Genomic DNA, 69712 nt, shown 5'->3' on the forward strand with positions numbered 1-69712 from the left:
AGAACAAGGCTGATTTTTGTATACCCTATTGCAAACCTAATGAAAAATGGTAATAATAAATTGCATATCTAATCTAATCTGTATGCCGGCTGTTCTGAGGTTGGGACACAGCATTCCAGTACCAATGTTCTGCCCGCTACCTTGCAGCTCTGGCCAATGTGATAGGCCAGAGGAAACCATCCACAGCAATCCTGATCTAAAGGAAGAGGTCAGGGGTACCAACTCAGGCATCCAGTGAGGGGGTACACCAGCAGCAAAAGTTACCCAGAAGGAAGTGGTTCTATGCGCCGGTGTAGGAGCCTAGAGGTGACAGCAGGCTCCTCCTACTGCGACAGGAGAGGTGCATTTAGGATAAAGAAAGGGGACTGTGGCAAGGCAAGCCCAGCCGGTCCCCAGCAATACGGACAGGGTGGCATAGGAGGTCCATCCTGACAAAGTTCCTAATGTGGGTGAATAGTTTGTTTGTTGTTTTTGGTTTAAATGAGATAAGATGGGTCAGTCAGTTATTTTAATTTTATTTACATTATGTGTAAGGTTAACTGTCTGGCAGACTAGCATCTGATTATGAAAGTTGTTGGACATATATTCTGACATGTAAAATAAAACAAGAGTATTATTCAGGGCTCGATTAAGGGTTTCCAGCCGCCCTATGCTATTACAGTTGTAGTGCCCCTCCCCCAAATATAGGCGTATAGAAATACTCCTGAATATATAATAATATATTCAGGAGTATTCTCCAGCACTCAAACTTATAAAGATTGTGCATTCTCTCTTATCAGTTCCTACTCTTCTCTCTTGCCTGTTCTTGCAGCTTTGTTGTCTTCTAGTTGGCTTCTAGAAAGTTGGAGTCCTGTTTTGAAAATATACAGCAAATGTATTATAATGCAAAATGTTAACAAACCCTGAATGATGAGGCTCTTTAGTCCAAACACAACACTCCTTTAGGGCCAGATAAAACTACCCCATAGCACAGGCATATGTAGGCAATAGAATATATTAAAGTTTGTCCCCTGTTCTGCCGGCTAATGGCCCTTTAAAGTATACACCACCTCCACTCACTATTGATTGTAACAACCCCAATCCCAGACAATAGGACTCACTTATCTGCTGTCGTTCTGGCACAGAACAGGCAGCAAATCTGATTGTGGCTAGCTGTCAGTGCGGCCGCAGGTCTTAGCCTGGTTCTCTACCTGTCATGTAATAGTAACAGTCGGGCCGCCCCCTTTAGACCAGGGGCAGTCCCGATGATTCCTGTCAAGCCACCATAATTAAAAAGAAAACAATGGCTCCAGCCCTCTAGGCTGCAGCCTAATCAATCTATTGGTTGATCAGGCCCTGATTTTATTTCATGATGATTCTGCTCCAAGAGATTGCAGCAGGTTAAAATGCTACTAAAGCCAATATTATATATAAAAGCCTGTACATTACTGAGCTGAATAATACATTAAGCATCTAACATGTTTATTCCTGGCTATACGGGTCCATCATGTTGCCCTTACTTTATTTGGAGCAGGTTGAGGTTGGCTTCTCTAACTAAGCACACACTTGCATTTCAGCAAATTTGTTTTGCAGAAATGCGCTATGTGGATTCAAATACCAGTTGTGGATCCAAAGAAAGAGGTGGGGACCATTGAAGTGCTCAACTGACCTCTAACATTTCTCTTTTCACATACAGCATTGCTCTGAACTAACTTTTACTGCTGGCAAAGTAGAATCTACTTTTATAGGATTGAAAGGGATTTGAGCAGCAGATGGGGGACTTTGTACTTTAACAGCACTTGCCATTGAGGGACCTGCCAGGGCAGAAAAAGGTGAGACAGGCCCATGTAACCAGACTGGATGAGCCAGGCCACATAATCAGCTAATGTTGAAGGATAAAAGTCAACCCTTTAACCAAAAGTTTAAATCCACCCCTGCCATATAAAAGTGTCACTACAACTCATATGACTGAAGTTCTGCATTTTGACCTTCAAGGTGTTACAGTGTCCCCTAAAGATTATGAAGGAGCTTTAAATATGTAGGATGAAAAGGTACTCTTTACCCTTTTTCGAAGATCAAAGGTATTGGTGGTCAGAGGAAGCATCATACAGCCAATTGTGATTATTAATTATTTAATGCAGGGGAACGTTAAGGGAAATGGTTATATTAAACGTAAATGCTATTAATTTAGTGCTGGAGCTGTTTGAAGGGAGGGTAATAGGTTTAGTTATGAAATAGCAATACTATTAATTTAATGACAGGGCTGCATGGAGCTAAACAGATCTATTTATCAAATGTGAGTAATATTATTTTAATGTTGGTGCTGGAGAGAGGCTTAATTATTAAATGTGGGTGCTATTGATTTAATGCCGGGGATGGTTGAAGTTTTCTACATTTCATATACCCATTTTTTTTTCCAAATTGGGCATCCAACATTCCAGGATCCAGACAACCAGCAACTGATCTATAGAAACCAGGTAGGAGAGAGCAGGACAGTCTGCCAACTATCCTGAAACTGTTGGGGCAGTCCCATATTTGGGTAACTGTTTAGCTTAGTCAGGATTTGATCTGACAAAAAGGACAGTTGGGAGGTATGTCCCGCTTCACACTGCACTGCTCGTGAAGGCAGAGCTGCTTACACCTAACAGTAGTGCACACAGCTTTGCTTGCGTATTTGTCAAAAATGTATCTAATATGATAACCCCCCTGTTTTAAGTGCCCCATACCCCCAAGAGTCCTATTCCAGCTTTGGTGATACTTTAATAGTTCTTGCATTGATTTCATTGCCTGCCTTCTACCTTGCACTGGTCCATTCTCAGATCACTTTGTTGAACATATGGCTAGCCCCCATTTCACTGACAATATCATTAATCCTGCCTCCTTTGCACTTAGTATATCACCAGCAAACCCTTGGAATAGCTCTCCCCTTCACTTATGCCATGGTCTGCCTCCCTTCACTGTTATTAATTCAAACCACCACCAATCACTGGACACATACACAATTGTTACAAAATAAGTTTTTTCTTGCAGATGCTTTAAGCATTTCACCTTTGTGGTGATCGCACTGGATAGCCATTTATTATAAGGATTATTTTTAATGCATTTTTTTAAACACACAGTTCACATTTTTATATATTGAAAGAGAGAGATATGAATGACAGTTTGCAGGTCATTATTTCAGGGGAAGATGCAACAATGCGGTGAGGTGCTCATATGCTGCTCTGGCAGACTGATCAAATATGATTGTGCCAACATGTTTCATAAGAGTTAAGCTAATTAAACAAAGTAAGATATGTTTCTATGGGGCATATTTACCAACAACCGCATAAAATGAAAAATAGTTTTCAATCCTTATCGCATTGATAAAGATTAAACTATTTCTCATATTTATGAAAAAGCTTCAGCAGGGACAGCAGTCACGATAAACTGCTGTCCCTGTGATGTTTAACACTTACTTTTTCACTGCCTGGTCACTCTGAACAAACTTGAGATGCCACATCTTCATTGAACTCCTACTGCGCATGCCCCTACCAAAAGTATCGGGCATGCGCACAAAGACTATTCTAACGAGGAACTGTTATCATGTGAGAAGGAGGGATCACATGATTCCTCCACACGTGCGCTGTGCAGCTCTGCTTTTCGGAGCAGAGCTGACAGCTAGGAAAGTTTTCAATTACGGTAATGTACGCCAGCTTCAGCTGGCGTACATTAACATATCAAGTTTCCGAAAATTACTCATTTTCGAAACTTGTTAGATTGTGTTAGGGAGCAGTCACCATACTATTTTATGGGGACTGCTCAGAAAACTAAATAGAATGCAAAGCAGCAGATATCGTAGCGATGCAACGATCATAAATTTGAAGGATCCTTTAAATTGCAGCTGAATCACGGTAAGTGTCCTTTGGGGACATTACATTGCTTGATAAATAGGCCTCTATGTAAGAAATTATTAAAGGATGTGTTAGTGGACAACTAAACAAGTTTGAGCACAGAGGCATAAACCAGTCGTAGATCATGCAAAGGGATTCATGGATTTTTATAACACAGGACTGGCAGCCTTTTCCCTGTAATGACCCACTGTTGCTTAAGTCATCACATCTAGGTTTTCCTAGATGTTACTACAACCAAATTCCACTACTTCTAAATCCCGCCTACTTTTGTGTTGGTCCTGTGATGTTATTGCATTAGATATGCTTAATATTTGTAGACACTCCCTTATATGTTTAAGCTTGAATCTTTAGTGATGGTCCCTAAGACCATGGGGAATGCTGGGAAGTGGGTGTGGCCAGTGTGCAATGTACCCAGAGTCTGCAAATGGCTGAATAAAGAGCTCAGCAGTGCCCACCCATGCTTCAGTGTCCTGATGAACTGATTTACAAGTATATTAACAAAACATGGTGTCAGAAGAAGTTTTAACTGGACTGCTAGAGCTCAGAGTGTGAAAGGATCCTGCAGAAGTCTGTAAAGCTGTGACACGCAGTGTCTGAATATCTGCCTTGTGCTCTGGTCACATCAAACAGTGAGTAACTATGGATAGGCTGTCTCCTCCAGCAGGCATGCTCATGTCTGGCAACTTGTCTGAAAACTGGAAAAGATTTAAACAAAGGTTTAATATATATCTTGCTGCATGTGGAGCTGATGCAATGGAGGATAAAACAAAGTCATCCATCTTCCTCCATGTGATAGGAGAGGATGTGCTGGACATTTATAACAGTTTTCAGTTTGCTGAAAGGCAGAATATGGTGCTATCTTCTATAATGCAAAAGTTTGAAGATTACTTTGTGCGAAGGAAAAATGTGACATATGAAAGATATAAGTTTTTCACCTGTGATCAGAAGTCTGGAGAAGGATTTGATCAGTATGTTACAGAACTGCAATCACTCAGCAAAACCTGTGAGTTTGGTGATTTAAAAGACTCACTGATTAGAGATCGTATTGTCTGTGGAATACCTGATAATGGACTGCTGAGAGAGCAAGACCTAACACTAGACAAGGCAATGACTATGTGCAGATCTGCAGAAATGACCAGACTGCAAGCCAAACAGTTACACAAGGAATCTGATACTACTGTACATGTGGTGAAGAAAACAGAGCCAAGCAAACCACCATTCTCTAAAATGAAGCAGTCTAAAATGCAATCTAATAGGAAAATCTGCAGTAGATGTGGAAATACTCACAATCCTAAAATGTGCCCTGCTTATGGTAAAACCTGCATTAAATGTGGTGGAATTAATCACTTTGCCAAATGCTGTAGAACCAATAGTGAAACAAACAAAGTGCATGCCGTTGAACAAGCTACGTCTGAAGATTTTTTTGTGAATTGTATTGAACTTTGCAGTACAGACAAGAAAGAATGGATTGTTCCTTTAACAGTGAACGAGATTGTCATTCCCTTTAAGCTTGATACTGGTGCGCAGGTGAATTTGATATCGTTTCAAGACTATAAGACTTTTAGAGTAAAACCTAAAATTCATCCAGCCAATGTGAAAGTTACAGGCTACACTGGGGAGGAAATTCCTGTGAAAGGTACATGCCTAGTGACCCTGAGCTACAAAGGACAAAAGTTCAAAACATCTCTACTGATTGTGGATAAAGATGTACAACCGATTCTAGGATTAAGTTCATGTGAGAAACTTAATTTGATAAAGAAAGTTTTCATGGTGACATCACAAGTAGAAGATGAATGCAAATCAGTGTTTACAGAATACAGAGACATGTTTGAAGGTTTAGGTTGTCTGCCTGGCGAGCATAAGATAAATTTAGACACGCAAGTTCCTCCAGTGATACACCCCTGTAGAAAAGTGCCATTTGCGCTGAGAGAAAAACTAAAACAGGAGTTAAACCGCATGGAAGCTTTGGGTGTGATACAGAAAGTTGATGAGCCTACTGAATGGGTGAGCTCCTTAGTAATTGTTGAAAAGAAAAATGGACAACTCAGAATATGTCTGGATCCAAGAGATTTAAATAAGGCTATTAAAAGAGAACATTTCAAACTACCAACCAGAGATGAAATCATGTCACAATTTGCGGGAGCAAAATGGTTCAGTAAATTGGATGCATCTTCAGGATTCTGGCAAATGAAGCTAGATGAAGCCAGCTCAATGCTGTGTACATTTAATACCCCAGAAGGTCGATACAGATTCCTTTGACTACCATATGGGATATTGTCTGCTCCAGAAGTATATCACAAAAGGATACACATGATTTTTGAACACATTCCAGGTGTTGAAACAATGATGGATGACATTATTGTCTGGGGATCTACAAAAGAAGAACATGATTCTAGACTGAGACAAGTAATGGAACTTATCAAGAAGGTGAATCTAAAGCTGAACAAGGACAAATGTGAATTTGGTGTGAAAACACTTACCTTTATGGGTGACGTGGTCTCGGAGGAAGGTGTGAAGCCTGACCCGAGGAAAATATCAGCCATAATAAACATGGAACGTCCTAACAACAAAGACGACGTGAGAAGATTCCTAGGAATGATTACTTATTTAGGAAAGTTTATTTCTCAAATCTCCGAACAAACAGCACCTCTAAGATGGTTTTTGGACAAAAATAATGAGTGGATGTGGTCACATGAACAAGAAGAAAGTTGGCAAAACTTGAAATGGACCATCACAGAGCAACCGGTACTAAGATTCTTTGATCCTACAAAAAGTATAAGAATTTCAGCAGATGCCTCGCAATTTGGCCTAGGCTCAGTGTTGTTACAAGAACATGAGGATACATGGCAACCGGTAATCTATGCATCAAGAGCATTGACAAGTGCTGAAACAAGATATGCTCAGATAGAAAAAGAACTTCTAGCAATCACATATGCATGTGAGCGATTTCATCAATTTGTGTATGGTCAAGCGTTTACAGTGGAAACTGACCACAAGCCATTGGTAGCTATCATGGCTAAATCGTTACATGACTGTCCCATGAGAATTCAACGAATGCTTATAAGACTACAGAAATATGATGTCCAATTGCTGTACTGTCCTGGTAAATACATGTACATTGCTGACACACTTTCCCGTGCTGTGAACAAAAGTGAAGGTTCCGAAAGTCTGATGGATAAAGAGATAGACGCATATGTTAATTTGATTGTAGCTTCTCTACCTGTGTCTCTTGCAAGACAAGAACAGATAAGAAAAGAAACAGAGACAGACATCACAATGAAAGTGTTACAAGACATCATTCTGAAAGGATGGCCAGCAGAAAAAAATGCGTGCCCACTGTCTATTCATGATTATTGGATGTACCGCACTGACCTTACAGTTGTCAATGGTATTATTTACAAAGGCAATAGAATTATTATACCTGCACGACTAAGAAAAATTATGCTGTGCAAGATACATGAAGGCCACTTAGGAGAAGAGAAATGTAAACGGAGGGCGCGTGAAGTGATGTATTGGCCAAGAATGAACCAGGACATAGCACAGACAACAGCTACATGTGAACTGTGTCTTATGTACAGACCAAAGCAACAAGTCGAGCCGCTGAGTCCTTATGCAGTGCCAGAGAGACCATACCAGAAGGTAGGCGCAGATTTGTTTGATTGTATTGGAAAAATGCACATTGTCGTGACTGATTATTATTCTAATTACCCTGAGGTGCAGACTCTACCTACAACTACTAGTAAAGCCGTAATCAGTTGCATGAAGTCAATCTTTGCAAGGCATGGTGTTCCTATGGAAGTGTTCACTGACAATGGACCTCAGTTTTCCAGCGCTGAATTTAGACAGTTTGCTGAAGAGTGGGAATTTGTCCATGCAACATCGAGTCCCCACTATCCACAGTCAAATGGGTTGGTGGAAAGTTCAGTAAAAACTGTAAAGAGTCTAATGAAAAAAGCACAAGACGGCAAAGAAGATTTCTACAAAAGTCTTTTAATTTACCGCAGTACACCTCTACAGAATGGACTCTCTCCTGCACAAATGCTGATGGGAAGGAGGATTAGAGCAAATCTTCCGATAAGTGATGAACTGCTTAATACGCATAACTCGGCATTGGTGAGACTGAGTAAGGTACGTGAACAGGAGAAACAGAAACTGTACCATGATAGGCGAGCAAAAAGCTTATCTGATCAGGTGACCAAGTCCGTCTCCGAGATCACGAGAAAGGCATTTGGATGCAGAAAGGTATTGTGCAAGCACAAGTAGCACCAAGATCTTATATTGTACGTACAGATCGTGGAACAGAAGTAAGAAGAAATCGGGTCGATTTAAGATCTCAACCCAACCATAGTGATGGCAACACGACTGAAGAATACCCTTCATCTGATATGTATGATGGACTTGATAATGGTGAACAAACCATGATGGAAGAAAGGTCCAACATGGTTGACGATACACAGACTTTGTGTGAAAGACCCATAAGAGAAATACGCAGACCTGAGAGACTCATTGAAACGTGTTAGATGATGTTCTTAATGTTATATCGTTGAATTGTTATACTGAAGGATACAGGGCTTATCTTTAAAGAAAAGAAGATGTGATGTTATTGCATTAGATATGCTTAATGTTTGTAGACACTCCCTTATATGTTTAAGCTTGAACCTTTAGTGATGGTCCCTAAGACCATGGGGAATGCTGGGAAGTGGGTGTGGCCAGTGTGCAATGTACCCAGAGTCTGCAAATGGCTGAATAAAGAGCTCAGCAGTGCCCACCCATGCTTCAGTGTCCTGATGAACTGATTTACAAGTATATTAACAAAACAGGTCCCACCTATAATTGATTTTGTCCCGCCCACATGAGGCCACTTCAATAATTTTTTCTAGGGCCACTTTAAGTTCTGTATATTTCTTATACTTGAAAATTGCAGTAAACAAAACAAAAAGATACTGGGGAGAGGGAGGAGAGCAAAGTTTTGTACCCGGACCCACAAATCACTAGTTACGCTTCTGTGTACATTGACTACGCGCATACAGCTCTTCCCCTTCCTGTTCTGCCGATGAAATCATAGCCCATAGTAAGTGTCCTTTGCACTTGACAATTAATTGCATACACTTGCCTTGTCTGGTTTGTTTCTGGACATGTACAGAACATTTTAGCAAAAAACACGGCACATATCGGCATTTACAGTCCTTAGTGAATCAGGCACTGTTCTGCCAGGTACTTACCACTGCTGTGGTAAGGTTGTCATGTCTCATTTTTATGCGGACCTGTTCAATGCTATGAATGGTTTCAGTACAATGGGTATTTGATTTTGGGGTATTGGGCTAAAAATGGTTTTAAGTAACACTGTCTTGTAATACATCAGAACAAGGTGTGTGCTTTCTGTCTAGCAATTTTCCCTGTATATAAAATTACTACAGTGCTTAGAAGTTAGAAACCTTAGTTTTATATGTGCATACACACATGGTATTTTTCATGCACGCATGACCCAATAAGTTTTAACATTCTCTTACTTGCAAATGCAGTGGAATGAACTATTAATAAGGTATTGTATTACTTGTTAGATGGTTTAAAGCTCACTTATATAATATAATCGTCGTGTGGTGATATGGATAACCTGTTACATAATGAAAAAAAACGTTTCTACTTTAACATTAAATCCCACCATCTACTTCTCTCCAATTCGCCGCTTTATAAGTCACTCATTTGTTTATGGCCAATGAAACGCCCCTGCTCGGAGCGAGGCTTGCAACGCAAATTCCCGGTCTACAAAATGCAATTAGACATATGTCACGCCCCTTAGCGACTAGCCAAGCTGACGCCGGTGCTGCCTTATCCCTAGATACCGGGTGTGAGGCCTGTATTTATCTCCAATACCGAAATAGTACAAACTGGTGATGAAATTAACTCGAAAACAAGTCCTGTCGCGGGCGAAGGCTTCTGACCTAGACAGTGTAAGAAAGTTAAATTGCTGGTGAGTATGGACGGGGTAGTGGTGGCGAGGATGACTTAGAGATACAGCCTGACTAAACTATGTAAGACTTTTTTTTTGCCCAGTCTAATATGTAGAACTATACATGGTGTTCTCTCTAATATGCAGACTGTTCTCTTTTGCACAATGTTTTAAGTGGTGCTTTATATCAAAAGCCATGCATCTTGGCCCCTGTAATATAATTATATGGGGGTCTATACATCAATAAGTTGCGGTGCAACTAAATATGCATTGCTGCACATTGCAGTGATGCATATTTATGCACTGCTTGAATGCATCATGCTGGGACTACTCTGGGAGCCCCGGTGAAGTGACCCTTGTCCTGCGGTCCAATTCTTCTATTTACCGGAAGCTTAGCGCTCATCACTTTCACTGTAACGGATTCTGTGAAGCCGAAGAGGCTTCAGCACAATCCCATAGGAAATGACAGGTAACGCCATCCTGAGATGGAATTACTTGTTTGCACAATGCAAAGCTTATCAAAGTGTGATGCATTGCCGAACATCGCAGTCCCCATAGTAATCTATGGCGACTGTGATGCTGCACGGTATTTGCCTAAACGGAGCAGATTTCTGTGAAATCTGTTAGGCAGTTAATGCATAGCAAACATACTTAAAAGATGTGGAAACAGTAGTTTCCGCATCTTTTAAGTGTCCAATAAGCTTGATGTATAAACCCAATGGTGTCTAGTTTAAAATGCAGAGCCATAGCAGAGAGACACTGCTGTCTGTAAAACCTGTGCATAGTAAGCTGATACGCACAGGATTCAGGTCAGTAAAACAGCAATTCTAGGACACACGTCCTGTTGCTCTGCTGCTCTGCATGGAGGAGACCTTTACTAAATGGGACAGGGACATGAATTGGCTCCATATGCTGTATACATGTGTAGTGCCCTGTTTGCTTGTGTGAGTAGTGAAAGTGTTAGAATTCACTTAGTCTAGCTCTATCCCCCTCCAGGTTCCTGTAGGTTAAATTAGCAAACATGTGCAGCAAGTTTGATAACGTTAGAACAAATCTAGTGCAGTTATAGTGCTGTAATTACCATTTGTTAAAATGAATGGGCTCCAGGGAATCTTATCTTTGGTTAAATACATGAGGTCTTTCACCTTTCTCTTCTCCCACACAAATGGCCTATTTCCAGGAAGTTCTTTTGCAGCTTGTTACCTTGGGGAAGATTCAATTAGAAAAAATGATGTGCAATATGTCTCCAGTTCGTCCGTGGAGACACCTCACGCTTATTTTTTTTGTTAAATAACCGCTGATTTTTGCTTGAGCCCCATAGAGCTGTGAGTAAAAATGAGCAGATATTTTTACTGTACTAAAGGTAAAATTGCGCAGCCACAATGTTCTCCGGATCATCACCGTAATTGAATCTCCCTCTTTATATCTAAATAGACTTTATCTCATCACAAGTCCTGGCAGTAGTTAGCATATTCGTTCACAGGTTGCGGTACATCACTTGACTGACACGTTCTTATAGTAGGAATACAACTTTCTTCATCACTCAACTTTCTCTCCACTGTAGCTTCCACATTAGCATGTTCACACTCTGGGGCAGTTTCAGTTCAGGAAAAGTTGTTCAGATGAGCATATTGCTGGCTATTACGGTAAGAAATCTCTGCTCATTTTACTGCACAGCTCTATGGGACTCGAGGGAAAATGGGTGGAAATTTTTGTAAAAACTCTGATGCAATGTATCTCCGCGGACTGTTCTGGAGTCCTGTTGTTACCTTGTACCGATTTGAATCTGCCCTTATGGCTACTTTGCAATTGCATTCAGAGTAAATGCAGTATCGAAGTCGCTTCTTGTGCCCTCTCTGAGCGGGCACCTACGTTCTCAATATCCAACACACATGTAGATTCGTTCACAAGTGCCTATTCTCCCAGAATGTCTGGGAGACACACGAATTTCAGGGAATCCTTCCAGACTCCTGGGAGAGTAGACCATCCTCCCGGATACCACCTCCCCTCTACTTAAAGAGGGTGGAACAGTGCATTAATGACATGATTCATGCCATCATGGCCCTCTCCCCTTCTGCACAATAATGAAATAGCTTAATTGCATGGTGTGGGGCAGAGCTATGATGACACTCTCACATCGACATGCCCACCACACTTCCCCTTTAGATCTCCCCTTCAGGATCTCCCAGAATGGAAGTTCAAAAAGTAAGCAAGTGTGGATTAGTTTAGCAGTGCTTTTGATGACAGACAGCCACTCTCATCTCATAGTCACTTGCAGTGGCATTACACTCTTATCTTACTTGGGAACTCTGCCTCTTTCGTCTCTATTTTGGATCTCTACTCTGGATCTCACATACAGCTGCACAGGCCTCCCTTCCAGTAGTTCATCCCTGGTAATGTCACCTAGTGGAAAGACTACCCTTTATGATAGGTAGCAACGTGTTCCTACGCTATCGGAGGAACATCCGTAAAACAGATAGGAAATAGATTTTGAGTAAGCAAATTCTTATTCAGCCAGCTGACCTGTTTATGCTCCTAAAGGTCAGCTCTGGAACAAAGATAGAGCTTAGAAATTTATTATAGAGAGTGTTAATTTCGATCTAGGCAAATGACTTGTCTATATCACTAGTGGTCAGATCTGGTCCAGGGATAGTATGTGTGGGAGAAGATTAATTCCTGTCCATCTTAAGGATTTTTTTTTGCCCTTGGTGGACAGTACAAAGATAGAACTAAGTTTTATGCAGAGAATACTAAATCCGATTTACCCAATCTCTGTAAAGAACTTATCCCTAGTGGCAGTGGCCTCGTGGTGCAGTGGCTGTGAGGCCTAGAGGTCGAGAGCAGCTTAGCAATATGCCGGTTGCACTCACCTCCGAGGCCCAAGCATTCGGCTGTTACCCACCACACCATGCTGATGCCACTGCTTCTCTCAAAAGATTAGAGTGGAGGTCTCTTCTGATGATGTGCCATGCTGTTTATGCTTAAAAGAGGCCCCACCATGAGACGCTTTGGAAGCCCTTCTGAGCTTTGTCTGCTCTCTGTTCTGTAAAACTTTCTTCTTACTCCTCCCCCTCTGCTTTCATATGACGCACTGAGAGCTGTGTCCCTGTGTCTATGTAAATGGCAGCCATATTTTGCAACCTTCAGAGAGGTTTGAAAAGGAGATAATGATTGTAGAAGGAAAGCAAAGAAAAATGAGATACATACAAGTTTAAAAGTTACTTAGATATTTTTGTTTTCTTTAAATAGAAAGCTATGTGGAATTACTGCTTTAATGCAATTTCTTTGCCTGTTAGACCAATTGTTATCAGTTGCTGATCAGGAACTGACCTCCAGTCCTAATCCAAAGTGGACAGCATCTACATGTTGCTTGTGATTGGCTTATGCTTTCTCTTTTTTTTTTTCTATGGCTAATGTATATCAATTGACTTTCGGCACCTATTGAAATGCAATATATCGCCTTTAATAGATGGAGAGTTTGGGGAGTGAATTATTGATTTATAGCAATTGAAGTGATTTTTACCTCTGAAAAGATTTCAAATGTTACTATGATAGTTTGAAACTGGGAAAAAAAATTCTGGATTACTTCTGAATTTGTGCTTATTTAGTAGATGGCTAAGCGTAAAATACATGTTTAAAGAAGAGCCACCAGTAATTTGGTGTATAATAATGTACATTTCTAGGCACTTACAAGAACTGAAAACATTGGAGGTTTTTAATCAATAGCAGAAGATTTTTTTTCCTAGGTACCTCAAACTTCATTTATTAAGCAGGTCACAAAATCACATGGTGGCCTTTTTGTGTGGTTGGGTATAGACAAGCCTATAAATGTAATCTTCCACTCACATTTATGAGCACTATAAAGTATCCTAATCAAGCACTACACTGCTTACTGCTTATAAACTCTTATGAACTTACTATTAGCCTAAAACTAGATGACTCACTAATGCAATGTTACAATTGTCCTAAAACACCATGTTGCAATAAATACAAATACCAAAAAGAAGCTCAATATGAGTGTACAGAAATAGTATAGTTAAAATCAGTCCTTGACCAGTTAATCAATTGTTATGGTAACAGCAAACCCTCTTACTGTGGTATAAAAAGTCTAGTAATATGCAACCTACTTGTTTGTAGATTTAAAAATAAGGTGTAGATTTTAGTTTATGCATAAAATCAGTCAATCCATAGTGTGAAACATTTGGGTACTTGTCCCCTTCTTTATGTAGCTGCCCTTAAAAGGTTAGAATACAATAGTCTGAGTAGTGAAATAAATTTTTTTTTAGTTTTAAATATCTTAATTAAACATTTTAATTAGCCTATGCAGGGGCTTTCACAGTGTCATGAGAATGAATATATATTAAATGATTGATTTAAGCAATTCAGAAAATTATTAATAATAAAAGTGCAACATTTTTATATAAATATTTGAGCGATTATCGAATACATGAGATCATTAAATAGTTAGTTAGTGGCTGTGTACCTATTTAAAGGGGGTCTATTTCTCACAGTTCCTCAACTACGTAAGGGGAAGTTCTCCATTTATAACAATTTTTTTCTTATTTGATGAGTAGATTGTCTAGTATACATAAATCTTTCGTGGCCTATAGTTTCGTTCATAAGGGATAGCCATTCCGACAGACACACAGACTAGGGTTAATTTGTTAGCAGATAATTAACCTACCGTTATGTTTTTTTGGAGTGTGGGAGGAAACCGGAGCACCCGGAGGAAACCCACGCAAACACGGGGAGAACATACAAACTCCTCACAGATAAGGCCGTGGTTGGGAATTGAACTCATGACCTCAGTGCTGTGAGGCAGAAGTGCTAACCACTTAGCCACCATGCCACCCAAACAATCAGACCATAGGACTAAAAGATGAAATCCCAATTTCAAGTTGCACCACACAGTCCCTAACCTTTCCCCAGAAGCGACACATTTCCAGACATTCCCACAAGATATGCCAGAAATCTCCTCTCAGACTTCCTCTCTTAGGACAAAGTTTTTCTTGATTGCCGCGGAGGGGTAAGATAAGCTCTGTTTAAGAGAAAGACTTGTATCTGACGAAAGCTAGTAGATGCAGTGACTCTATATAGACTTTCAAGTATACTAACCAAGTCCTTATCACTAATCTCTTCCAAATTAGTTTCCCTGGTACGTTCCACAATCATTGACTACCTGCAGCAGAGTCTGGAGAGGGCGATGAGTATCCTACAAAAAGAGTAATATCGTCAGTATACAATGCAGTAGTGTCTGTTCTAAGGCCTACTTCAATCCATAATCCATGAGTATCTGGATGTTTCCTAATAATGCACGCAAGGGATTCAGTGGCGAGTGCAAAAAGAGTAGGTGACAGGGGGCATCCTTGCCTTGTACCTCGGTCTAGAGCAAGTTCTCTGAAAAATAACCCGTTAATGCAAACACTGGCTGTGGGATTGGAATAAAGTAGTCTTACCCATTGAAAAAAGACTGGCCCAAAGCCGAAGTTGGACATTACCATCTATAGGTAGGACAAATAGACAATTAGCAAAAATTAGAACTGTAACTTAAATTGAGTCCAATGTCTTTGTCTCACAAGTGCTCCTTAAGCAAGAAACTGAGTTGGTTCACCCAGAGTCCCTCTCTAGACAAACTACAGTAACCCCAAGTTTGGGTATAAAAATATTTACTTAAGCACAAAACTTAGTATTGGACTGAGGTTTCTACAGGGCTGTTTTAAGGATTATTTTTAAAAAATGCATATGTCATAAAAGCCAATATTTTTGTTAATGATCTGTTCAAATTGTGAGCAAATCACACAAAAATGACAAAAAAAATCTAATAGAAGCAAATAAATAATAACAAGTAACATAACCAATAAATATAGATATGAAAGTAAAGTGTGTTTGATCTGAAGTACCAACTCACGGTTTACTTTCCAAGGCATATCGCACTAGGTTTCCTCTTACAAAAGCCCAAAATGGCAACAAAAAGTTGCTGGCGTGTTTCGTTACATTAAGTGACTTCTTCAGAAAAAATGTATGTGTGCCCACTCTAGCTCCAGACAATATAAAACAGGCTGCACATAAGGATTCTCAATAGCTAATTAATCCGCCATACCAAGTTCAGACAGCGTGAACCCATGTGTGCTGTTTTTTCCTGTTTGCGGTTTTGGAAATCTTTTTTTCTACAATAAAGAGCATGGGAAGTGGGTGATGATGATGATAGTTACAGCAATTTACATGATAACTATCAACTATATGCCACGATTTGAATCTGTTAACCAATCACTGACCCATATAAACGGTCTGCAACATACATGCAATAGATTCCTAATGCAGAATCTGTTAAAATTTCAAATATGGATTAGATATATTGACCAGATAGTAAGTTTCATATCCCATGATGGAGATATTATTTTTTGGCAGTGTACATATACAAGTGGACTTGCCATGCCTCCAATTCTCCTACCGCTTACATTGTAAAACTGCGTAATTCCATTCAATAAGACTTCCCATGCCGCCACTATATATGATTTATTTCTTGTTTAATAGTTCGTGCTGGGGAGGAATCATAAATAGGTGGTTTTGTGTTGTGGAAGAGGCGACCAAAGCTGAACTTGTTGGCCGGTGACTAGTAAGTGACTGAATGTTTAGCCAGAAGCAGGGTCATGGGAAATTGTAAATACTTTACTTGTTTGTTTGCTGGAATTGCCCTTCTTGTTGAATTTGCCTTTCTGACATCCCTGAATGAAGATCAGCAAAATTGTGTGAGCATCATCATGGTAAGCTCCCGTGAGCAGTGCCCTCTAATCCTCGTGTCCTCCTCTTCCTGTTACTTTTGCCTTTGGCACCCCAACCTAATTTTTACACCACAACACCAGGCTCCTGCCCTTGGTCTCCTCTTCTCCCTTGCCTTCGCATCTCTATCACTGGTTTTGATCCAGTTAACTGCACCCACAATCCTGGGCATAGGTACTGCTTGCTTTAGTTCACTTCCCACCTTTCTCTATCCCTTTCCTAGTTGTTGTGTTCTGCAATTCACTTCTACCTCTTTCCCCGGTGCACCTGCACCTGTTCTCAGCTGACTTGATATTTTAATTGCACTTTGTTTTTGTACTGCCCTGTATGCCGTGTGCTGTTTTGTCCTATGCTCTATGTAAGCCACTATGGACCCTTTGTGGCGTCATATAAATAAAAGATAATAATAGTTCACAATAAATATGAAATACATAGATCCCATAGACAAAAAAATCTGATGGTTTAAACATGCCTCATTAAGGCTCCTTACACACAATCTAAAATGTAAGAAAACTATTGAAACTCCTCAAATGGCAATGACATGATGACCATTTAAGGCAGGAGACTTGATGAACGTGTTCCTTGCATACTACAGACATGGTATACGTTCACATATTGTGGTTACATGCAGATTCTGCATTTTCATGGAGTGAGATTGCTTTCACTCACAAAATGGTGGATAATGGTGGTAATTCACAGATTTGTGTGTTCACTGGAATACACAAATGCCATCTATGCAACTGAAGGTCTGTGCAGCTATGTAGCACAAAACATAGATTAAGAAAGTTTCGAAAAATTTAAATGAAATAATAATTGCCGCTGTTCAATGAAAATTGCGTATGCACGGAAATAATTACCAAGAGCCTCTTCATACCGATTTTGTTAAGAGCACTGTTAAACAATTTAATGAGGAGGATAATACCAGGGGCAATGCTGAGGTAATTTTAATTTTATTATATTAATAATACCTCTCAACTGTCCTGATTTAGGCGGGACAGTACCAATTTGAGTGCTGTGTCCTGCCATCCCAAGTGGGACAGCATTGTCCCGTGAATGTTGACAGGTATGTCTCCCTGTTCACTACTACTCACATACTTGTCCCTGTGTGCGCCGCACTTAAAGGTTCTTTTCAGGAGAGCGGGGGTTAAGGGATTGTGATGTAGACATGGCCTTGTCATGAGGTGCATAGTTCCCATTTGATATGTATCCCGATTTGATTTGCCGCAAAGTTGGGGGGTATGATAAAATTAATGTTTCAAAATTAACATGTTAATTGTTTCTTTGTTTTGTTTCAGGGGAAGCCGCCTAACAGATGTGAGTGATATCTGCCTGTTCATAACTCTTATATGCAGCGTTTTATTGATAAATGAGGTTATTGGTTAAAAATGTTGGGCATTGAATATCTGTTAGTTTCAGGAAAAATTTGAGGGCTATCCTAAAGTCAGCTCTCAGTAAAAGTTACTCCTTTTGCAGTTCTGTACACATCCTGGCTGCAGGATTAGAAGTGCCACCTCTCGCTCCCTTCTACAAGACTTCACCCGTGCCGCTGCCCATATGTCTAACTCCCTACCACGCATGATCAGACTCTCCAACCGTTTTCAAATATTTAAATGCTCTATGAAAACTCATTTTTTTTATATTAGAGGTTACCCTATGCCCCCATATACCCACACTAATGCACTCCTAAAACTGTTCTTACCTTCACTCTTAGTCCTACTCTCCTTGTTTCTGCTGTGCCCTCTTCCAAATAGAATGTAAGCTCCCAATCCTTTATTTATTTTATCTTCCTTGTATTTTGGTTTTTTTACGTACGTCCTGTTTTACCGACTGTCCGGCGCTCCGGGACACTATAGGGCCTTACAAATTTATGAAAAAAATAATAAACGTAAATTAAAAAAATATATATCTCGAGTGATTAAATTAATCTAAATACAAATCAATGTTAGGTTATAGTGGGAATCAAAATTACATGCTTTCTCAGTCAATGTAAAATAAATCAGGGTGTTTAAAAGAAAAACAAAAATTATAAAATGATAAAACACAAAAAAGGTACTGGTATAGCAATACAAATCTGGTAACATTCGTTGTATTTAAATAATATAGAGTGCGGAAGTGGTGTGTGGAGGGTTTAAGAAAATATAAATAAAGTGTAAGCAGAATATTCTGTCTGTATATAGCCTTTGTGGGTGTGCGGTATGTGTTTGTGTAAAGTCACAGCAAAAGGGTCCCTGGGAGGAGATTTCTATCAAGTATTATTTCATATTTCAAGTGGAAACTCCATTTAAATATTACTTGTGCTGTTCTGTTTGGGTGAATGCAAATTTTTCTTAATCTTACAGAATAACTTCATTCAGTATTTTGCATTAAGCTGAAAATAAAAAAACAAGTGTTTCAGAATACCATTTATTTAGCTGAAAGAAGAATTGTATCTGTTTCATTTCTCACTTAATTTTTTAAGATTTACTCTCCTAACCCTCTCATGTCAATGTAGATAGGAGATCCTTTCATTTATTTTTGTGGAACTGGACATTTTGGATTGATATATGTTGGGCAGACCGGTAGGGCTATGATTTTGACTCCTATCATTTCTGTGTGGAATATGTATGGGTTTCCTCCCACAGCCTCCCAAAAAAGCCCATACTGGTATCTGAATTGGCGACAGCTGACAAAAATGGACCCTACTTTGATTGTGTGGTCGAGGATTTAGACTATAAGATCTGGTGGTACAGGAACTGATGAGAATGATTTAAATATAGACTGTACAGTGCTCCGTAATAGCATGGCTCTATATAAAACACAAATATGTCCTGTTGCATTGTTTATGGAGCACTTGTACTCACATATTTTAGTGTAGCATATATGGTTTTATTATTTTTGGAGAGAACTGTGTTTCCAGTGTTAAGTGAACTAATTTCTCCTAGTTTGATTTAATTTGTGAAGTGGAAATAGCTTAGCATCTCTATCTATTGCGTAAGTTAAAAATATGCATTGTATGGTAGAAAGGTTAATTTTTATTTATATTAACTTGGGAAATAACATGGGGGTACAGCTTTTTGTTCAGAGACCATGTTTCGCCATATCAACGTGCTTTCAAAAATATAGAGCTATATCTATAGCATAGGATCCATATTGTAAAATTATACTACATAGCCCAACTAAACAAATGAGGTTCCAATATATCTATAAGATAAAGAAAATCTCCGAATACAGTATTGCTTTGTGAATATTAAAATGTTCTTTCATATATGAGTACATATTTGTATATTAGTAACTATTGTTTTTATTTTGTAACAAACATGCATTATTTTTTTTTGCAGATTTCGGTATTTCATGAGCTTCCAAACATTGAAGTTATAACATTAAGGTGGGTGATTTTCATGTAACATAGTAGCTAAATAACTACAGTTAATAGTAATTGCTTGCTTACTATATCTTGGATTTGTTTATGCTAGGGACTGTGTACTTCACGTGATTTCATATTTGAGATTAGGTTACATGTTTTGAGTCGAGCCAAAAAATGTATTTGCTTTTTTATAGCAATTACGAGGAAACAAAATGATCATGTTGGTGGCTATAACCCATTTAATGAATGTTTCTCGCTTCCAGAATATTAAAACTAATTTGTGCCCACTGTAGGGCTGAGTGCCACAATATATCTTGAGAAGGTGCAATATATTCTGCCTGTAGTTAAGAGTTAGACAGCACTGTAGTTGTATTTACTACTTTTTGTTAGTGCATTTTCCGAACACCAAAAATCTTTAGTTCATGTATAATCTATCTGTCCATGTCTACTCAAGAATTTTGCAACACTGCATAATTCTGTCTGTAAAGGAATTTATAGAAGAATCAGTTAATACAATACTCACCTATATAATAAGAGAATAAAACCATATCATCATCATCAGCTGTTTATAAAGCGCCACTAATTCCGCAGCGCTGTAGAGAGAACTCGCTCACATCAGTCCCTGCCCCATTGCAGCTTACAGTCTAAATTCCCTAACATCCGCACATACAGACCGACTAGTATATTTTTGGAGTGTGGGAGGAAACCGGAGCACCCGGAGGAAACCCACGCAAACATAGGGAAAACATATAAACTTTACATAGATATGGACATGGTTGAGATTCAAACTCATGACCCCAGTACTGTGATGCTAAAGTACTAACCACTAAACCACCATTCTGCCCATCATATAAATATTTTTTTACACTTTCATTCATACACTCTTATTGACCTGATTGGTATTTATTTCCATCAATAAATTACAGCTTCAGGTAACCATGGATATATAAGCATTTTCTCATGTAGAGGTCCTCCAGCCACCAACAGCCCTCTGATTGCTCTAAGAGTGCTTGATAATGTCAGTGACTGTGAACTCTGTTCACCTTGGAGCTGCAGGGGAGTATATTTGCTTTCTTGTTCTCGGTTTTACAACAGTTTGGAGAGTCGATCAGGAAACTTACATTCTATTGCCCCGCAGTGAATTTAGGAATGAAAAGTAGACCATCCACTGCTTCAGCTTGGGGGGCATATCCTGCCCATTGATGACATGGGATAACACATAGTAAACGGAGAGTGAGTAAATTATATTTCAAATAGCACTGGGAGTCTTCCTGGCACCCCTTGAGCTGTTGGCACCAGGGTAATAGTGTAAAGTACTATTGTGGGAATTCCAAGTTTCCGCAAGGCCTGACACTCACTGTTTGCTTTTGCATACTGGCACTTTTAGATTTAAAACGACCAGCATGTCCATGGATGTCAGAGCATGCTGTAGCTTGTGGAACTACATGCACCAGCATGTTCTTAGAGCCAAGTCCTGCTGGAACATGTACTTCCACATTAGTGCCAAAGTAAAAACACAAACAATAGATTTACCAAAACCTTTAATTACAATAAAAACACCCCCAAAGCCCTTGTTTACCTGTTCATTCCATTTGGATTAAAAATAAACACAAGGAAACAACACTACTTGTTCTTTGCAGAGCCGTAATGTAAATTAATAAAAAGTTCAATACATGAACAGTAAATCGGAGCAGCTTGAATCTGTTTGGAGGGTGGGAAAACCAGCCTGGTCAGCTGTTTATGTATAGACCCCTCGGTCATTTAAAGGTTCATTACCACCTAGTAAACATTTTTCCTAAGGCTGCCAACCACTGGGAAAAACAGGTTTATGTAACAGCCTCATGGGCTCCGTCTTGAAATATAGAACCAGCAAATATATAAAAATCACCATCTTTTAATGGCAGTGGAGCAGGGGCTTTTGGATGGGGCATTAGAGGAATGGGTAAGCCCCAGGAAAAGTGGCTGCACAAAGCTGCCCTTGGTGTCCATGCTTGCAGCAGGGGCCATCTTGGAAAATACATTCCTAGCTGGTAATGCAGCTGTAAGTTAATTCATTCGCTTTATGACCCCTAAGCCCTAAGAAGCAAGTAGTGTAGTGTTGTGTGGTGTTTTTGTTTGTTTTTTAATATATAGTTGGACTACTTGTCTATGTTTTTGTTTTTTCCCACTCTGCATGCTCGCTTCCTCTGGCAGCCCTACGTGTTCTGGTTCTTATACCTCTCCAAGCGCCTGCATATCCAAAAAGTCAGTGGCTGCCAGTTTCACACTAGTACTTACTGTCATTTACTTTACACTATTAACCTGGCACCAACCACCCAAGGGGTTCCAGGAAGACCACCCCAGTGCTATTCAAAATGTTATTCTCTACTGCTATTCAAAATGTTATCCGCTAACTCATAGTGTATAATGCACAATCTAATTATCAAATGTGTCATACTGAATTTATACTTTATTTCAATACATGATTTATAACTGTTTCCAGTGTAAATAGCATTTCCACCTTGGAACCAATAAGCCGCTGTCAAAATCTGACTGAGTTGTACCTAAGAAAGAATAATATTTCCAACTTGAGTGAACTTTACTATTTAAAACTGCTGCCCAAACTGAAAATTTTGTGGTTATCTGAGAATCCATTCTGCTGCCCAGATCCACACAGATACAGAATGACTGTACTAAGGAACCTTCCCAATCTTCACAAACTTGACAATCAAGGTAATGTACAATTATAATTTCTTTCTTTCTCATACTCTGTATGGAGCATGCTTTACAAAGACCATCTTTTCTTCTACAAAACCCCTATGAATTCATTAGGAACTAGTGACAACATGTGGACATGAGGCACTTTGTTAATAAGTTGCATTCTCATGAGGACTGCTTACATAATGACTGCCTCCACTGTGTGTATGCGACAAGTACACCTCAACTAGTGATACAAAAATAACCTTTGGCTCTGTATTTGGTGAGGCCAGATGCTGCATCTGCACTGCTGATATATGCAAATAAAGTATTGTGTTCCACAGTGAGACTAGATATGACAATATATTTTATATTTTTTCCCAATAGAAATTGCGTAGGAATGTATTTTCTGTTTACAGTTTAGTTGCCCATTTGCATGTTTCATTTTTTTATTGCAGTAAAAATGGAATTTCAAATACTTACCGTACATTGACCAAGGAAATGTTTTATGCAAAATAAATGGCTATTTATAATGCATTGGATGTTAGAGAAAATTGCATTACTGTGCATGCTAACTCTTTCCTTAGCTGTCAGTAGGTGGCAGCAGCAATCAATAATTAAATGCATTTTGTCAGAATCTGTTTTTCAAAGTGCGCATTAGGGGCCTCATTTATAGTTAGGTGTAAATACCACTAAAAGGTTGGCAAAACCATGTTGGTGGTGGGGGGGGGGGCACATTCTAGCTCACATCCTAGCTGTAAATAACAATGTTAAACTAAAGCTGCCCTGTATTTGTGTGCAAGATTTAAAACACTGCCCTGCCGCATGCTGGCCCACTTCTGGGTTGTGATGTCACAGCGATTAAGCTTGAACAAGTAAAATGTATGTCGGTTATTTGATATCACAACCCGGAAGTGGTGCCAGCAAGCGGCAGTTTTCATGTACTCCGAGCACAATAATTAAATGCCAATGAATTTACAGTCAGGCAGTTTTGGGGAACCTGAATGGGGAATATCAATATAAGAGAGTTTATTAACTGCACAGCTAAAATACCGTATATACTCGAGTATAAGTCGACCCGAATATAAGCCGAGGCACTTAATTTTACCACAAAAAACTGGGAAAACTTATTGACTCGAGTAAAAGCCTAGGGTGGGAAATGCAGCAGCTACTGGTAAGTTTCAAAAATAAAAACAGTGCTGGATATCGTTAACACTGGGCTCCCAATAATACAAACGTGAGGTTGTAAATGAATATATCAAAATTTATTGTTATTAAACATCAATAACATTTTATAAGTACATAATATATACCCATATCCTAATAAATTGTACACAAATGGTTAAACTAAATCCTCTGCACTTGGTATCAAGCCTAATAGGTGAACACAGATATAAATAACATTCACTAAAGACAACTCAGATCATTAATATATAAATCAATGAGACAGTCTGTGGATACTAAATACATGTGCCAGTTAAGTTTATTCGCCTTTAGAAGGTGATGAGCAGTTACTCCTAAGTGTTCAGAACAGTATAGTAATTTAGGCTTTAGTAATGCAAAAGATGCTGCACATACACTAAATAGAATTTGATATAATAGCTCAGATAAAGATAAGTTTGATTTTGTTTGCTGGAAGAAACATTTTAACAGAACAATACAATTTGCTTTGTGTGATTTAACCCTTATTATACTTGAAGTTTGGGATGTTTTTAGACTTTTCAATGATTTCAGTTATGCAAAAGAATCTTCAGACACTTATTAATAGGTGACAAAAAATGAAAATATTGGACTTTATAAAACTGCTGCAAATAATTGCAGTGGACAAGTCAGGGTACTCACATGTGTCTCTGTCCAGCGGGGCTAGATGGAAATGTCCCGTTCTTTAGCTTTGACTGACAGGCTTCTTTTCATTTAACTTTATTGTTCCATGTGCAATGAACACACAAAAACGGGCTACAATAAAATGGTGGCTGACAGTGATCCACAGAGGCTGCAGATGCCTGCAGATGAGCGGGGGAGACTGGAAAACGGAGACCAGGTAAGTGGGACTCGAGTATAAGCCGAGGGGGGCTTTTTTCAGCACAAAAAATGTGCTGAAAAACTCGGCTTATACACGAGTATATACGGTAATTGAGACTGGGGATATTTTGATTAAAGTAAATGGAGAATAAGGGGGGGATCTTTATATGCCCAATAAAAGGAAACATTATACGTGAAAACAACTAGGAATCTAGTCACCCCAAAGATTTACCAATTTGTAATAGGGCTGTCCAACTTTCTATAAGGCTAAATAGGACTTAATTTAAGTCTATTATATTTGATGAATAGTGAACAAGTTGCTTATTAATATCAGATATGTGTTCATGGGAGGCAAATGTTGTATAAGTCTATTCTAGAGAGATAATAGTAGACAGGCAGTATTAAATAATAAATGGAGATGTTTATACATCCAATAGTCAGCAAATTGGTCCCTATGAGATCATGAGGCGTTCTGGATATGTAACTATGCTATGTGCATGTACAATATAGGAATAATATAAATTTAATGTGCTAGTAAAGGTAAAAGTGCTATTCAGACATATAGCAAATATAATATGTGTAAATAAAAAACACAAATATATAGGACTAATTTAATGCTTTGATACAATATTGCTGCCAAGGAAGAACATTATTTTTACATAAACATTATATAGACAAAAGTATTTGGCCACACTTGTTAATTATTGAATTGAGGTGCTTCAATCAGACCCGTTGCCAGGGGTGTATAAAAGCAAGCACCTAGCCATGCAGTCTTCATTTGCAAACATTTGTGATACAAAATGGGTCGTTCTGAAGAGTTCCGTTTCTTCAAGCGTGTTACTGTGATAGGATGACACCTTTGCAATAAGACTGTTCATGAAATTTCATCCCTGCTGGATATTACACAGTCAGCTGTAAGGGATATTATTATAAAGTGGGACCGTTTAGCAACAACAGCAACTCCAAGAAGCGGAAGACCACGTAAAATCACAGAGCAGGGTCAACAACTGCTAGGGCGCATGGAGCGTAAAAGTCGCCAACGTTCTGCTGATTCCATAGCTAAAGAGTTCCGAACTTCCACTGGCATTAATGTAAGCACAAAAACTGCGGCGGGAGCTTAACGGAATGAGTTTCCGTGGTTGAACAGCTGCATGCAAGCCTCACATCACCAAAACCAATGGCAAGCGTCAGATGCAGTAGTGTAAAGCACACCGACACTGGACTGTGGAGCAGTGAAAACGTGCTCTGTAAAGTGATGAATCAGACTTCTCTGTTTGGTGGTCAGATGGGCGAGTCAGGGTTTGGCGGATGCCTGGAGAACGTTACCTGCCTGATTGCATTATGCCAGCTATGAAGTTTAGTGGAGGAAGAATAATGGTACGGGGCTGTTTTTCAAGGTTTGGATTAGGCCCTTTATCTCCAGTAAAAGGCAGTCTTAATGCTTCACCATTCCAAGTCATTTTGGACAATGCTATGCTTCCAACTTTGTGGCAGCAGTTTGCAGAAGGCCCTTTTCTATTCCAACATGACTGTGCCCTAGTGCACAAAGCAAGGACTACAAAGACATGATTTGATGAGTTCGGTGTGGAAGAACTTGAGTGGACCGCACACAGAGCCCTGTCCTCAACCCCATCAAACACCTTTTGGTATGAACTAGAACCGAGATTGTGAGCCAGGCCTTCTCGTCCAACATCCGTGCCTGAAATCATAAATGGTCTACAGAATGAGTGGGCACAAATTCCCACAGAAACACTCCAACATCTAGTGGAAAGCCTTCCAGGAAGAGTGTATGCTGTTATCGCTGCAAAAGGGGGACCAACTCCATATTAAAGTACGGTATATGTATTTGAGTACAATGTCATTATAATAGTCGCTGTTTGTGTAATGGCCAAGCGTTTGTACTTTTATCCATATAGTGTAGACTTTGTAATGCTGGCTCCACCTAGGGGTTGAAAAAGATATTTTAATTAACACATTTTCTATCTATTTCACTTAAGCTTTATCTATATTTTAACAATAATTCAACGCTATGGGTTAGGGTTTGTGTAAGAATACCTGGGATAGTTGTATTTTATGACAAGTATATTTTAAAGTAAGAATTAATAAAGATATGAATAAATATATGAATATTATAAACCACATTTTCTAAATGTAATAAATAAACATTTTTGTTTCTGGACTGGTGTGCCTTCTTATATTTCCAATTCTAGTTCCTTGTGTTGTTAGTGTTTACTAGGTGGAAGAGCACCTTCTCACCTGGACTAACAATATGAACGTCATTATAATAATGAGATTAGTTCTGACCCTGTGAGGATCTTTTTTCTTTTGGACTCTAAATGAACACGCAAGAGTAATCGCACAGTACAGTTCATTTATAGCCTATGAAATGTGCGGTAATGTTAATGCATAAATGTACCTAATTCCCTCTCTCGTACATTACAAGGGGCAAGCTTACATTCCAGATTTTGGAACTGCCCGTGTAAAAAAAATAAACACAAATCAGGAGTAAATGGCATTTACACTTGTGGGAGGTGCTTCCAGAATGATCCTACAAGTATCTTCAGACTGCAGGACAGGCTCCCTCCAACAGCTAACTTAAATAACGCCTGAGGCATTATTACAGGAAAAGTGTGTTCATAGTACTTACTAGGTTGGTGATTTACCCTAAATGGCATAGTGATATTTGCTATGGAACACACACACACATAGGACACTCAGATTTAAGCCCTGGGTGTATAATGGGGACTGGTTGATGTCCAGTGCAGTTGTTGATCTACAGGACTTTTGAGTATGATAATACAAAACTGATGAGGCTGTTTGACTGTGTTAAGTCCTTTGGCCACTGTTTTTTTACAGACCATTGCCATCCTGCATCTTACACAATGCAAATTTTGTGCAAATATGAGTGTCACGAACCGCGTCGGTTTGTGAAGCCCCCGCGACACTCTGGGTACACCCTGGACGTGTCACGGCCGTTGCCAGGGCATTGTCAGGGCGCTCTTATTGACAGCACTGTCCCCTCTTTTTTGATTGGGTCACCTATGTGTTTAAGACAGGGAGGGCTTAGTCTCCCTGCTGGTTATAGCATTAGTGTGCTATACAGATTGCTGACCTGGTGTTGGATATGTTCTATGTCTTTTAGATTGTTAACGCTTTGTGACCCTTGGCTTGTTTATAGGACTCTGCAACTATGCTTGTGCCCCTTTGACCTTTGCCAGTTTCCTGAATTCCTCTGTTTGCTGCCTGCACCGATCTGGCCTGCTTCTCAACCCTCCTTGCTTGCTTCTGACTCGCGACTCTTGCCTGTCCCTGGTACCAACCTCCAGTATTCCGATTACTTACATCCTGTACCACGGTTATACCGATAGGCTCTAGGGTAGTAAAGGCTTAAGTACTGGGGGCATCTTAGTACCTCCGAAAAACATTAGTTCTATGGGAAAAGCGGCTGCTTAAGGCGAAGACCTCTAATAGCTTGGTTCTAAAGGCTCATCTACTAGCCGAGGTCATAACAATAAGATTGCATGGTCTATTTACTTTGCTCTATGCTGCATACCTTAACATCTTGGTAGGAAAAAATTATTGTAGCTATATGATTCACCATCTATGATGAGATATTGCCGGTTTGAAGAAATCTACCTGAGAGTCAGATAATGAAGGGTAGATTTTTGTTAGATAGGTGTAAGTTGACTCATCCTTTGCTCTTTGTGTTTTTTCTCTTTTTCATTTACTCATCGGCTATATTTATCACTGAAGGACTTCTGTACAGTCATGGCCAAAAGTTTTGAGAATGACACAAATATTACTTTTCACAAAATCTGCTGCCTCAGTTTTTATAATGGCAATTTGCATATACTCCAGAATGGCATGAAGAGTGATCAGATGAATTGCAATTAATTTCAAAGATCCTCTTTGCCATGACAATGAACTTTATCCCCAAAACAACATTTCCACTGCATTTCAGCCTTACCACAAAAGGACCAGCTGACATAAGGTCAGTGTCACAATCCGAAGGTCTAGGAGTGCCTAAAGTGTTCCCCAGTTTTTGCACTACCCTCCTTGAGGTGCGGAGTCTAACAGAGAAGGAGGTTTTCACCAGGGACTCCCGCAAGGGAGTATGGACTTTGGCGGCTCCCTAACCGCAGGATGCGGTCCTCTCAGAGGGTAACAGGAAAAACTGTAAGGAGAGCCTAGTATGCAGAGGAACTGTGGAGCTGGAGGAGAAGTTCTGAAGCTGAGACTACTACAATAAATAGGAACCCAGCGGAGAGGATGTTCTGCAACAGTGGCAGCTAGTGAGGTCCTGTGGAGCTAGGAAGCGCCTTTGAGTCAGGAACACAACAAGGAAGAGGTTGTGTTCCTGTGGCTGCTAATGAAATCCTATAGAGCTGGTAAGCAGCAAGGCAGTGGAGACTGTAGAGCAGGGTAACCAGAGATACAGGAGCCAGTACTAAGATATGTCTAACCAGGAGGAGAGACCTGAAGATCTGACAATCATCTAATGCAAGAGATGCCTTTTATAGGGGAGCTGCAGTTGATTGGTGTCCGGAATGAGTGTGAATGAAAACGCTGGGCCCGCACATGCGCAGAACCCGGCAAGATGGCGGCCGCATGGGAGACCACGGCGTTCATCCAAAGAAGAGCTGTCAGGGAGAGAGGTAATTAAGCGCTCGTCTGATCAGCGGGTCTGAGCAGTGACAGTCAGTGATTTTCTTGTTATCACAGGTGAGAGTATTGTCTAGGACAAGGCTGGATATCACTCTGTCATGCTGATTGAGTTAGAATAACAGACTGGAAGCTTTAAAAGGAGGATGGTGCTTAAAATCATTGCTCTTCCTCTGTTAACCATGGTTACCTGCAAGTAAACACATGCAGTCATCATTGCTTTGCGCAAATATGGCTTCACAGATAAGAATATTGCTGCTAGTAAGATTGCACCTAAATCAACCATTTATCAGATCATCAATAACTTTAAGGAGAGAGGTTCAATAGTTCTTGAAGAAGGCTTCAGGGCGCCCAAGAACGTCCAGCAAGCACCAGATCAGTCTCCTAAAGTTGATTCAGCTGCGGTATCTGGGTACCACCAGTGCAGTGCTTGCTCAGGAATGGCAAGTGTGAGTGCATCTGCACGCACAATGAGGCGAAGACTTTTGAATGATGGCCTGGTGTCAAGAAAGCCAGCAAAGAAGCCATTTCTCTCCAGGAAAAACATCAGGGACAGACTGATATTCTTCAATAGGTACAGGGATTGGACTGCTGGGGACTGGAGTAAAGTCATTTTCTCTGATGAATCAGATTGTTTGGGGCATCTGGAAAAACTCTTGTCCGGAGCAGGAAAGGTCAGCGATACCATCAGTCCTGTGTCATGCCAAAAGTAAGGCATCCTGAGACCATTCATGTGTGGGGTTGCTTCTCAGCCAAGGGAGTGGGTTCACTCACAATTTTGCCTAAGGACACAGCCTTGAATAAAGAATGGTACCAAAACATTCTCAAAGAGCAACTTCTCCCAACCATCCACGTAGAGTTTGGTGACGAGCAATGCCTTTTCCAGCATGATGGAACAATTTGCCAAAAAGCAAAAGTGATAACTAAGTGGCTCTCTGATCAAAACATCAAAATTTTGGGTCCATGGGCAGGAAATTCCCCAGACCTTAATCCCATTAAGAATTTGTGGTCAATCCTCAAGAGTGGACAAACAAAATCCCATAAATTCTGACAAAACTCAAACCATTAATTAGGCAAGAATGGGCAGCCATCAGGCAGTATATGGGCCAGAAGTTGATTGACAGCATGCCAGGCCGAATTGCAAGGTGTTCAAAAAGAAGGGCCAACACTGCAAATATTGACTCTTTGCACAAACTTAATGTAATTGTCAATAAAAGCCTTTGACACTAATGAAATGCTTGTAATTTTACTTCAGTATACCATAGCAACATCTGACAGAAAGGTCTAAAAACACTTAAGCGGCAAACTTTGTGAAAACCAATACTAGTGTCATTCTCAAAACTTTTGGCCAAGATTGTAGGAATCGGTTTTCTAAGCAATGTGAAATTTACTAAGGTAAATAAACTAGTTACATTTGTTTGGTTAATTAAAGGGGAAACTGCACTTTTTTTTGGCTGTTTTGAAGCCGCCACACATCAGCTGTGATTTCACCTCCAATCCGCCATATGTATAGTCCAACGGTTTGGATGTTGAAAACTCAATTTGCCGCCACTGTTTGGCAATTTCAAAACCCCTAAACTGCTGGAGGTTTAGTTGAAATCGCCAGAATAACTTACAGAAAAAAACAGTCAGGGTTTTGCTTTTTTACTTGATTTTGATAGTCTGGATAATTTTGGAGCCAGTGTATTTTGCTCTTCATAAAGCAAGAGAAGGCACCATTAAATTATAAATTATGGGGCACTCATTATTTTTAAGGGTGCAAAATTAATTTATAATGAACTTAAGGTGGCAATATTATTTGAACTATAAATGGTGCTCCTTTCATGAAATAATAAGGGTTGTCCTCCACATCCTGCACCTGCCTGCTGCACTGCCTGGACAGTCCCTGCTGAGCTGTTTCTCAACCTTGCTTCTTAGAGCTGCAGTTTTATTATGACTTGTTGGATTCATATCTGCTGTTGCTTGTATTCCCACCTTCAAATCACACTTGCTGCTACATTTACCCTGACTCTCTGACTCCCCAGCTACCCTTAGTGCAGTAATCGTACACAGCCACCTCACTGCACCTTACATTTTGCCCAATGTTATTTGCCGAATGCCTAATGTTATGTAGCCCCTCTCCACTCCTGCTAAATGTCACTGTCAAATCTAACTGTTTTACTCCCCCCATCTCTCATCTACTTTCCATTCCCTTGCTGAACCGATTACCTCTTCTCTACCACTTTTCTCTCCTGCTACCTCTGCATTCTCTAAGTTCACTCTCTGTTTTCCTTTATTGGCATTACCTCACATCTAATCTCTCACCGTCCTCTCTTTCCGTCATCCTTTCAATTCTCTATTTTAACGCTCCTCTCTCTTCCTCTCTATTTCCCGTGTCCAATCCCCCTTCTCTCAATAATAATAATAATAATAATAATAATAATAATATTATTATTATTATTATTATTATTATTATTATTATTATTATTATTATTATTATCGTTATAGTAGAATTGTATGGAGCCGCAGTGCTCCTCAGCGCCGTACGATAGGGAAAACAGTACATACATAAAGCAGAGACTTACAAGGTAGACAAAATAAATGCAGACCTGAAAACAAAGGTTATAAAGGACCCTGCTCGGTATAGAGCTTACATTCTAAGTGGAAGAGGGCACAGCTAAAACAGGAGCAAATGTGGTTCAGAGTTGAGATTGGGAAAGTTGTGAGGGTGCGTTAGTGTTAATAGTGTTATCGGGGATGAGGTCAAAAAAGAGATGGGTTTTCAAAGAGCGTCTAAAGAAGTGAAGGTTGTGGGAAAATCTGATTGAGCGTGGTAGGTAATTCCATAAGTGGGGAGCAGCACGGGAGAAGTCTAGTAGGCGGGAGTGAGAGGTGGTTACCAGAGACGAGACAAGGCGAAGGTCAGAGATGGATCTAAGAGGGCGGGAGGGAGAGTATTCTGATGTGAGATTTGAGATATATGCAGGGGTAATGTTGTTGAGGGCTTTGTGGATAAGGGTGAGTAAATTGAATTTGATTCTGGAGGACACGGAGCCAGTGTAGGGATTTGCAAATTGATATAGCAGATGCGGAGCGGTGAGAGAGGAAAATCAGTCTGGTAGCAGCATTTAGGATGGATTGAAGTGTGGATATATAGGTCAGGAATGACACATAGCAGTAGGTTGCAATAGGGAAGACGGGAGATGAAAGAATGGATAAGAGTTTTGGTAGCATGTGGAGTAAGAAATGGATGTATTCTGGCAATGTTCATAATGTGGAATCGACAGGACTGGGAGAGAGTCTGAATGTGAGGAATAAAGCCGAGGGTGGAGTCAAGTGTTTTCAAGTTTTTAAGTTAAGTTGCAAGTATACTCATGAAAATGAGGTAGGTACAAGTACATTTACAGAAGAGAAGGTCTTAACAGAGATCTCAAAACTGAGTGGATAAATAAATGGGGCCAGATGGGATACATCCAAGGATACTAAAAGAGCTTGGAGGGGTGCTGGTAACACCATTAACAGAATTATTCAATGAGTCACTGGCTACAGAAGTAATTCCAGAGGACTGGAAAACAGTGAATGTAGTCCCACTATACAAAAAGGGGAAGCAAGGAAGAGGCAAGCAACTACAGACCAGTGAGCCTTACATCAGTAGGATGTAAGTAGGAAAATTGATGGAAACACTCTTAAAAGAAAGAGTTGTAGCATATCTCCAGTCTACTGACTTACCGGATCCCAAACAGCATGGATTTACTGGGGGAGATCATGTCAAAAAAATCTTATTAACTTTTCTGACTGGGTGACTAAAGTAATAGAACAACGTGGGGCTGTAGATGTAGCTTATCTAGATTTTAGTAAGGCTTTTGACACTGTCCCACATTGCAGACTGTTAAATAAGCTTGAAAGCTTGGGATTGGATTCAGTGATGGTTGAATAGGTAACCGATAGAAAACAGAGAAATGGAGTGCATTCATAGGAGGGAAAGGTTAACAGTGGAGTACCCCAAGGATCTGTACTTGTACCAGTGCTTTTTAATATCTTTACTGGAGACATTGCAAATGGTATTGAAGGGAATGTATTCCTAGTATTCTTTTTTGCAGATGACACAAAGATATGCAACAGGGTAGACACTCCAGGAGGCGTAAAACAAATGATTGATGATCTAGGTAGTCTAGAGGAGTGATCAAGAAATTGGCAACTACAGTTTAATGCCAAAAAATGCAGAATCATGCACTTGGGTCTCCAAAAACCTAAAGGCTGAAAATAGTATTAATGGCACTATAATTGAAACTACTGAGGAGGAAAGGGATCTAGGAGTCACTATTTCAGCTGACTTAAAGGCAGGTAATCAATGTAACAGCAATGAGGAAGGCAAGTCAGATGCTTGGTTGCTTAGAGAGAGGAATCAGCAGAAAGAAAGAAGTAATAATGCCACTGTATAGGTCATTGGTTTGGCCTCATCTAGAATACTGTGTTCAATTCTGGAGGCCATATCTCCGGAAGGACATAAATACATTATAGACTGTACTAAGAAAGGCAACTAAAATGGTGCATAGCATACAGCACAAAACTTACCTGGAAAGAGTAAATGATCTTAAAATTTATAGTTTGGAGCAGAGAAGGGAATGGGGGGAAATGATAGCAACTTTCACATTTATCACAGGTTTGAACAAAATACAGGAGGGAAACATTCTTCAAAGAAAGAGAAGTATGAGAACACGAGGACATGCACTAACACTGGAGGGAAGTAGGTTCAGAGGAAATTTGAGGAAAAACTACTTCACAGAAAGAGTAGTGGATAAGTGGAATTGCCTGCCATCAGAGGTGGTAGAGGCTAATACAGTAGATCAGTTTAAACATGCTTGGGACACACCCAAGAATATCCTTATAAAGGATCAAACAGGGTTTGAGGTTGGGTCTGCTGAAATATGAAGGAAAACACTCAGGCAATGGGCTAGTCCCGAACATGTATTGGCAAAGTCAAAGGAACTTCTCCACAGTTTCTAATATGTTGAGATGGCATTTCTGCCAAAAAGTGGCCTATGCAACAGCAAGTCTCAGTTATTGCTCCAATTGCCAGGGTGTAGAAACTTTAATACAGTGTTCACATAATATCGGGCCTGAAGAATCGGAAACACCTGTGTATGTGGGAGCTCCAATTTATCCAGGATCTGAGATATTGTCGGGAACTCCTATGAGGGAACCTTGACCAATGATTTCATACACTTAACCCCACATATGCCAATAATTAAAAGTGTAAGAAGCATGGCCAGAATGAAAATATAGGCTATGGAAAAAAGATAGATACAATGATTAGTTACTATTCAGATGGAACTTATGGCAAATAAAATGCCAGGCCTTCCAGACCGTCATCAAAAGTGGATTGTCCAAAATATCCCTGGAGATTCTTTAGTGTGAAATGAAAAAAGGTGTATAAACCCACACCTGACAGGAACGATTATTCCAAATCATAATCTCTGATCAACCTTAAAGTTCCTACATAGCTATATTAATTTTCCCAATCTAAAATTATGCCACCATCAGATATACTTTGCTGAAGCATAAATATGCATATTATGGGCTGCTTAGATTTCCAAATACAGTTTCTAAATTTCTATTAAGTCTCTTTTCCTCTGATGGTGATATTAATATAGGTAACATTTGTAATGGATATAAATATTTTAGGAAACACTATCATTTTAATTAGATTGGCCCGACCCAGAAATGAAAGCATTAGATGTTTCCAGCTGGCCATTTCATCAACTGCTGCTTTAACCACACTTCTCACGTTAAGGCAATACAACTTGCGTATATTCTTTGTCAGTTGAATGCCAAGATAAGTAAGGAATCTATTAGCCTAAGGCTTGGTACACACTGAAGGATTTTCCGACCGATGTGTTGTCTCAAACGATTATACCTATGACTGAAGGTCCGATCAGTCTGGCGATTCATGCATACACACGGACATGATTTACCTTCAGATCTGTTTTGTTCATCTGGTCCTCTATTCTTTGGAGAATGAAGGCACAATATTCATTCATTCTTTTCACATTGTCACACTGATTAAAACCACCTTGTTATTGTCAGACATCGGGGTCTTAGCCGCACTTACCACATCCGCCACTGTCATTTCACAGCAACCCGGGTCCCTCTTGGTCACCTGCGGTTTGTCAAACACTAACGCTGGTCTCCTAAGGCGAGCTCAGGGAGGACAGAAACCTCCCGTGGAGCAGAAGGGCAAAATAGGAGTGTTGGCAGATACGGTTTATATCATTATATCATCTATCGGCGTGAACTGGTAATCAGAGCAGGACACTGAGCGATAAATACAGTATTTGCACAGAGGTCCTTTGTTTATTGTATGTCACTAGGCTTTTACCCTTCTGCTCCACGGGAGTTTTCTGTCCTCCCTGAGCTTGCCTCCATCACATCCCCGTTTGTAAACTAACACATGCTGTTTGTTCTGCTGCATGGGCGTGGCCATCTTGGAAGCAGTCATTCCAGACCAACCAGATTTAGCAGCTGCAATCACATGAACTGTGCAGCCAATAGTTGTTTAGAACACCCTATTTAAACCTGCTGCTGAGATCTGTTCATTGCCGGAACAACACACTTCTCTCCTGAGGATAGTCCTAGGCTCCATGTTCCAGTTGTTCTGCACTGTTCCTGATTCCCTGTGTTTACAAAGTGATCCTCTTCAGTGTACATCCTGCTTTACCATCTGCATATCACTTTGCAAGTATCCTGCTTTCTGAAGAGCATATCTTCTTCCGGCATTCTTCATTGTCCGGAGTTCATCATTCTGCAAGCACTTTGCACTGTCAAGCTGCACCATCCAGTATCTATTCTGCAGTACCAGCAGCTTTATCGGTATTACCTGTTCTGTTGCTACAGCTGGTTCTGAGTCTCTAGGGCTTATTACCAGTTCCGTGTATCTGTGTGTGGGTTCCAGGTCTGTGCCTGCCGCGCAGTCCTGAGTTCGCCATTCCGTGTCACTGTTCTGAATTCCTAGTCCTTGTCTCCAGTTCCAGTTCGCTCTGTTCTGAGTTTCTATGTGTTTTCTATTACAGTCTTGTGTGCCTGGCCACAGGAGCCAGGATTGAGTTCCCATGAATAGTTACAGTCAGTTGTTACGCCAATTCCAGTCCAGTACTCAAGCACAGGCTCCGGGCCTTATACTTCTATACTGCTTGTGCTACTCTGAGGACTCTACTTGGGCATAAAGATCATCCTGACCGCTAGGGTATCTTAAATAAATTTCAGAAAGCGTGTTGAATACTTTTTCCGTGTCATTTCACATTATTACACAAAACTTAATTTATTGACATCTATGCTTTGATTTCTTTGCATGTGTGGATTGCAAGGGTTGTTGCTGACATTTGGTGTAAATTTCATTACAGTAGTCATATTAAATATATATTTACTGAGAAAAATGTTGATGTGTTCAATACTTATTTCACCCGCTGTATATTTTTAAATGGTACATTTCTCATCCTAAATGACAGCATGTAGTAGTAATTATCTGACCTCTGGATCTTGAAACGAGCTTTCGATTGTATAATTCAACCGTTTATGAAACACTATTGCCACTCCACTCTTTTTAGAAATATAAGAAGCTGAATCGCATTTCCGTATCCACGTAGCCCTCAGCGACGTACCCTGGGCATGATTCAAGTGTGCTTCCTAGAGAAAAGCAATGTCCAAAGACAAAGATTTTAGATGAGTTTCTACATTTTTACGTTTTGTTGGCGTGTTCAGGCCAGCTACATACCAGGAAAGCACCCAGACTCCCCTTATAGTCTGTATATCTGAAGGGTGTACAGATTGGACACTATCCGTAATCTAAAAGGAAAAGAAGATATGGTGCATGAAACTTTAATACATGAAAAAGTACTTTCCCTCCTATACTCAGAAATAGACACTTTACAATATGAAACATACTAGTTAACAAGCTGTTCACTGACAAGTGGAGTTCTAGCAACAAAGACGGCCACTAACACTGCCCTGGTTTGGTGTTGTAGTCTGAAAAAGTGGTAGCAAACATTGCTGAATGTAGTATAACATTCTCAACAGGGCAAGTTTTCAGGACATTTTAAGTGTCTTCTGAGCTTTCACATATCTAAAGACTAGCAGAATTTTAATTCTGTAGAGCATGTTTATATAAAATATTTAATAGCTAAATGCATAACCAACTTGTGTAACCTAAAAAAATGTTTTTAAACGGAACACGTGATTTTTCTCTAGATTATAGATCAATGTATTTTCTTTTTTTCCAGCCGTGACAGTAGACGAGGTCTCCAAGGCAATTACAGAAGGTGAGGAGTTCACAGCTCCTCCAATTGAAATCTCTGATACAGAAAATGGTCTTCCTGAGCCAACAACAGAGCATAATTGTGCTGAAGTTGTAACTGAGTCTGAAAATGATTTGCTAAACTTCAGCATGGAAGAAACAAAGTAAGTCTGTTGACTGTGCTAATACAGTAGTGTTTTTTTTCTTTTTTGGGCTTTTCATAAAAGGTATATGGACAGCAATTGTACACTTTTTTTTTTTTTTTTTTTTATTATTATCATCACCATTTATTTATATAGCGCCACTAATTCCGCAGCGCTGTACAGAGAACTCACTCACATCAGTCCCTGCACCATTGGGGCTTACAATCTAAATTCCCTAACATATACATACATACACAAACAAACACACACACACACTAGGGTCAATTGGGTCAATTTGTTAGCAGCCAATTAACTTACCAGTATGTTTCTTTGGAGTGTGGGAGGAAACCAGAGCACCCAGAGGAAACCCATGCAAACACGGGGAGAATATACAAGCTCCTCACAGATAAGGCCATGGTATTGAACTCATGACCCCAGTGCTATAAGGCAGAAGTGCTAACCACTAAGCCACCAATTATTAAACTCTTTACTCAGATTAAATGAGATATAACAAAAGTTAGGCGTAAGAGACAAAGTAATTGTATGTAAACTTAATACATACATAAATATGTTGTGCATTTGAAATATGCCAGGCAGATAACTTTATTATTCATAGTGTCAAGTATAAGATATTATATGATAGAGAAATAAATGAGGTTGAAAAACTAAAAGGTAGGTGGGGTAAGAAACCAGTTATTGGAAGAGGTTTAAAAAGACAAAGAAATAAAATGAATGGGAATAAAGAGAATAAATAGTTGAATGGAATGTTTGATATTAAAGTACTCCAGGGATTTTATGCTCATGTCCAGAATATTACGACTCTAGTGGACGAGGAGAGAAATAAAATCCATTCATCCAGTGTTCTAAGGTTTAGTTTGACATGAAATGTAATTGTATGTGCTTTCTCCAGGTGGGTTTGTGACAATTCCGCTGTTATGGGAACATAACTAAGAGGCTTTTCTGAATTTACAATGGATGTGGATTTTCATTTTTTATAAATGATTGTTCATGTAGAAAGGTTTTTTTTTTGTTTTTTTTTTTGAAAAGCCAAGACCAAATTTCTTGATATAAGGTAATCATTATTCTTCTGGGCCCGAACATTTTTCAAAAGTGGTTAGGGAAGAATCCGTTTCAAATTTCCTATGTGCTGAAAAAAGTGAATTGCTGTGTCAATAGGTATAAGCTAACTAATGGTATTTTTTTGAAATTTTAGGGGAAAAACAAGGTATAATTTGTTTGGGTACTGCATAAACAATTTACTGATTCTGATTTTGGAATTTGCTCAGGCCAAAAAGTGCTAGAATAGTCATAGGACTTGGTGAGAATAGTCTCAGTGGCGAAGAGGTTAAAGCTTGACATTTTAGCTAGGTTGATCTTGTAGTCTGAAAGGAAGTAGTATTTATGTAAAAACTTGTACAATGAGGGTAAGGAGGTGAGCAGAGAGGTAAACGTTAAGGGAATTTAGCAAATATACTTAATTTGTAATTTGATCTGTTGACCCCTTGAATGTCTGGGGCTGTACAAATGGGATTTCTAATGAAAGTGCATATAATATGGAGAAAAGTGTTTAAACTTGCCTGGTTGTATTTTGTACTGTAAACCTATTATAAATATGGCCTATCACGCTGACTTAAGCTGTAAGAAAAATGTAAAGGGTCTTAAAATTTAACAACCTATTCTGAAGACATGGAGAACAGACCAGAACTAGAACTGTTTCTGTCATTGATCACATATGATTTAATTATAGTTTCATCTTGTTAAATTTGTAGAAATACAAGTAACATTTTAGAACGAAAAACATGTAGTATTAGCCAAAGGTTTCATAGAGAACTTTACATAACGGTTTTAACAATTTTTTTTATTTTCAAGCAAAATACGCCAGCAGCTAGGCATGAAACCACTGCCAAGAGATAAGTTTTCACCTTTCTCATCACCAATGGAGGCAAGTGGCAGCAGAAAGAAAAAGGTATTATAATCTATTTGCATTGCATTGTTTAGTTACTGTGCATATCTTGGGAAAAGTTTACTTGTTTTAATAAAATATCTCCCCAGCACCTATTTCCCAGGTACTCCACAAGGCTGTTTTTCTTGCCAGTCGGCTCTTGGAGCCCAACAGAGTCATATAATAAATAAAGAATTGTTTCTTCTATTAGAACAAGCACCATGTGACCACTACTGCCAGCAGTGTGTGTTAGACCACTGACCAACAGTCTGACCAATCCTGAAAAGTGTGGGCAATAACCTCCAACATTTTTAAATATTATTGCAAAGTTTTACAACTGCCCCCACCCGACTACTACTTAATGCCACCCGGCTGGCAAAATTTTCTGGGGAGAACACTGTATTTTTTTTAATAATGTTATTGAATACAAGCCAGAACAAATGCATACTTGTGCAACTGTGTATACATTGCAACTCTAAGTCCAATATACTTGTCTGTACCATTTTGTAACCAGCTCAAAGAAAATGGAAGTAAATGCAAAATGTACCTGACTCATTATCTGCCATTCTTTGCCCAAATTGTAAATAATTTAGTGTGATACAAACAACACTGTCCATACTTTACACCCTAGTCTCAGAATGTGGAAGAAGTCACAGTCTGTGTGAGTGGACCCACTGTGCTACCAATGGTTGGCACTGTCTGACCTGAGGTGCAAAGTGTCTGGTCTTCAAAAGTTGAGTCCTTTCAAATCTCTTTAAGGTTACATCAGGGTTATCAGGACATCTCAACAGAGGGGCCTGAGCAGCTGGGATAACTGTAACTGAAGGGAATTGGGGGCAAAAGATGTTTGCACAGTCATAAACAACTAATTTGCATTTACACATACTTTCTAGTTCTGACATCACAGTGGAAGGGGGACTATGGGTACCTGCAGATTTAAAAATGTCCTGTAACTCTAGAATGTTGGTAACTTTTTGGAAATCCATGTCCTATTGAGAAGTGTCCCTTTATTCTGCTCTTCACAAAAACTTTTTATTATTTTTAAACAAACGAGATGGTTGGTTTTGATTCACTCTTTGTTGCACACATGTCACGCAGGCTCAGGTGAGTGCTGGATTATGAGAAGAAATTATTTCCATACTGGCACCACCTCCTCTTATATGTATGACAGATTACTATAATTTGTCAACTTGGAGAGGGGGGTGCTCTTCCAACTTAAGTACAAGTTTTCATCAAGAACAGAGTTGAAAAAGAGGGCACACCAGACAGGAGTGCCTTCTTTTTCAGCTCTAGTCTTGATGAAAACAAGTGCTGGATCATGACAGCAACTGATACAAGAAAAAACCCGAAATCAAAGCATGAGACTTAATCGCAGTCACGGGTGGACCAGAGGTTAGAGCAGCCAGCTCTGATTTAAATGCAGGAAAAAAAGTCAAAGGTCAGGATCACAAGCAGACAGGGATGATCACAAAACAAGCCAGTCAGAAATAAGTGCTCAAGAAGTACTATAAAGAGTTGGCTCACTTTAGGCAAAATATGTTGTTTCTCAGACAGTGTTGTGCAGTAAGAAAACTGTTAAGCCTTGCGTCTGCTTACCTTGGGTATTACATATAAAAGACGAGTAGAACAGTTTAACGAATATTACAAAGAGTGCCAATATGTAACACTTCTAGAAAAAAAATATTAAAAAAATCTCCCACTCATGCTTATCGGTGATGTCCTCACTTTTGGAGCTACTGGGAATAGAACAAACTCTAACCAATTAGATCATCAAAATGTTCTCAACTACAGGAGATCCATGTTCTGATCTTGTGGGAGGCAGTGACCTGTCCACTTGTGTGATTTTATTAGTGAGGTCTAAACTTCATCTGACAGTGGAGACAGTATCATGATGTAAGGGGGTTTGAGGTAAGCTAAAGTCAGAGACCACATTTGATAGTGGAAGTAGCAGTGCAAAGTAGTTAAGACAGGTTCCTCTTAAACAGGTGCAGGAAAGCCGGGGTGTTAAACACACCTGAATATAAAACAAAATTTATATTTCCAACTGGATATTATATTTTTTATAAAAATAAAACAAAACATACCTAGCACACCAATGAGCATGTATTGTATCAGAGACATTTCTGCAATGAGGCAAGGTGGTGAATACCTAGCCTTAATCTGCAAAAGTATAGGGCAGCACTGGGGAGCATGTTGTCCTCCTGTAACCACTGCTGCTCCTTCATAGGCCGTTATCAGAAGGAGTGTAATGTGACTTAGGGAGATATGGGGGCGGCAGACTAGAGTAATTCCAGATTCAGCTTCAGTTTCCTGGTATAACTTTTCTCTCTCCCAGTTATTTCCCTTTGCCATCATGCACTGGTCATTTGCTTACACTGTGCACCTTCTCTTGATATCTCTCAGACTGCAGAAGGGAGACCCATGTTGTTGTTTGATAAGCATGATTTTAAAAATATTACAGACAGGTGGGTAGGTATGGGCTATAGTGGTGGGTGTGCACCAACACTGGCTGCCTGAGGCATGGAAGACACCTGGGGGTAAATGTATCAAGTTCCAATTTTGAATATCCCGCGATTTTCTCGCGGGTGTTTCATCTCGCTGATGTATTAAAGTGAGATTTTATGTAAAATCCCCAGATATGTGTTTCTGTCAATATCGCCATTCCCAAAATCGATAGAGATCAAAGTCCCGACTGTTTGCCACTCTAGCTATACAAGTCTCAAGTGTATGAAACTGCGATTAAACGAACTCTCCAGCTTTAAAAATCACTAGATACAACACGCTGTTGCCTAACTGTGTGATTAGTAAACACATCAGTGTTGCATTGCCCTGTCTATAGAGTTGCATACCCTGTGGCTGTCAAAAGTTTAAAAATAGATTCATTTTCCAAAATAAAAAAAAAGCGTGGGGTCCCCCACTGTCTGACCACTATTAACCCTAGTGCTGCCAGCCTGCTGCTGGTTGCGTGAAAATCAGTGAAAAATTTGAGTGGGGTCCCCCCGATTTTCATGCAACCAGCACTAGGAAAACCAGCTCGGTATGGGTGGAACTATAGCAGAAGGACATACGGCAGGGGTGCCTCTGCCATAATAACAACCAACCCCAGGCTGTTCAGCACTGGGTTGGATTTCCTAGGGATAGGGGTCTGCCGAAAAAAAACGAGCGGGCCCCCCCTCTAGGAATAACCAGCCCAGTGCTGAAAGCACTAGGGCTCTTCTTACTAAATCGGTAATATTAATGTAAAAAAAAGAACGGACGCCATTTTGTTTTGGGGAACTACAAGTCCCAGCCAAGCCAGAGTGCCATAATCATTGTGTAGGATATATATGTGTATGTGTATGTGTGTATATATATATATATATATATATATATAATATATATATATACATACATACATATATAGATCCCTGCTGTATTCTGCCGACACTTTTCTTACTGCAAAAGCTCTTGTCTGAAGGAGCCCTAAGACCCAGTGTTTACATTTTCAGAATGGGAGGATAATTAAACAATTGACATATTTGCATATATACTATTAATGGTGCTTTTTCACTATTTAAAATTATCTTTCATTTTCTATTTTGATATTATCAGAATAACATCCTTAATGCAATATTGCTGCTGCTGAAGGACCTGGACACTGAAAGCTTGGAAATTGTTCAGAGGACGGCAGAGAATCGCATTCACCAGCTACAAAGAAAAGAGCTCCAGGAGGAGAGATAAATGTTTCCAGTAAGCAGGTGCATGTTGGATGCTTCAGCATTTCATTTGCAAACTGCAATCTAGTCTATACTCAAACCGTGCATCCATCATGATGATTGTTTAAGTCAAAGATAAAAAGTTAGATTTGCTAAATGCTTATTTCATAAAAATAACCACTGGAGAAATCTAAGTCTATTCACAGTACTATGTAGGAGCAAATCATATTGTCCCTTAAACATTACAGGCAAGATAAGAAAATGTATGCAGGTAAAGAGCCATGGTCTCACTGTTTGCTGATGAAATAAATGTATATTTTAGACACTGATGTTTCTTGTCGAAAAATAATTTATTAAAGAATATACCTGATGCCTAGTTGAATCATAACTTCTTCATAAATACTTCTCTGATGCACGATAGAATTATTTTCTTGAGTGAGAAAATGCACCTATACTTGTGGCGTTTAGATAATCTGCAATAATCTGTCCGATTATTTATACTAAAACAGCGATTGTTGGTTGAATGATGAAAAAGCAAAAAAATTGCATTTACTACTATGGTGGTGGAGGATGAGGTACAGAAAACAGAATAGTGAGAGAAGAGATCACATCTATTCATGAAGTGATAATAGCCGATCCTAACTGTAATCAATGAGAATATTGAAAAGGAGGTTAATCATGTTATTATACGCTCTCCATTTGTGATAGTCTTTCTAGATAGCATTGTTATATACTTGCACCCTCTTCACACTTTTCCTTATGTTATCGTCCCCAACACCCAAAGTACCGTTGGCGCAAAACCATTATAGTTCACCTGTATCAAAACTAACCAATTTATGGATATATTTCATTACCATACAAGCATAGAATAATATACATTTTATCAAATGAATGTGAATTTACTTTACCAAATAAACAATCACTAGATTGTAATCTTTAATGAGCAGAGCTATCCCCTATCCTTTTTCAGATCTACACTTATTTTGTATTGTATGTCCCTGTTTTATGTATGCTTGTTTTTCTCCACTGTCCAGTGTTACAGGACTTGCAAATCATGTGTTTCATTCCTCTTTTTAGTCAATCAGTCCGGGCAGGTCTGTCTTGCTCGAAGTGCTGTTTTGAAATTTCTCATTGTGGGAGGGTTAGGGGGTTAGTTATTCTACTCATCTGGGGCTAGGAGAGAGTGAGTGAGTATGTGTGTTGGAGCGAGTGTGTCTATTTCATAGTGCAGATAGAGTGCTTATTTTGCTGTGAGAGTGAGTAAGCAAAGATCTATTGGAGCACTGCGGTTCAATTTTTAAAGCTATGCCCACCATACCCAGCATGCCATGCATTCATATGTCCACAATAACGTCATTGTATGTACAGTTTTGTATACCCCACATTGGCAAATTGTGCACAAGAGAAACTTTTTGCTAGTATTGTTTTGGCCTTTTGCACATGCAGACACCACCAAAATGTGTGTGGGATTCCAACCACTCTTCTTACAAGTACAAACATTTGTGTAAACTTATAAGGATATTGACATTGATCTCCAGACAAGTAATACATACCCTGGGAAGCCACAGCCACTCTAAGGTGACTCCAGACCACAAAAGTCACCAAATTAATAGTACAAGAAAACCAGACCGTTGTGCAATTATATATTTATAACCATTATAATTTATTTATATAGCGACATTCATATTATACAGCGCTGTACAGAGTATGTAATCCTTCACTTCAGTCCCTGCCCCATGGGAGCTTACAGTCAAAATTCCCTACCACACACAAACGTCAATTTTGTAAGAAGACATTTAGTCTACTAATATGTTTTTTGACTGTGGTGGAAACAAGCACCTAGAGGAACCCCACACAAATATGGGGTAAGCATATAAACATCACAGATTGGGGCCCGGTTAAAATGAAATTATGACCCCAGCACTGTGAGACAGCAATGCTAACCACTGTGTCATAACCACCTTTATACTTCCCTCATTCACACCTTCTCACTTTAAAAACTCTCCAGGTTCTTTTGTTTGAATGCAGTAAGCACTAATAAGTAGGGCAAGAATAAATATTTTGTTAATGGTGAGCTCTCATGAGGAAGTATGTAAGATGGAGGTTTATTTCAAAAGGCTGTAGTTGAAAGGTTGGAGTCTTCTAGAGGACGTTTTTACCTAAAAATATATATTTATTTTGATTTATTTTATTTATTTTTTAGAAATGGTGGTGAAGGATGAGGAACAGAAAACAGAATAGTGAGAGAAGAGAGCACATCTATTCAGGTGTGGACTCTTCAAAATACCAGTATAGAAATAGCAAATAGCCATGAAGGTGTTATTAAGCATGTTGATAATAAACTATTTTTTATGTGTGCAAATTTAGCTACTTATCTACTAATTGGATTTCAAGGTGCATACCCACTTCACAGTCTTTGCAACCATCACCATAATACATTCTGCACCTCATTAGCGGTACCACTCCTGCATGGATTTCATCACGCTCAAAGTTTCAAAGGACATTCTATTCTGGTTGTCAACATTTGTGACATTGTCACTTCATTTTGATTACAAGCAGTACATTTTAGTAATTCATATGTAGTGAAATTTCAGTATATGTTTGGTTGAATGTTTGGACACATAATTGACCTGCAATATGCATCATTTATAATCCACAGCTAGGTTACATAAATTAGACAAAAAAGGCATCATGGCTGTGCACTGTTGTCTAGAACTGGAATTAAGTCAATGCTAAGGCAAAATACTATAAAGAAAAATATATAATGGTATTAAGGTATTGACTCCTACACATGAGGATGTGACTGTACTAAAATTAATGCAATGTTTACATCTGCTTTGAGTGTACTATAGAAGACCTTTTAACAGACACATAATTTATTAACAGCCTTCTCAAAGAAATAATAAATGACTCCAACTGTAATGAAATTACGCTGCTTTCTTTATCAATACCGCATTCACATATCTGTGCTGAAGGACATTGGTTCTTACATCCTGAAAGGTTCCGCAGCTTGCATAGAAACGTCTCCCAGTAATTTGTTTCAATAATCAACCAGTACACTCTTTTATTCCTCATGTTAAATGGACCTTAAATTATTCTCCTAATAGATCAGCAAGAATAGTACATTTGGTAAATTAAGTGCAAAAAACAGTCTAGATTGTAATTAACTGTGTTTTCACTGGAGTTTTCTAAAAGGTTTGTTTGTTTGTATTTAGAGCATTACATATAATTTTAATATTTATTAAGAATGAAGGGAATATTTCCCTTTAATGTTTTACAGATAATCATTGAACATGTTCTTAAAAAAAAAAAAATGTCTTTGGGAATTAGCGTATCTAAGTGAGAGATACAATATTATTTGCCTAACGTAAAATTATATATGCAAATATAGTAGTAAAACAGGATGATCTTGACTTTTTTTATTTTTTGTAAATCTCTTTTTTTATTAGTAATATACAGCTTTACAAACCTACATGGCTTGCATTGGACAATAAATGTAAAATATTTAAGGTGTTACTGGGTAGCAGAAAAAAAAAAAACAACAAGCATGTAAAATGTTATATAGTAGTAAAGCTTGGGGAGATGGGGGAAAGAAGAAAGGTGGGTAAAAGGGGAAAAGGAAAGACATGTCTGGGAGGAGATAGGTAGAAAGATTCAGTTGTCCTACTCAGTGTATAATGGTGAATCCTTGAATTTGAGCCACTCAAACCACACAAGATAGTAATCTTTGTTTATCCATTGATGAAAAAAGTATATCGTCCATTATCCTGTAGAACTCCAAACGAGCAAACCATTCTTTAATGTCCGGGGTATTTGGAATTCTCCAGTGAACCGGGATCACAGCCTTTGCCGCATTACTGAGATTTTTAACTATTGATTTTTTATATTGGGGAATGGTCATTTTGTTGTCATTAAGCAACCAATATTTGGGCCAATTAGGTAGTTCCACACCCACAATAGCATTAGCGAGAAGAAGAACTGCATCCCAGAAGGGTCTAAGCACCATATATGTAATTGGGGACCTGGCACTGACTGCCATCGCCAGCACAGACTTGACACCCCCGGAAACATCTTAGCAAGCAGACGGGCACCGGTACCATCTAGTAATCCCCTTGTACTGTGTTTCAATTATTTGTATACTAAACGAGCTAGACTGAGTGCGTAGAAAGATATCATTCCAGTCGTGTTCGGTTATTGAACAGTCCAATTCCCGCTCCCAGTCTCGTGTGAAGGTGGGTCGTTTACTATAGAAATGCTCAATAAGGATACTGTAAATGAGAGATAGTGTATGTCTAGGATATAATGAGGTGGTACATAAAGATTCAAACAGAGTGAGTGGCCGCCCCACAGATTCCCGAATCCCCGGAGAGCCCGGAAAGTGACGGAGCTGTATATGTCTCCATATCTCTGCATCCGGGAGTTCCCATTTGGACTGGAGATCAGCGAAAGGTAAAACTCCAGAGACTCCCACCAGCTGGCCAACACGATTGAGTCCCACCCCAATCCAATGTCTAAAGGTCTGTCTAGTAAGGCCTGGAGGGAAATCTGGGGTATCAAATGTCGGGGTCAGAAGTGAGTGTCGTGAAGAGATGTGTGGGACCGAGCGTAGTTTGGACCATCTAGCCAGAGTTGGGTAACAGTCGGATGGGCAATTTTAGGAAGTGATGAAAACCAGGGCGTGGATTGAAGTGCCTTGCCCGAGACGTAGCTCTCTATCCAGACCCATTGATTGTTAGGTCCCTGCCTTGTCCAGTCCAACACTCTATTTAACATAACAGCGTCGTAATACAAAAGCAAAGTGAGGGAGTTGTAGACCCCCAGTATGTTTACGCATGTATAACATGTTCTACCTAAAGTGGGGATGTCCTTCCACACGAAAACTTGAACAGCTTTATGTAGTGTCTTGAACCATGAGGCGGGAAAGTGTATAGGGAACGTGTGGAGCAGGTAGAGGATCCGAGGCAATAGGTTAATTTTTGCCACGTTGACTGCCTATCAGGGAAAAGCCTTTTGGGAGCCAATTCCTCAGGTCCTTACAAATTGTGTTGGTGATGGGTATAAAATTTTCTTCAAAGATGTTCGAATTGTCTTTGTTAATAATAACCTCTAAGTATTTGAGTCGTGTTGGGTGCCAGGTGAATGGGAAAAATGGCTTCAGGCCTTCAACTACTGCCTCGGGCGCAGAGATGTAAAGTGCCACAGATTTTGAGTAGTTAATTTTAAAACTGGAGAGTTCGCCAAAAGAATAGCATTCTGCTAATATATTGGGAATTGAAATCACAGGGTTAGTGAGAATAGCCAAAAGGTCATCAGCGAAGAGATAAAGCTTGAAGCTTTTGTCCTTCATCTGTAGACCAGAAATGTCAGGGTTAGCCCGAATGGAGCGCGCCTAAGCTTCCAATGCGCAAAATAAAAATCAACGGGGACAGCCCTGTCTAGTACCATTTGATATAACAATGAGCTCTGACAACTGCCCATTAACAGTAACCCTTGCCTTCGGCTGTGAATACAAGGCGGCGATGCGGGCCTAACTCAGCGAGCCCAGGTGGCTGAGGACCTCTCGCATAAACTCCCAATCTACTCTATCAAACGCTTTTTCAGCATCCGTGGATAGCAGAACTATTGGAATGTTGGTGGTTGCAAACTGTACTAAGTTGATTAGCTTTGGGGTGTTGTCCCGCGCCTCCCTCCCCGGGACAAACCCTACCTGGTCGTAATGAATGATTTGAGATAAGTAAGGTTTTAACCTATTTGCTATCAATTTAGTATACAGCTTTATATCCCCATTAAGTAGAGATATGGGTCTATAACTAGAACACAATGTTGGATATTTCCCTTCCTTTGGCAGAACAGTGATCTAGGCGGCTATAGATTGAGGAGAAAAGTATGTATGGGCAGAAACAGAGTTAAAGGCCTGTAGCAAAAGAGGGTCTAGTTGAGCTTTGAAAGTTTTATAATATGAGATGGTAAAACCATCAGACCCCGGGCTTTTACCTGATGGTGTCATCTTGATCGCCTCTTCCAGTTCCTCAATAGTAAAGGGTCCCTCTGATAATTGTGCAGATTCCTCTTCTAACGTGGGAAAATCTGTTCGTTTGAGATATTCTGCTATACGAGTCTGTTTGGCCAAGCGCATATCTGCATTGGACAAATTATAGAGTTTAGTATAATAAGCATGAAATGCTGCGGCAATTTCAGACGTGTGTACTGATATGGAACCTGATTCAGTTTTAATTTGAGGAATATAGAGCGGAGCTCTCTGAGATAGTAGGGCGCGTGCTAGAAGTTTCTCCAGATTATCGCTCCATTGATAAAATTTGTTCTGGCATTTGCGGAGGTCAAGTTTAATTTTGTCGGACATTAGTTGATTCAGGGCCTTCCTGGCGTCTGCCAGTTCCGTCATAACGGAGGGGTCCAGAGAGGATTTCTGACTCGTTTCTAGTGACTTAATTTTTTCCAAGAGAGAGTCCCTAAATGCTATCCTTTCTTGCTTCCTAACCGCCCCCATCTGGATGAGTTTGTCTCGGATGACGCGCTTATGGGCCTCCCACAATGATATTTTAGAGACGTCAGGGGTGTCATTAGTTTGGACGTATTCCATTAGGGCTATCTCTATCGATGATTTATTATGAGCATCTTGAATCAAGAGTTCATTTAGCCTCCAGATGAAATGACGGTTGCCTGTCCCGAGGGTAGAGAGCGTCAGATATACTTGCGCATGATCAGACCAGGTAACCTGGCCTATGGATACATCTGTGATCAAGGACAGGTGATTAAGTGTGAGAAAAATGTAGTCCAGTCTCGAGTAGGTATTGTGTGGGTGTGAAAAGAATGTGTAGTCTCGGTCCGTGGGGTGTTTAAGATGCCACGTGTCGACCAGCAGGTGTTCGTGCATAGTGCGTCTTGCCTTTCAATACAGCTTACCGGCAAATCTGGCGGACCCCGAGGAAGTGTCCTTAATGGGGTGGAGGACCCAGTTAAAATCGCTACCTATTACGAGAGTGCCTTTCTTGATTGAATCCACCTTATCCAGGAGCATTTCTAAAAAGACAGGTTGGTTAGAATTCGGGCCATATACATTCACAAAAGTATACATTTGGGTGAAGATTGTGTAGGTCACCAACAGACTTCTACCTTCTTGCAGTGTGTGCGTAACTATATTTTGAACAGGCAAATGTCTGGACATGAGAATTGTCACTCCCAGGAACTTATTTTCAGAATTATTACTCATGAATGAATGCGGGTAATTGTGGCTATGCAACCAAGGAGCTGACCCTTGTTTAAAGTGCGTCTCTTGTAGGAAAACCACATCAATTTTCTTAGCTATGAGGTCTCGGAGTAATCGGGACCGTTTTCTGGTACATTTAACCCCTTAACATTAAGGGTAACACATCTGAGCTTACCCGCCATTACCAAGCGACTCTAGTTAGTACCTCGTGGACATCCAAGGAAAAGAAAGATGAATGAACCCATTAGTGTATATGAAAAAGGGATATTAAGGGTGGGTAAGGAAAGAGGATTAGGGAAATATAAATGTTTAAACTGAAATAACAGTACAATCGTAAAACATTAAATCTTTAGCAAGTGTATAAAGACAGTTCCAGAAAGCCAAATAGGAGGTAGTCCAAACATGGCCCGGAATAGAACAATCGGTCTAGGGGCACTGAGGAGAGCAACAACAGCGACAATCGAACAGGAGCAATGGTATGCAATGCACCTCCAAGGAAGCCCAGGATGGTTTACACCCCGGACCATAGCATGGAAGAGCAGTACAGCTACTTAGAAACACCTATGCACTAACAACCATGCTTGTGATATAACATTGCATAAACACATAACAATAATAATACTCTGAACATTGTAACAAGAATAAAAAGGATAAAATAATAATGAACTAGAGAGCTCCACGTTAAGTGCTGAAAAAGGAAGAAGATACCTCAAACATAACTAAGCTGAACCTGCAGGGCAGTCAGCCCCAGCCGGAGGGACGATGACAAGTGGATCTGCACAAAGTTAAAATAATATGCTTTGTTACAAGAGCAAAATTTCACCAAAATCTTAGTTATATCATCTCAATAGGGATGTACGGATCAGACATCCAGGCGGCCAAACCCAGCTTGAGGACCTGTAAAGATAAAAGTTAAAACACAGAGAAATAGAAAAATTAGAAATGCTAGAAATGTCTATCTGGGAATTCTCCTAGGGGACCGAGGACCTCCTGTGGAATGGTAAGCCGTCATTCACAGCTGCCGGGAACCGCTACATGTAAATCCCAAAGAAAGTCCTCCACCAAGAAATAGAAGTCCCCACTCAACATGTACTTTCAAGTGTTCCCTTGAGCCTGCTGGTTCAGATGCTTGAGGAATATAGAGCGGAGCTCTCTGAGATAGTAGGGCGCGTGCTAGAAGTTTCTCCAGATTATCGCTCCATTGATAAAATTTGTTCTGGCATTTGCGGAGGTCAAGTTTAATTTTGTCGGACATTAGTTGATTCAGGGCCTTCCTGGCGTCTGCCAGTTCCGTCATAACGGAGGGGTCCAGAGAGGATTTCTGACTCGTTTCTAGTGACTTAATTTTTTCCAAGAGAGAGTCCCTAAATGCTATCCTTTCTTGCTTCCTAACCGCCCCCATCTGGATGAGTTTGTCTCGGATGACGCGCTTATGGGCCTCCCACAATGATATTTTAGAGACGTCAGGGGTGTCATTAGTTTGGACGTATTCCATTAGGGCTATCTCTATCGATGATTTATTATGAGCATCTTGAATCAAGAGTTCATTTAGCCTCCAGATGAAATGACGGTTGCCTGTCCCGAGGGTAGAGAGCGTCAGATATACTTGCGCATGGTCAGACCAGGTAACCTGGCCTATGGATACATCTGTGATCAAGGACAGGTGATTAAGTGTGAGAAAAATGTAGTCCAGTCTCGAGTAGGTATTGTGTGGGTGTGAAAAGAATGTGTAGTCTCGGTCCGTGGGGTGTTTAAGATGCCACGTGTCGACCAGCAGGTGTTCGTGCATAGTGCGTCTTGCCTTTCAATACAGCTTACCGGCAAATCTGGCGGACCCCGAGGAAGTGTCCTTAATGGGGTGGAGGACCCAGTTAAAATCGCTACCTATTACGAGAGTGCCTTTCTTGATTGAATCCACCTTATCCACCTTATCCAGGACCGTTTTGGTCTCCATGACAGTTGGAACCTCTCTTCCTGATGATCCTCCATTGCCGGATATAAGCGTTGATGACAATCCTGACACTCGATAAGAGGGATTAGCGGAATGCTCAAAGTAGTACAGAAGTCCGGCAAGTTCGGCGGGTTCTTGAGAACTGCCGATTTCCCATCATGTGTAACCTGCAGCTGGAACAATACTTAATGGATCTCTTTCGGAGTTCCTCCGTGAGGGGCTTGAGCATCCTCCGATATTGTAATGTGTGCCAAGAAAGGTCTTGAAAGATGTGAATTTCTTGGCCATTAAACTCCAGACCTTCAAGAGTAAAATAGTGGAGGCGACAGATGACGTCTCTAGGTTATGCCGATGGAGCTCCCTTAGGACGTATGAGCCCTGTGAAATACGATTACATTATCTGGTGGTAATTCAAGGACTTCATTGAACACCTTTGCTAGAGCGTCTATCAGACCCTGGGTAGGGACGTCCTCCAGTAAGCCTTGTATTCATAAGTTGTTTCGACAGCCCCGGTTGTCTAATTCATCCACCTTATGCTGGAACCATTGCAGGGCCTTCGCCTATTCAGCCACCATATGTTCTAGGGCTGTAAAGCGATCTTCGCCTTTTTCTTTGTGTTCCTCTAGGACCACCAGACGATGACCAAGGTGGGCAATGTCAGCTTGTAACAAGACCACTTCTTAATGGACAATTTCTTGAAGTTTAGCTTCTAGAGCCTCGGAATCTCTTTTGGAGGGTAGCTCTTGTTTAGTCGGAAGAGACTTTAGCATTTGCAAGACTTGAGATAGATCAGGCTGTTCATTTTCCATAGACCCGCCCTGGCGCCGCTTGCTCTCCTGATGTGAATCAGAGGACGATGAGTTGGAAGCGGCAGGGGATGATGCCATTTCGAGATCTTCTGGAGGTGAGGGAGGTTTCAGATATGAACGCAGATCAGAGCGTTGAGGGAATTCCTGAGGTTTTTTAGGGTCTTTCTTGGCCAAGCTCTTCTGGTCTCTGCCCATCAGGGCAATTAGAGATCGTGTTCAGCAACTTGTAAAAGGTATAGTGGTCATCACTGGTAGAACATAATGCTAAGAGAGTGTTGCCGCTGTTCTCATCTCCTCACATTTGGTCTAGGCAGCCATCCCCTCGGGACGTAGACCAGGGTCGACATAGAAGGATAATACAATGTGTCCAATATGCCCCGTCCAAACAAATGGCCAGCTTCAGAGGTGCATACTTGAAAACTTGTAATCTTGGGATGAACAATGTAGTATTGGATAACCACCACTAGATGTCAGTGGTGCTGCGCATAAAGATCTGCATCCAGACTCTTCTGTAAGCTGTATCCAGATACTAATGTACACCTACACGTAATGGAGCACAATGTTCAGTAGGTGTCTGTTGCTGGGGGAGATCTGAGCTACAACCACGATGTCAGCGGTGATCCACCACAACAGCCTCACAAATCAGCGTCTACCTCCTTGTACACTCCCACAGCTGCCTGCAAGACCCCACTTACAGGTGTATGGTGGTCTATGAGACTTCCAGCTGAGGCCTGCGGTGATCTGAGCTCCCGGAAGAGAAGGTTGTAATGGCGATGAGTGAACTTCTGGTCCCGCGATGCGGTGAGGACCTTCCTCCACCCAGGTAAGTGCACCAGTGGGAACCTCCAGCAGAGCGCCAGCGCCGCTGTATACAGGCGAGTCCTGTTCCCCTGGACCAACAGGGCCGTCGGCAGCAGTCACAGAGAAGCCAGGTAAAGGCTCAGGCGCATAGGGAGGGTGAAATCACCAGCAGTTCCGAAACAGATCCCCCAGCAGTGAGAGCACGTTCTGGCAGACCTACTGTACAAGGAGGGCCACTCTAAAGCGGGTATGTGACCGTACAGTCTGTAATTTATGGCCGGGATGGAGGAGTTGAAGTGAAATGTGGCCGTCCCAAATGGCCGCCAAACCATGCCCCCCCCCCCCTTTCGGGATGAACTTGACTTTAACAAATAATAACATTGACACATAGAAGTTCAATTGTTTTATATCATGTCAGTCTTCCCTCCGGTTTACATGCATTGCTGGACTGTAAAAAATGGTTTCAATGTTTCTGAATAATGTTTCTATTCAACGTTTGCGTGTTTCTAAGCATGCATACTTGCCTACTCTCCCAGGAAGTGCAGGTGATTTCACAAATTTTGGGAAGTTCTCCCAGATCCTTGGGAGATTGGGCCTCCCTCCCGGATCCCACATCTTCTCCTTATAAAGAATACATAGTCCAATACAGTCAGCCATCACCCATGTGTCAAATAGCTGTTTTATATTTCCCCAACTATACACATATATAGAATAACAATTACAGTAATAAGCGCACCTTCCTTTTTTTTGTGTGTACACACGTTTTTTGATGCTGAGACACCAAAGAGATATTGGAGGATTAAACCTCCTTTGCACTACATGGCAACAGCTGCACTAAACCCAAGACACTCTACCACAGATTCCAAAGAGGACACCAGGAGCAATAATCAGTCCCTGTAAGGTACCGTGGATGTTTGATTGCTAAAGAGGAGATGTTTGGCATACTTAGCACTATTCTTACAGCTTATTACCGCTGGATTCAACCCTTTCAGAGGACGTAATTGTGTGTTTTTGGCTCACATTAACTTTGTGCCTAGAGGCTATTTACTGGATATAATCCTCAATTATATGGCATCAGTGGACATTGGGTTCTTATAGCTGTCTATACTAGTGTTTTTTTTATTCTAAAGTTTTCATTGTTTTTAAGTTCTGAATTGGCACACTGAGCGTTCATGAATATTTTATATATTCAGATTGTAATAAATATGTTGTTATAAGACATACCAGCACTGCTACTTGTTCCTTTCTTGTCTATTTAATAACTAACCTTGAAAACTAAGATTAGATCTATGCATCTATCTAGGAGAGAGGGATAATATTTAACGAAAGACTAATGTGTCATATTTATTCCAACAGAATGCGTCACCACAGCCAACATGAGGCCAAGGTGGAGCCCCAGCAGGAGCAGCCATGTAGCCCATCCCATGCCCCTGAAGAAGAATGTAAGTATCTTGGTTTTAGAATCTAATGTTATATTATTTTTTTATAACTTAAAAGTGTAGGCTTCAGAATTCCTTACTTTTCCTAGGTCTAGGCAAAGACACATTTAGTAAAGATTGCTATTCTACAGCTGTCTGACTTCATGGGCCGTATAAGTGTTTGTTCCAAAGTAGTCCCCCACAATATGCATATGCCCCCAAAATGCAGTCCTCTGGCTAGTACTGTGCTCACATTAAGATGAATGTTTCAGAGAATTTCTGTGAACCTCTGAACCCTGCAGAACTAGAAAAAATGTGAGAACAAACTATACACATAGAGCAAAGATATGTTTCTAACAAGTGATAATGCTGTGATGTCAAAATGTAGCATTTTAATTATTATTATTATTTTTTCAAGGTGCAAAAGATATACCACCCCTGCACATATTCTTAAAACAAATAGATGAAAAAATTGATTTAATTTTTTTTAAAAAAGTATATATATATTTTTTGTCATTTTCTTTATATATTTGTAATGTTTATTGTTTAGTTTTTTATGGAAAAAAAGTTAGTAGTTTTAATAAAAACCTTTTGTGTGTGTTTTATGTTTTCTAAGTAAATGTGTACTGATCAGACATATTTGTCAGTAAAGCATGTTCTAAAGTGTTTTTGTGTTATGGAATAGTGCAAGTTGATGTGGTATACATATAAAGTGTTTTCAGTAATTGTAAAGAAACATGAGTGTTTTGGAGTGATTTAGGGTAATTAAGGAATTGCACACATGTACTTTCATATGTGAATAAGGAGTGAAGAAGCATGTAGTAGAATAAGATGGATTTGCTCAAAAATCACAAAAAATAGCAAATAAAAATGTAAACTGATAAAGGCTGGGTAAAAAAAATTAATAATCTCAGAATTGATAAGAAAATGTTAGTAATTATAACATGAACGCTAATCAGTGCGTAGAACTTAAGTAATGAAATTTTATGTTTTAAATAATTGGAATCTTGTATCTTATGAACCTGAATAAATGAGAACACACGTTTAAATAATTTCAGTGCACCTGTATGATGGGGAATTGCACATTAAAAAATCATAATACACAGATTAACTCACCAGGGTTGTCAGTCAGGAAAGATTGTAAGATAAATGAATGGTTGTCAGCGATAATTCTTGAGTAGTCAGTGATCATATAAGTTTTATCAATACGGCCGGCCCAAGAGTCTGTGAAATACACGCAGGTCTGGTTTTGCAAGAATTCTCTATTACTAAGCCAAATACATCAGTTTTTGAAGTTCAGATTACATAGCCATATCATAACAAGCATATAATATAAGGCATTATGCCAACCATAGCAAAGTACATATCTCAAAACTAAGCAGACTAGAGCAAAATACCCACATTAGATGTGGGTATAATTACATTTCAATATATTTCTAGAAATATTGCTACTAACCAGGTGCATTATCTATGCTCATCATAAGACCTTGGGTTAACAAACAGCAAAGTGCTGCTATGTAGCTTACTAAACCAGTTTAGACAATATATCTTCTGTCCCTTCTTCACTAAGGTCTGTTTGCCACTCTAGCTATACAAGTCTCAAATGTATGAAACTGCGGTTAAGCGAACTCTCCAGCTTTAAAAATCACTAGATACAACACGCTGTTTCCTAACTGCGTGATTAGTAAACACATCACTGTTACACTGCCCTGTCTATAGAGTCTCAGGTCCCTGCGGTTGTCAAAAGTTTAAAAATAGATAAATGTTCAAAAAAAAAAAAGCTTGGGGTCCGACCACTATTAACCCTATTTTCGGGGTCCTTCCCCTTATGGGCTCCCCCACTCTTGCTTAGGGGACAGTAGGGATTGTCTCTAGGCAGCCGGCATTCACCCGCTTCTGGGCAATCCTGGGGGACCCTGGAACACCCACCTCCACTGTCCAAGGTCCCCGACTTTCACATTAGCCCTGCTGGTCCTGTCTCTCTGTCTGTGTCTCTCTGTCTGTCTCTCTTGCTGACAGCCCCTCCTTCTTCTCACTCAGTCTCTCACAGGCTTATATGCACACACACACACACAAAAACACACATACACACACCTGGGCTTGACTAGATTTTAGCTGGCACGCTGATAGAAAAAGGTTGCCAACCCCTGCTGTAATTATTACTGAGCGATACTTAAAACACATAGCAGCCATATAGCCACACAGCCTCTATATCTAAATAGCAGATCCATGAGTGACCATGACTCTGCTGTATATGTAGCTTAGGTAATGTGTGAAATGCAAATGTTAAAATCACTGAGGTTAAAAAAGGGCACTTGTTGTGAATGCAGTTAATTTAGAATGTTTTTTAGAATGCAGTTTTGTGGCTTCCTTTTCCCAAAAAGGCAACAGCACTTTGTTGCCATATGCTTTTAACAAGCAAGTAGTACAAGAGAGTCCCCTTTTAGAAAAACGAAATTAAATAGTGACAGTGTTGCATTCGTAGTTGCACTTACCAGAAAGAGTTAACATGGGGATTAGAGCTGGCCAATGATGCTGAGGGGAGGGCTTTGTGGCTTTGTAGAGGTGAGGCATTTCCTGGTATTAGTCACTCGGCTTGCAGAATCCCGCCCACCTACGCCATTTTTAAGTAAGCTTAGAGTTTAATGGTTTTTGGCATAAGCCGGTGTAAGTAGGATTACATATTGGTGGGGGAGGAAGGCACTGCGATCAGCGGCTGATATATACGGCTCTATCGTGATTGGTCGCAAGTATCTGTCCCCTTACAAGACAATCGGTTACTATTGTCCCTTCCGTGGGGAGGGGCCTCGCCCGACTCAGTGAGGGAGGGGGAGTGAGTATGTTTCCTGACAGCAAAAACTTGGTCCATGCATAAATTGTCAGGGCGAACTATCGCATTCAGTATGCGGTTTAATAGTAATGTGTTCAGTTTCATACGCGCCAGAATGCTAGGCACGCCGGAACAGTGATTGACAGGTCAGTCAGCCATCTTAGTAAAGGTTCCGCGATGGACGTGCAGACGCACTGACGTGCACTGAGAACCAGTCGGTAAGCAGGATATTAAACTGTCCTTTGTGAGAGAAAATGAGATCTGCAATATTCTCACGTACCGAACTGCGGGTGCTGACAGCAACGATGGACGGTTGCTTTGAGCCCGCAGGGAGGTACGTGGGAAATGATGACAAACTGCAGGCATACAGAGCCGTGCGTAGGCGTCTGCGTATGCAGGTTGGTACCCGCCGCTCCATCGTGCAGTTGCAACGCCGATGGAGTGATCTGCGGAGACGACAGCCCGACCTTCTTGCAGATTTGTGGGCAGAAATTCTTACTAGTAAGTCGCCCTCAAACACTATATAATATGGCAATGTAATATTTTCTGCTCACAGGAAATATGACCATTCTCATACTAAAGGTATGAATAATGTTAGTCTTATTTCCTATTATTCAGATTATTTCCTATTATATATATGTTATAAATTTTTGTGTACATTTTTTTCAAAAACTTATTGTTATTGACATGAGTACCATTTTAGCATTAAAAGCTACCATTCACATGTATGTATGCAATGTAACAAAAGGAGGCATTTAGCTGGCAATATGCAGAGAAAGCAGGAAAGTAGAGTAAAACATTGGCACAGTTATGTACCTAGGTGGAGATTAAACCAGGTAAAAACATATGTGTAGTTTAAAATTGGTTTACTTACATGATTTAAAAGCTGCTTCCTCTCAGCAAACAGACAGGGTGGGTCTGATAGTCTAAACAGAGCCAGGGATGGGCGTGTCCTTTTTAAAGAGAAGGTGGGTGTGTCACCTGTCCATCAAGCTAGGCCTGTGGGAGGAGCGTCAGGTATAAAACCCTGCTTGTTTCATTGTTCAGGGAGATCAACGCTGGGCTAGCTGGCTGATCTGGACAGAGAGCTGGACTATGTATAGTAAGCGTTGAGGGTCTCCATAATTGCTGTGCAAGTATACGGTGTCAAAACATTATTACCATCCTGACAATAAAGAACCATAAAAAGGAAGAAGTTGTACGCGTGTGCTTCTGCAGTAGCGGGCTCTTGCCACAGTATGTATTCGCTGTGTATGTTGAATAAATTACAAAAATACACGTAAGATAACACATCATGGTCTCCAACAGGACGCCAACGCAGCTCCCAACACCACCGCCAACATGAACAGGTGGTCACACCGGAGGCGCCAGGTGGAAGCCAACAGCCACAGGTGGAGTCAGCGGTGGTGGAGGATTCGCGCCAGTCCGATGACCTGGCAGCATCACCTCTGCTCTTCCAGAGCCAACCAGAATCCACCTCTCAGCAACCACAAGTGCTGGTTGAGGAAAGTAAGTACATTACCTGGTAATTTTCGTATACTTGAGTTGGGTTTTTTTTTTTTACAAGACAGACGTAGAACATGACAAACAATTTTCACTGCCCATTCACAGTACAAGGCATCCTAAGTTCCCACAATGGGAAAAATGTCCTCCCACCAATTCTTGTCTTGTGCGCAGGCCAACTCAGCTGGCAGGCTTTAAAAATGCACCCTAGAGGGTGAGATTCTCCTTGGCAAAATTTCCCAGAAAGTTATGTATACACCAAATCAATATAATACTATATACTATATACTTCGTATTACTTGTGTCTCCCCCTTCCCTTTAGGTTGTAAGCTCTCATGCGCATGGCCCTCTTTTGTTGTGTACTCCTACTACAGTTCCTTCACCCTCTTTGGCCTTCTTCGCTAGCCATGTTTTCCCTGTTTTATTAAGCTTAGGCCTTCTTCTTGCTGATTTTGACCATCCCTTTCACTATCTGTCACAGATAATCTGATTTGCTTTACCCTGTCACCTGTCTTTGTATCATGTTATGTCTTGGTTCGGTTTTCAGTATATGTTATGTACGGCACTGCAGACCCTTTCTAGTCATAGCTAATAATATTAAAAATAAAAATTACTTCGGGCCGTTCGCAGCCACCAGGTACGTGCATTATCAAAATTTAATGAATGTGGCCAGTGTTTGGGTAACATTCATTTATGCACTATACCGAGCTTACAAAATGCATAGGTACAAGAACAGAGAGCTAGCATTTCACCACATTAATGTATTAAGAGTGCATTTACTAAATTGTTGTCTTTCATTTTTTGCAGCTGAAGAGGAGTCAATGGGTCCTCCAAGGCACAGCCAGAGGCTTCTGTCTGAACTAAAAAAAACAGAAAAAAATATAAAAAGCATAAAGAAAAAGCAAAAAAATGTAAAAAATTTTTTAAATATATAAAAAATATTTTAAATACCTTTCATTGATTTATTGATTGTTTGTTAGTTGACACTTGTTCATAGTTTTAGTTTATAAATTAAAAATTTTTTGTTTAAAGAAAAACTTGTATGTGTGTGGTTTCAAATTTACGTATTAGCATTATACACTTAAGTCAAGCTGTTGTTTAAAAGCCAATGGAGAAGAGGCCAACCAATAGGGTCACACCTCACATCCGGGATATAATGTGATAAGGCCCAAAGAAATAACAGCTTGGTACGACATAACCTCTTTCGAAAACATATACTGAAAACAGAACCAAGACACAACCTACTACACAGGGAAAACAGGGCTAGCGGCATAACCTCATTGGTGTTATATAGGTTAATAAAGTAATAAAAAAATTCCTTCAGCAAAAGAGACTTAACGAATAAAATTGGATCATTCTTTATTTACAAAATAATAAGCTTCCACTTTTTTTCTATGCTGAAAACTCTGATCTTAAATAGACCAGAGATGTACTTTGTGTTTCCACAAAAGAAGGTTGCACTATAATTTACACATATCATATAACAATTGGCTGAGAAAGTATTTAGGCGTATCCTGATCCTTTTGAGTCTCCTGGATGCAATGGACAAGTCGAAGAAGTCTGTGCAAGTCTTTGTTGAAAATCTCTGGATTGGAAACATATAGGTTATTTGAATAAGTACTTCATTCCTGTTCATATTCTTTTCCTTCCAGCTCACACCAAAGGCTTATATAATATAATATATATATAATATAATACATATGACATTATAAAACCACATCAAATATACATGATATACTGATATATGATATACGATAAAACACTGAAAATATTTCTAAATTAATAAATTTTAATCATCAAAACTAAAACATCTTGACAGGGTAAACAAAGTAGCATAACAAGGAGAATATATATTTTACGGTTAATTGCAACCAGCACCATGATTCAACAATTGAGAGATACACCAATGATGTTACTATGCACTAAACAGCGTAGAGTTCGCTTCTGCACGTTATGCAAGTATGTGCAGGCTTGTACGCCCGTTAATGGGTAAAATAGGAACACTGCGCCGCAAGTCATGAAGCTCCTTATATGAGAATACGCAGCTTGATGACTTCGGCCGTTCGCACCCACCAGGTACGTGCATTAGTGCACGTACGTACGCTGCGCTCATTTTGCGTCCCTTAATGACTCAGGTCCTCCAAGAATAGGTAGGAGAGATCAGGATAGTCAACTGTTCTGATTCTAGTAGGGCAAGACATTGTCCTGATCTAAAGGGTGGGGCCTAGACTATATATTTTATATATACACTGTATTCTTTATATACTACACTATGTGCTGCTAGTCGAGTCCTTCATGGGTTGACCACTTCCCCTCTAGTCTCTGGTCTCACCTCTATAGAGGCTGACTTCACCCTCTATGGTGGGCCCCTACCTTTGCAGTCCCCCGGTGGGCCCTTCATGCTCCAGAGCGACACTAATGATACACTAATGTAGACTAAACCTCCAATAAAGTATATACATGTGGTATCCCTGCAAATGTTAGAAAAAAACAACTGGTATATTTCACTGACTGTATTCAGTTTATGAAAGCAGCTAAAGGACAAAAAAAATGAAAACACGTCTTTTTAAAAAATGTTTTCCCCTATAACACCCATAAGTTAAAAACATAGTTACCCGACTATGGTACTAAGAGAAAGCCGCACCCTCCCCCCCCCCCCAACAAAATACAGATAGACAATAGAAAATGTTCTTAGGTAAATTAAAAAACATAATTTCCCCTGAAACTGACAGAGTGGAAATATTTTGTGGCCTTGGAAATTGGTTGGAAATTCTATCTTGGGCTCCTGTTAGTGAATGGGTTAAGGGTCTCTGTTAATTACAAGAGCTATAAATTATTTAAATATGATTGGAGATAACATATATAAAAGAATAACGAAGACTGGTATAGGAGGATGGTAGATCTAGTGCTTTGATGCAAAAATGGGCACAAAATTAGTGCAACTTATGTAAAAAAACACACCCGCAAAAGTAAAATGTTTTTACTTATATCTTGAGATGTGTTCAGTTCAGCATCAGTATCATATGCGCCACATGTACAGCACGTGACTAAATAGGCCCTGATATTGCATCAGAGAACACAACGGACACTTACTACAGCCTACGATTTCAGGGAGGGAACTGGGCCAGGAAGGGGCGTTTGGTCATAGTCAATTTACAGTAAGGACGTGCGAGCTCGAGCACAAGTAGCCACATCCAAATCAAGCTCTAGGGGGCGTATTCAATTGTCGGCGGAAACGGCGAAAATCCCACGGTCCACGCATTATTACCGTTATTACGGTAATAGTGCGCGGAAAAAACGTTAATACAGTAATTTTCTCGCTGGATTTCAGCTCGCAGCTCCCAGGAGCAACTGTAAAAATATCTGTATGAACAGTAGACATTAAGGACAGTCTAATAACTGTTTTCCCAAGGGCTACAAAAATCTAAAAAAAAACTTTTTTTTAAGTTTTAGAAATTTCCATGTATAATAAAAAATACTTCAACTTTATTCTTCTAAATCAGTAAGTATTTTTTTTCTGTGCTGCACATGAATGAGAATGTTTTAATAGTAATTACTCTTAATTTTGTGTTTTTATTTATTTATTTTTTAAAATGTTAGAATGTTATGTGCTTGTAGAATATTATTTGGGGGGAAGGGGTGGCTTTAATTCCTTTTTGCTGACTTTTAGTCAAATTCTTACTTATGCTTTTTTTTTTTCTTAACAATTATATCATGAGTCTGACAAGGCCACTTTATAGTTGTAAGTATATTCGCAATCTTGCATGTACAAATAGACCACGAAGCTTGCAAGTCATGAGGTAATGCAATTAGTGGACCCCTTCATCATTTGCTCTCACATATGTAGCATTTCCTAGAAATGGTCAAAGCCCAGGTGGTGGAGCAGGAGAGCCATAGCCATCGACCTCTCTGAAGCCAGCACCTGGTCCACTGTCATCAGCCCAGGGAGCCTCTTTGGGATGTCTGATGCTGAGGTGGTCTGACGATATTGGCTCCTGCCTTGTGCCATCATGGACACCGTGTGAATTGTTCAAAGTGACCTAGGGCCAATGTGCAACATCCCGAAAGCAATACCGGCACTGACCAAACAATTGGCGGTTTTGCACTTTTGCACCACTTGGTCTTTCCAGACTACAGTGGGAGTCGCAGCAGGGATGTGTCAGAAGTCCTTCAGTCGTGTGCTAAAGGCTGTTCTGCAAACGTTCCTGTCACAGCACAGGCAATTTAATCAGCTAGAAATATAGATCAAAATGTTGCACCGTATCTACTGGCTAAAATGTTGTCTAAAATAGACTCAAAGGTTAAAGCTCTAATAGAGCCCAATTATAAATAAATAATAATAAGGTATTCGCGACACCCAATTCATTATCTGAAACGCAGCTGTCTAGGGTTGTGTAACCCTACTGCTAAAAGCAAACAGGAAATGGAAATAAAGACTGTGCTGGATCTGATCAAGATAAAACACACACAATGCTGAAAAGTAAAATACAAATATAACAATTTATTTAATGCACAAAATATAGATATTTCAGTGTAGATTCTTCAAACAGTTATATCTTATGAAAATAAAAATCCAAAACTAGGACTTATAAAATAAAATAAAATCAGCACAAATTGCCATGTACCTTAATCAGAAAGTTGTTATTATATCAACCAAATCAGCTATTATCAATATTATTAAGAGCTCATTAGAAAGTCACTGCACAGAATTGATGGTAATAGAAGCCCCAAATAAAAGCAATACTGTTGTGTCAAAGTCCATATAGCGGGTTCTGGAGCATAAGATGATAATCATATAATTGGAACAAACTTACAGTTCTTGATGTAAAGGAAACAGCTATGGTCACATATTGATCTGACACTGAGGGATTAACCCGTGGAACTGTTGATGGATTTAATAACCCCCATTGTGATTGAAGCTTCTCCTGTGGAAACTTGACCAGCAGCTCCGTGCTGGGACACCGCAGTGTATGGGGGGGATCCAATCCAGATATGTAGCGTAGTCTGTCCACTAGCATAGTTCAGTATGTGAACACTTGTCACTGATTTTCCTCCAATCTGTTATAGTTATCCATTGCCAATCTCCAAAATCTGTTCCAAAAGTCCACCACTTGTTCATCAAATGAATCTGTGCAGTGAGATAAATGTACATGCTGGTACTTGTAGTCCTACTGTGTTTCTTTGACACCACAGCAAGTTCTTCAGAGGAAGTCAAAATCATATATCATATAGCCATATAACTCTTAATAATCAAGTAGTCACATGTCTGCTAAGCTGACTGAGGAAAAAGGGAAGGGAAAGATGGCATAAGGAAGTGTGTTTTGTGTACCAGGGAGAAGAGAATATGGACAGCAAGTAGAGATACTGTCCTGGCTGGAAGATTTGGTAGTTTAATGATCAGAGGTGTGACAAGATGTGTCTGATGTGCACCATCTTCCCCATCTGTCACTCTGAACATTTATAATGTGTGGTGCTTATATGAACGGTTTGGTTTGATATCGTGTCATTTCTTTTAGTTTTATTAATCAACAGTTTTACCTGGGAACTTGGTCTGGTGAAGTAATTTCTATTTATAAAATGGTTATAATCATATTGACTCTGAGATACTGTGGGGTTCTTTTGAGTTGGGTGAAAGTGCTGGTGATTAATTAAAGATATTTTTGTCATAGTATTAGTATTTATTTACAGTTGTGTTATCTTCTGTTATAAAGATACAGTTGTATCATCATTCTCTTCTTTCTGTGTGATCTAAAGAACCCTAAGGTGCCAGGGATATTTAGTGATGTCAGGCTCTAACCACCTGGTATCCTGACAAGAGGATAAATCTATAATTCCAGCATCTGTTACCTGGTGATGTATCCAAGGATCCAGTGGTACAGTATGGAAATAACTAGCAATCAGTAGGACAGAATATCTACCATTTCTACATTTATGAATCAATAAGTAATTGCAAGAACTCAGTGGTGATATCATTTACTTTTTTACCTTAGTGAGGAAAAAATGATTGTGCTAATTTACCTGTGGACAAAGGCTGCAGGTTTCATGGCAGAACTGCACATAGCAGTGACATGGGTACTATATTATCATATGTACCGAGATTGTACTCTCAGTAAGTTGCACTCATAGGACCTTGTTTGGAAGAGTCTGTAAAAATGTGGCCCAAGTGTACAGAAAAAAATGTATGTGAACAGGTGGATTTTTCCATGTGTATTTTGAGTTGCACCAGAGCCGTAACTAGGCAGTTGCGGGCGATGCCATCCCCCAGGGCACAAGTCCAAGGGGGCGCAGCAGCCGCCCGCTAGCTGCCTGTGTACCAAGCTTCCTGTTAGTGGAACGCACATGCGTTCCACTGCAGAAGTAAAAGGCTGAAGAATCTCTCTCTCTCATCCCACTAAGTGCAAGAAAAGTTATACACATGTTAAAGTAAATATTGTTTGGAAAAAATAAATTAGTTGAGAAAAATTTGCAAACAGGACTACATCACTTCTGAAGTGGTATGACAGAGGGTGACATTATAGACCGCTTTATGTTGTAAATTGACTTTTCATGCACAGGTCTAAACAAGCACACAGATGAAAAGGAAGAACATAATTTAAAGGAGGCAGGGAGACAAACCAAGGGATAATGGTAGGGGGCTGTTCAGGGTTTGGGCTAGGGCCCCTTATCTGCAGTGAAGGGCAATTTTAATGCTTCAGCATACCAAGTAATTTTGCACAATGCTATGCTTCCAACTTTGTGGCAACAGTTTGGGGAAGGCCCTTTTAATTGCAATATGACTGTGTCCCAGTGCACAAAGCAAGACTACAAAAACATGGTTTTAAGAGTTTGGTGTGGAAGATTTTGACTGGCCAACACAGAGCCATGACCTCAACCCCGTTGAACACCTTTGGGATGAACTAGAACAGAGACTGGGAGCCAGGCCTTCTTGTCCAACATCAGTGCCTGACCTCATAAATGCTCTACAAGACGAATGGGCACAGATTCTCACAGAATCATTCCAACATCTTGTAGAAAGCCTTCCAAGAGGAGTGGCAGCTGTTATCGCTGCAAAGGGGGAACCATCTCCAAATTAAAGTATATGTATTTAAATATAATATCATGACAGTCCCTGTTGGTGTAATGGTCAAGCGTCCAAATACTTTTGTCCATATAGTGTATATGTTTGAGCATTTCTGCTAAATGTATTCCCACTCAATGTTAGCTTACATAGTAATCAGCAATTTTCACATTCAGGTTATTAGAACTTGGGACATCTTGTGTACTAGTGTGGGCCTAACAGTGTGTGTAGATCACTTCTGGTTGACAGGTATGCTAACACACAGGTTTAATGGTATTACATTTTATTTTTTGCTGAATTATTAAAAAATGAATGAGCTGTGGGTATGTACATGTATCATAATAATACGGTGTCTGTCTCTCCATTCATGGGATATTCTATGTCAATTTCAATCAGGAGAACCACAGGATCAATAACTGTGACCGTCCTTGCGAGGGAAACGTGGAATAAGTGCAATCTATGTAGTATCTACTGAAGAAATGTCCATTTAACATCCAGGTATATAATGCTTCCAGCACTTTTCCTTTCCCTTTTTTTGTGGTATAAATCACCAATAGATGGTTTATGGGTCACTCTGACAGCTCAGGGATTTTAATTTGAGCACTAATTTTGTAGTTAGTACAGTAATTATCTATATCTGTATCATTTCATCTGCCAGGTGGTGGTTCCCAACATTCTGCATGAGGTGAAGTGAATAAGTTTCTAGCTGTTGAGATAATAAATGACATGAATAATTATCCTATAGTCTACACAAATTGGTCAACCTATGTCCCCATCAAACACCTAACATTACCCATTATTATTATTTATTTATTTATTTACAATGTGCCACAGATTCCGTAGTGCCAGATACAGAATCAAGATACAAATAGATGAGGTAATACACATACAAATAGCACAGATGAGTAGTGCTATTGGGACTCACACAGAGTGCAGCAAAAGACAGGACAGGACGTACGATGGAGTCAGACAGTAGACAGACCGACATGGACAATAGGTAAAGAGGACCCTGCCTGCGAGAGAATACATTCTAGAGGATGTTCATCCTTTTACGAGCCACAGAATTGTAACTGGAACCAGGGAGGCATATGTCTGCTATCCAACCTTCCAACAGTCAGAGCCTTTAGTGTGGCAGCAGATATTGGTAATTAGCCTGATATTGCAGCACATGTCATACAACAATGACGGTGATGCCCGTTAATAATACTATCAAAATCGAGTAAAGAGCATTATCAGGTATTTTTGTAAATTCGGTCAGAAGATGACAGAAGATGTCATCCATATTCCATTGCACTAATAGATTCTAATGATAGCAAATATTTTGTGGAAATCACATGTGTCCAAGATGAAAATTAATCATGTCCCTGACACTCATACAGAGCAGGAGAATTGGCCGTGTATGACCAGCTTTACAGACTTGGCAGAGAGAAGCTGGTTATACACGGCCAATTCTGCTGCTGCAAAACACACAACTTTTTTAGCCCAAGATTAACAATATGTTTTTTTTCTTTTTACTTTTTTTCTTCATTTATTTTATAGTTCAGTCCACATAATAAACTAGAAAAATATGCAAATAAATGACTCAGACAATATTAAAGATGAGCTTAAAATATGAAATTTAATAAAATGTATTTATATATGTTATTTTATGTTAATTTTATTATGTTCTAAATTACAACATATAAAAAGAAGGCACTAATTTAATAAGTAATAAATAATAATATATAGAGAAATAATATTATCTATCTTATAATGTGTAATAAGTGTACAGCAGCACTCAGGACAGGAAAAACCCCCTGTGGAGGAAACCTGTGAGGAGCCATGGCTGCTGTACTGCCCCTCCTCTGGGCATACTAAAGGGAGTGACTGCTAATGCAATGTTGTATGAGTGTCTATTATATGTTATGTTTGTGTGCTAAAATCAAAGAATGATAGATGATCCTCTTCGTCTGTGGTCCTCTGGTCTTCCATCTAATGGTGTCTTCTTATTGTTCTTCGGTTGTTCTTCTCCAAGTCAGTCCTCTTGGTGCTTGCTTCATGACTATAAAAAGATGCACAAGATACAACCATATTACAATCATTCTCAGCTTACATTCAAAAAGAGTAACTAACAAATTGCAATAGTGTAAATCCACAGAACAAATAATCTTTTGTGATGTTATGTGGCTACTTTTGTGTGCAAGTGCACCTAGCTGAGTAGGGAATGGATTTGTAGGTCAGGATAGCAGAATCTGCAAGGAGAGTTTGCACTAGTGATTAGAGGAGTTGTGTGTCCCTTTCTAAAAGCAGATTAGGCACATGACAGTGTACCATTTCTCTGCTGAGTGCAGGTTTTTGGAGAGGGTGCTGAGCGTCTTCCTCGCTATAAAAGTCATGAATTCTCTACTACATCTGAGAAGCCAGAGATCAGTTCTCATCACTATACTTATGACACACTCTACACCTTCCAATCGCACACATGTAGGAAATCGCATTTATAGGCACACATCGAGCAATGTAATAACAACACATGTTATAAAGAAAGTCTGAATTTCCCATTACTCTCATAATTCATTTAAGACATAAATAAATCTTAATTTATCAAGAATTATTTTGAAACACTGTGGTGAACCTAAAGTGGTAGTAGGTCGGTATTTGATGTGAGACTTTTAGTTTAAGTGAAGCCCTAAGCTGAGGGCAATTATAATTTTGTGTTATACTTCATCAGCACTGACATTAGGGGTTAAACAATTGCTGGCAGCCAGCCTATCACTCCTGGGGGAGT

The 69712-nt window shown here is 39.8% G+C and overlaps 2 protein-coding genes across 2 annotated transcripts in view; one reads left to right on the forward strand and one right to left on the reverse strand.

Moving 5' to 3' along the window:
• Nucleotides 1-9640: 9640 nt before the first annotated feature.
• On the forward strand, nt 9641-43721 carry CFAP410 (cilia and flagella associated protein 410). The gene is made up of 7 exons (XM_075180260.1): nt 9641-9840; nt 17895-17913; nt 19917-19963; nt 22425-22654; nt 37558-37735; nt 39584-39680; nt 43248-43721. Exons 1-7 carry the CDS (start codon nt 9764-9766, stop codon nt 43374-43376), a joined length of 777 nt encoding a protein of 258 aa, XP_075036361.1. The 5' UTR covers nt 9641-9763; the 3' UTR covers nt 43377-43721.
• A 24887-nt stretch (nt 43722-68608) lies between these two features.
• Nucleotides 68609-69712, reverse strand: part of LOC142098546 (speedy protein 1-B-like) — a 7137-nt gene continuing 6033 nt past the window's right edge. Inside the window, exon 6 of the mRNA XM_075181381.1 lies at nt 68609-68989. The gene's annotated coding sequence lies outside the window, so the exon portion shown is untranslated. The remainder of the gene's footprint in view (nt 68990-69712) is intronic.

Source organism: Mixophyes fleayi, chromosome 7 (genome assembly GCF_038048845.1).
Source record: "Mixophyes fleayi isolate aMixFle1 chromosome 7, aMixFle1.hap1, whole genome shotgun sequence".
Taxonomy (NCBI): domain Eukaryota; kingdom Metazoa; phylum Chordata; class Amphibia; order Anura; family Limnodynastidae; genus Mixophyes; species Mixophyes fleayi.

What these genes read in the sequence shown, in the direction of transcription:
- CFAP410 (XM_075180260.1), top strand. Translation starts at nt 9,764, where the DNA reads ATGAAATTAACTCGAAAACAAGTCCTGTCGCGGGCGAAGGCTTCTGAC. An exon ending in TCACAAACTTGACAATCAAG is followed by an intron (nt 22,655 to 37,557) that starts GTAATGTACAAT and finishes CTTTTTTTCCAG; the next exon opens with CCGTGACAGTAGACGAGGTC. An exon ending in GTGGCAGCAGAAAGAAAAAG is followed by an intron (nt 39,681 to 43,247) that starts GTATTATAATCT and finishes TGATATTATCAG; the next exon opens with AATAACATCCTTAATGCAAT.